The sequence below is a fragment of the Artemia sp. Qi Xiang Cuo genome, chromosome 7 (genome assembly GCF_049724085.1).
Source record: "Artemia sp. Qi Xiang Cuo chromosome 7, ASM4972408v1, whole genome shotgun sequence".
Taxonomy (NCBI): Eukaryota; Metazoa; Arthropoda; class Branchiopoda; order Anostraca; family Artemiidae; genus Artemia; species Artemia sp. Qi Xiang Cuo.
The window spans coordinates 3,186,438-3,258,526 of record NC_142800.1 but is presented as its reverse complement, the minus strand read 5'-3'; the positions used below and the strand labels follow the sequence as shown (position 1 = coordinate 3,258,526).

The window sequence follows — 72,089 nt, the reverse complement described above, 5'->3', positions numbered from 1 at the left end:
TTAACTGATTGGCTTATGTAAGGTTTCTAAAATGGGGGGTGGGGGGTTGATTAAATTTGTGAAAATAAGGAAATTTGTAGTTCGAACTTCTAATCAATACTGCAACAGGGAAATACCCAGAATTTCATAGTGGAGAGGGATCCACGAAGTGGCGGGACTATTTGAAATTTGCCGCAAATTTTTTACAATTTTAACTTTTTTTAACAAAGGGGCAAAATTTTTAAAAACTTGTGTATGATTATGTCCTTAATGAGCTCCTCAGTATTACAGACAATAAAATCAAACCAATATCAATAAAAATATGTGAAAAAAGGAAGCGACTATGTTTAATTTAGCTGCAAGTCTGCATTCATGCCCACCACGTAAATATGGTATTCATAGGATAGGTGAATCTTGTGAAATACATGCATTCTAAAAATCATCAAAATACAAACAGGAGATTAGATATTTCCCTGTTAGGAGCAAACTAGTGCATGGGCCCAAAAACTTTTTAAAACACACTTAAGTTCAAGAAACCAAGGGTGGCTTAGAAAATACATTGCTGTGTTGGTTCTTGGGATTCATTATATTTTAACAGTCTTCCCTTTTAATAGTTATACAATAGGCTATAAAATTTGCATCAAAGAACCCTAATTAGAGAAAGAAAGAGAAATTAGAAAAAAAATCTCTTACTATTATATGGTAACTTTGCTTATTTATTTAAAAGTTCACTTCATGAGTAAATGATAGTAGTCTTTTTACAATTTACACTCCCTAATGAACACTTCTATATTTCTATGAATTCCTATTTAAATTTCTATAAGTCTGTTATCAAGGAAAATTTGGAATTTTTTAAAAAAAAAAAAAAGAAGTGAAAAGGATGATAATGGATTTTCATCAATGCTTGTTTATATGTTGTCTTTTTCACAGGCAATTGTATCAAACCAATATTATCAGAAAATCTAGAGGGAGGTCATAGGAATGGAAATTGTAAGCTCTTGTACCCTTTTTGAGTAGCCGAAAGGATTATGCCATAGTGATGTGACTTCACTGCCATTTTTTGGCACAAAACCAAATTGTCTTAAAAGGGACCAAGTTGGCATAGAATGAATATTCTGAGATGGTTAATTGATTTAAAATCATCCACAAACTTTGTTCTGAGGTTCCCGGCTTGAGATGCAATGAGGCTGTGCGGTGACGTATTCTTTCCAGAATGGACTATGGACTTTTCATGGACTATGTGGCCACAGCCACATAGTCCATGAAAAATAAACGGTTATTTATTTAATGCTTTTGTTTTGTTAACATTATCTTAAAGCTTCATTTAATTTAAGTGATTCACATGATGTTTGGTAAATTTATGCACAGTGGTGCTAAATTGGTAATAAAGTTGTGTTAAATTTATGAGGGGTGGTTGGTCATTTTGTGGGAGATGGGTGTTACTTTTCTCAAAAAGCACAGTTTTAGGCCCTAACTTTCTAACTCTCTGTTAAACGTCTAATAAATATAGAAGAGGATCTGGGAGTAAGAATGGGAGGGGATATAAATTCTTGTCGCTCATTGTTTGGATAAAGGCTGAACGAGGGTACTGCCAGGGGATAGCTCCATTCTTATTGCAAAATTTTTCTCATTGTAAATTAAACAATTATATTTATGTGTTTGCTCGAACAAAATATTGAACTGGGGAGGGGGGTATAGCATGGTATTTTAGATTATTAATTGTGAACTTTTTATATGTTTAGTTGTTGTTGTATGACTGTCTTTCTTGCTATGTTTTTTGTTGATACTTTTTTTTTTCACTTTGCAGGGCTGAGTGAGTTTGAAATATTTAGAAGCCATACAGTGACCGACGTATCCTTGAAATCAGCCTTTACGTCCTGTTCTTTAAAGAAACTTTCCTTAATTTTTTGTTCTCAGGTTTGTAATTCTCTCTCTTTGTAGATTCATGGTGCTTATTTTTGTGTATGCATATACTCTCAAAGCCTCCAAAAATTCATTATTTTACTAACATTCATGTAGAACGCTCAAATCATCTTTAATTCCAATAAGTATCATCATTCTAAGTAATTTACTTGCTACAGAAACCAAGTTAATGCCTGTATAATAAGCACATTTTCTTGTATCTTCTTTCTTATACAGGATTTTAGTTGGATTTCTAAGATTGCCTCGTGCCTCCTCTTTTGGAAAAATCCCATTTAGTATCTTCTGTTATTTATCACTAGCTTCGCAACCACCATATTCAACAACTTATTGTTTTAATCCTTTTAGTAATGTTTTTACTCGCAAAATAAATATTTTTCACTTCCATAGTGTCAAAATTTTTAGCAGGATGGGTACTGTTCTGATAAATAACAAAAGGTTGTAAAAGGCATTATATTATAAAACTAAGTTTGAAACTTAAAAAAAGAAGTTTCTAGGGTGGCCTCAAGAGCTTTGTAATTAAAAAAAAAAAAAATAGATCACTAGGCTATATATTTCAGAGTATGGTATAGACTTTATTTGTCAGATTTTATAATGATAAATAATAGTAGTATATTTAAACTTACTAGTAGGGTTTGTTTTAACCTGCCCGTGAACTGGTGATAATATTTTGTCAGTCTTTTGCCCTCAGGCATAAAATCCCACACCTCTGAAAAAAATATTGAAGTGGTTATATTTAAACTATATGAAATATGCAAGACCCTTATATTTTACTGTGTAAACAACAAGAAATGTTTTTTCTTCTACTCTTATACGTACTTTTCATTTTTCTGCAATTTAAGCTTAGCCGGTTTTACATGTAAAGGCATTTATGATGTTTGAATTATATTTTATTCTAATTCCAGATTACCGATTTTGGTCTTTTGAACCTTGTAGCACAACCAGAGTCATTCAAGCGATGTCTAGAAGAGCTGGATTTAAGTGATTGCTATAAGGTTACTGACTTGGGTTTGTCTAAACTCCTTCCGGAATTAAAAAGACTTCGTGTCCTGCGCTTGGAGGTAATTTTTAGAAGGCTGTTCCTATTATTCCCTTTTTAAGTACATTGTATCTTTGACATTTCTCTATTTATTCATTTCTAACCCTTCAAACGACACAAAAAAAGTACAGAGACGGAGTACAAAATAAAGAAAAAGACATAAAAAGAGGAATAACAAAAAAAGAAATCACCTATTAAAAACTGAACAACTGTTACATGCATAAAACTTTAAACATCAATGTAAAAAAAAAGATTTGTGGACTAACGTTGAAATTTGGATTCAAGGAGGGGTAAATGGAGTTTTTTTTTTAATATGGAATATACGGGACAAAGACATCACAACGTCTATAGAAACAGTTCAAAAGGACACCGTTATTAACGGTGTTAACGTTGTTACGTTAACGGACAACTTTAACGGTGTTGAAGTTGTTAACGGTGAACAACTATTATCATACATACAACTTTAAACATCACTGTATAAGAAGGGGATGCCATGCAAGGAAACTGATTTCGCGTTTATGTTTCAAAATACGTTTTGACAGAGCTTTTGCTGGATCAGCTATTTTAAATTTGCATTTTATTGCTGAATTTCGGATCCAAGGGGGTAAATGAAGTAAATATTTTGGAAACTTGAAATATACTGTACAGAGTTTACGTTTATCAGTTTAAGTGCATATTTTCCAGAATGGTACCGTGTACAGAAAGCGTGGTAGTATTGTTGAATTAGCAAGTATTATTTTGTCAATTATTGGTGATTGCCACTTGGTAAGATTATAATCGTTAGAATTATTGTTATTACAATTGTTAGATTATTAGCAATTAGTATGGATTCTTTGGTTGAAACTTTTTTATTTCGGACAACTGAAGCATAAGACACGCCACACTTTTGTTCAAGGTGGAAAACAAGCAGCAATCTGGTTCGCTTTAGGGATGATTCAATTGATAGATCAAGGTAAACATGTTGTTCAACTGGCTGTACGAAAGTTGCTGGACTGAGGGAGTGGAACCTGGGTGTTAAACTCCATACCCAGTTAGAGTACTCATTCTCAGATAGGGTGAATCGGGGAAAGTCCAACACAATAACATGTTTTGTTCTGTTAAACTGACTCAAGATGTTTTGTTTTTTTTTTACATGATTTTTTTTATCCCATATCATCTTCTATCGACCTTTTTTATAGCAGTTTCCCTCATTATGTACTTTGTAATTTTCACATATACTGTGCGTGTAACCCATCATCAGGTCTCGAAGTTGTTGCAGTCTGAAATATTGGACTTACCCTAGCTTTGGAGGATCTGCGACATGCCCTACTAGCTTTTTTCAACAATATGTCAAAAATAATATTACTTACCATCTTAAAGGACATCGAGGAATCACTATAAGTCCATAAGCGAACAATTTTTATGTCAACCTGACTAGCATCAAAAGGACGGACCACACTTTGTTGTGCCATTCTGGAGTAACTCCAACAGTGGTGGACTTACCCAACAGGTAAATGTTACAAGTATCTTAGCTGAGGTGCACGAATCACTGAATGTAAATGATATCGTGTATTTTAAAAAAAGAAAATTATAATACACAAATTATGGTTTGACATCAGATACAAAAAGTGACTCATAGCTGTTGTAGCTTACTTGTATGAGCATAAAACAAAGATCTATTGACGCTTGCCAGTGACTGCCTTGTACGACACAATAACCTGACGGATTTGGGGTATTTCAAATGGCCCGGTTCCTACTAACTTGTCTGGTCCTGCCAAAATTTATTTGTCATCCATAGCATCAATATCGTCTTTCTTTGGCCAATTGAATGACTTGGTTGCAATGCTCAAGCAGTGTAGAAACTTGAGCTTAACTTTTCCCTCGTCAGGAAAGTCTAGAACCCTTCCTGTGTACCAACCTTGTTCCTCATTCCTGGTATCGTATCTAGCTGTATAGTGCTCATTTAGCTTGGGAACAATCTTTTGCATACTGGGTTTCTCCTTGTCATCACTGTCACTTTCTTGAATAGTATCTTGAATACTCCGATCATCCTTATCAGAACCAAGTTCAAGGCTGATGTCTGATTAGCTATGCGGATGAAGGATGACAGATTGCCGAAGATTGTTCTTTTCGGCCAACCATCTAGGGCTAAATGGAAAGCAGGTCGTCCCCGTCTGGGGTGGGAGGACGTCATAAAGAAAGATTTAAAGGAAATGGGAACTTCGTGGGCGGGTGTAAAAAGGGAGGCTTTGAATAGATTGGGGTGGGTGAGGAGCGTGCGTAGCTGTGTTGGCCTCAGGCGGCTTGGTGCTGCGATGAGTTGTTAGTAGTAGTAGAGTCTCTGATTGCTTTCTTCTTAGGATTTTTTTTTATTTCACACTCTTTCCATCTGAACTTTTCTTTTTCACTTTGGCTTCCCTCTCAAGTACCTTTTGGTGTTCTTTCGATGTTATCACTTCTGCCTCTCTTGCAATTTTCTTCTGTTTTTCTATTCCTGAAACTGATGGTAGGTCGGGCTGCTTGATTAAGTCAAGAAGAATTGGTTCTGATAAGGATGATCGGAGTATTCAAGATACTATTCAAGAAAGTGACAGTGATGACAAGGAGAAACCCAGTATGCAAAAGATTGTTCCCAAGAATCTCTTCAAAAGTTTTGATTGGTTTCCAAACAACTTTCTTGGACTAACGGTAACAAAAACGGTATTTTTTTTTCTAGTTCAGTATTGACGGTGGTTGCGACTTTAGATGTGCCTGCCTTTTACTCTTGTTCCTTTTTCATTTGTGCATAGCGTCTCAACTTAGCAGGTTCAAACTTGCTATGGTCAATTACGGATGGGTTTACTCTCATTGGAACACTCAGATCGAAGATTCCAGTTGCTTTGAACGACATTTCGATTAGACTAGGAGTGAGATAGGTATCCCATACGTTCGATAAGAGACGTAGAAAATCCTTCTTCGACAGAATATCGCCAGGGTGATCCCTATCTCAAAAACTTTGGAAGCCTGTAGCAGAGACACTTTCTGTGAAGATATCTCTGCTAGCGCGTTTTGTTGCTGAGTTACATCATATGTTCCTCCAACCCCGCGTTGTGTTTTCCGAACATAATTTCTAGGTATCTAGAAAAGACATAGGAATTATGAATTAGTGGATGAATTTTTTCGAAGGGGAATTATAATTTATTGGAAAACTCGTCACAAGTATTTTTCTATTAGAATTTATTTTTCAATTAGAGTGTCTTCTCTTAAAGCAACCGTGTACAAGATTATAAATTTAGTGTTCAGAATGGGGGAGCAGAACGAGGAGCAGCTAAGGCCATATCTGGAATGTTAACGGGTTTGAAGCTTTTTTCTGGGTTCGAAGCTTTTTCATCGGATCTTTGTTGCCATTTTTTCTTGCTTTTCTTATTAACCTGAAATTATTTAGGTGTATTTAGGTGTACACGTATTTTCCCATCCTCTTTATTTACTACTAAATACAAAATAGACTAAATGTGCACAACAGCCTCAGAAATACTAAAAAATATGCTCAAAAAAAAAAAAAAAAAAAATAAGCGGTATAGTACCTAATTGTAAATATTCCTGTTGCTTAATTGCCATAGAATATCGATCAAGGAATATAGTCCCATAGGCCTGTACCCTTGTCGAGTCCCAGAATCAAAGCAGCAGGAAATGAAAAAACTAAAAGACCAATTGCTAACTTTGATTTTTATTAAAAAAAAAAACATCGGACTCGGAATACATAGTTCTGGATGTTTTGGTTCCGAAAAAGGACGGCTCCATTCAGTTCTGTGTCCGCTATAGAACTGACTCAAGATTTTTTTTTTTTTACATGATTTTTTTATCTCATGTCATCTTAAAGTATCAGTTAAAGAGGCTGAGTATGCGTGCCCAATATCCAGAATGGACAAAATTTTGGAGTCAGTAGGCTCCGGAAAATCTATCCGATTTTAGATCTAAGAAGAGAGTAGCCATCCTTAATTTTTTTTTTTCGTGTTTTTCGCGAAAGAAAGAAGAATTGAAAATGGAGAAAAATGAACACGAATGGCTGAAAAATCAAATCTCTTTAGGTAAATTATTTGAAAAAAACTACGTTTTCTAAAGAGTTAAAGAGGCTGAGTCACAAGTTCGAACCTTAAAAAATACAGGGATGAGGAGGTACAGTTAGGGAGCTGCCGCCCCCAAAACTCACTGCTCTTGCAGCCTCTTTTATTAACATTTTTATTTAGGGGGTCTGCCACTTCCCTAAACTCCCACTTTTTCCCTTGCAAAGAAATGCTTTGCAACACGAACGAAGTCTGCTTGAATTTTTAACCGTAAGAACATCCTATTGCATCTCTTTGATTAGAAACAGTACTGAGTCTGTTTGCTGAATTTTTTACAGGAGATTTTTTCCTAACTGATAACAAGCTATAATGTGATGAACTTAACAATTTTGAGCAGAAAAAACAGGGAACAGAAGAAGGGCTCCGAATAAACAAGCAGTTTAGGTTCAGGTTCATCTATTTTTCCATCATACATAATTACACTGAATACATAACTATACCTGGCACAGAGACAAGTTTGTAGTTATAACTGTAACAGACTGAGTTGTCATTGCCAAATTCTCTGAAGATTTAAAACAAATGCAATTGAAACAGTTTCATTCGTGTTGGTACGACCAACTGATTGCAGGCTACAGGACTTAAAAAATCTTAAGAAAAGAGGCTGCAAAAGCGGGGGGTTTGGGGGGTGGCAGCCCCCCAACTGTACCTCCTAATACCTGTACGTTTTAAGTTTCGAACTTGTGACTCAGCCTCTTTAACTCTTTAGAAAACGTAGTTTTTTTTCGAATAATTTCTGCACGTTTTTGTACAGTTTATTACTTATTATTGCTTGACTAACTGTTTGCTGATCGTGTCAGGAGTTAATGTTGGGGGGCTGCGGCCCCCCAAACCCCACGCTTTTGAAGATTCTTGTATTAAGGCTTTTAATTCCTGAATACTCAAATTAAATGCACAGTAAGATTTTCTTTTTTCAACTTTTCTTCGAGCATGTGGGTATACGGCATCTCGTCAAAGCAGGGGAGACTGACCTGTAAGCTGAAGGCCAACTGTGATATTCTTCTGGAGACGCCTATTGAACCGAAGCATTTAATAGATTGGATTTAAAAAAGAAACTGAGTTATGTTTTAAACTTTAAATTTAAGAGATACTACTTTAAATTCAATATATAAAAAATTTACTGTGACGGGGAATCGAACCCGGGTCTTCCGCATGAAAGACAGTAATAGTGTTCAGTGTACCATCTTAGACTTATGTTAAATTAGTTTTATTCTCCGTAATCTATTTTTGACACAGGCATATACAACGTAAGATTTTAGTTTTTCGACAAAAAAAAACTTCTGGGAAGAAGCTGGAATTTTTGGAAGCTTGCAGTCGGTCTTGTCAGGTCTAATTTAATAATGAAATCCTATGCTTTTAGGAATTTCAAAAATTAACATGGGCTCTTATAGGAAAACGAGGTTTTTCGTAAATGTAAATTCGGGGGATAATTTTTTCCGTCTGAAAATATCAAAAGGCCCTAACAGGTCGAATTCCGGTCCGAATGAGTCCTCATTCACCCGGATCCGTTGCCAACTGTGGCCTGTAGGCGTGGCTGATAAAAAAAAATAACTTGATGAACATTAAGTGGCTACATTTGGTTTTTGGAAAACAGGGACGGTGTGATTGGATAGAGCTGAAATTTTAAAGATGAGCTCCTAGGCGCTAGAAAAGCTAATCCTCCAACTTTCAGACCGATTGAACAACGTAAAAGGGGAGCTTTGGCGGGAGGGTCGAAAATTCCGGCCCACTTACCCCCATGAAGATAAAGTCGGGGGGGGGGTGAACTTTTGTATGTTTCTTAGTTTGAGCTTAGGCTACAAAATGCGATCACCACCGTCTCTCTGCGACCGCTAGGACCGGAAATTGCTTAACATTGTGGTGGGTCGCCTCTTTAAAGAGGCACAAGTGTGCCTCCTTGATGTTCGGAGAAGCAGTTTGGAGTAATACTGATTTCCTCTTAATGCCCTTGAATTGTTGTCTTATTTTTCTGAAATCATTAGTCATATATTCTTTTTTCCTTTTCAGGGCTGTCTTAAAGTGACCTGCGAAACGATCGAAACTGTAAAGAAATATTGTCCAAAGCTTCGGTACCTATACTTGATGAAGGCGGAATATCGACTTGTTGAGTCTTGTTGGGAATATCGGAATATCGACTTGTTGAGTCAGATAAACTCAACTTAATCAAGGCTCTACCTTTACTAGAAATATCCTAGAAATATTTACTAGTAATTTGATGATTCTATTGACTGTTTAGCTCAATTTACTGGTCTCTCAAGCTGAGACTACTTTATTTGTTTTTTACTTAACAATCAATTGTAGTTGATCATTTTACATACAAATCTTCTAAAACCATGTATGTTGTACTATTTTGTTTATATCACAAAAAGGAAGTTCTGAACATGAATAAATTGTTGGAGCTATCAAAACTTGCTTATACACCTTGAAAAATCGCATAGACTCGAGTTAGGCTTATGAAGGAAGTCACACCAGGAAAACTAGTGATCAAGAAAAGCCTACAAGCGTGCCCCACATAAGTAAATATTACTCCCAAAATTATGTTGCTAAAAACTTGGTTGAAAAAACTTCTATTTACATTCTTTGATTCAAAACACACGTGATTTGTAGGTTTGTTTTTATCTTCGTGGATTTCTACGTAGGAAGCTTTAGAATGAAAATAAAATAAATCAAAACACGTAACACTGACTTCTTACAACCTGGAAAAACAATTTGGTAGCAGCCTTGAAGACAGAGCTGTTCCTAGGGCTGGCTGTTCTTAGGGAAAATTAATTACAGTGCTCCCCTCCCGACTCAAGTATAATCAAAAAAAGTCAAACCGAAGTGAAAATTTTGATCAAACTGGGTACCGCCCCCCCCCCCCCCCCCTTCAGCTATGGTGCTCGGGGCAGATGCCCAGATCGCTTCCTTCCCCCGTTTGAACGACTTTGCTTGCAGATAAATCAAAATTTCAAGTTACTGGAACATTATCAGTGTATTTATATAAAAAATTGTATCAATGTAAAGTCAAATTATTTTTTAAGCGTAAGACTACCATAAATCACTATCAATGAATAAACGAAACCCAGTAATGGCAGAAATAGCTATACATAACTGAGTCAAACTCAAAACGTGTAGAAAGTAAGAGGAGTACAGCTGACACCCCTTATATCTTTTATTGATTAAAAAAAACTTTTTCCACAAACTGCGGTGATAAAACAAAAGTAAAGGACTCCTTTAAACCAAAAATAAGCAAAAAACTAAACAAAATTATCTACCTAGCCTATAATCACGACAAAAAAGCAATGATAAATAAATAAAGCCAAAAACGAACATAAATTGAAATAAATAATTGAGTCAAACTCAAAACGAGCAGAAATTAACATGAGTAGAGCTTAAAACCCCTATGTCTTCCCAAGGCCAGAACAGAATTTGCGCTTACTGAAAAAAAAAAATATTTTTTTTACTTTCATAACTTTAATTAATAAAATAATATTAACATTTTGATTGCTAAATATCAGTATATGTATATTAAACTGACAATTCACATTCATTTCTATCTTTTTCAGTAAAGTGTAAATTATGTTCTGGCCTTGGGAAGACATAGGGGTTTTGAGCCCTACTCATGTTAATTTCTGTTCGTTTTGGGTTTCATTTATTTATCGATGCTGATTTGTGGTAGATTTAATGCTTGGTAGATTATTTGATTTGATTTTTTGCTTATTTTTGGTTTAATGGAGTTCTTCACTTTTATTTGAATGTCTTATTTTTTGGAAAAAGTTTTTTTTAAATAATTTCTGTTCGTTTTATATGACATAGTAGTCAGGGACCCAGCCAACGAAATTCTAACATCACAGAATTTAACGAGATAAGGAAGACTGGAGGACTCTATCAGGGGCAGAATTTGCTGCTGAAAGGGAATATCGGCGGGTGCAACGAAAATTTTGTGCGCCAAAGGAGATATCACCTAATTTGCATAATCGATGACATCGTCAGCTATATTTTCTGTTTTTCGACCTAGATGAGAGGTTTGAACTTAGAATGTGAAATAAAATAAGGTTCCGAGAGAAAAAAGAAAAAATGATGAGCACAATCGGATATAGCTTCCTAACTTCACATTATTAAAACATACCTAAGTGGTGACACCAGAAACTAACTTTCCTGCACTTGAATTAGAGTTATGTTCAAAGAGGGAGGAACAGAGCAATTGGGGCTGCACAGGAAGGTGACAACACCTTTGCAACTCCATTCTGTTAGTGCCGGCCTCAAAACAGAAGCCACTTGGAATAAATTAAAGTGCACAGATATTGAATCCTAGCCTCAACAGAAGTACGTCCAAAATAAAAAAAAATTAGCTGCAGAAATAGAGCTTTTAATGAAAAAAAGAAAAAGAATCTATAGAAAATGACAAAAAATTACACATGCGTTATAAATCTTTGGGTGAGTTATCACACTTTCCGGAACAAGCACACCAAATATCACAAAATTTAGGATTGCATTTGCAGTTCTTTGTGTACTTTTTCCTACACCCACAAAAGAGTTGTGAATATTCCGACGGAAGTATTCGAGTCAACAGGAACAAAAACTTTTCCAGAATAATACCATCCATAGCTCAAAGGTACTGGCAGACATGGTCTTGCAATCAATGAGGCATTTCAGATTGCAAACTGATAGAAAGCATACTTAGAGTCATCAGTTAATGCCCTCTCTGTAGGAGGCAATGCTTTTAGGTCCTTCTTATGAGGGTACAAGTGTAGTCGTAAATCACTGAGAGAAAACTGATTAGGATCCCTTTCCATAAGCGCTGATTATCACCTTTCTTGCAGCATCTTGGAAAGAAAGCATACTGGCTTCCGTGAAGGTTTCATCCCTCAACTTCTGTATTGCAGACTGAATCTCCATGTACAGACCGCTCTTCTTGGCGGACGCTAAGAATGTTCGTTTTCCTTTGGAGAAAAAGTAACTCGTTGTGTCCCACCCCGAAATGCTGTGAATGAACTCTAGGGAGTTCAACATTTGCTTCTCCGTTCTCTGGAACAAAAGATCAATGGGGACATAAAAATTTGGAAACTTCATGAGGACTTGAGGCACAATATTCTCCCCAGGAAAAACTTTAAGAAAACGAGGGAATTGGTCCACTAGTATCACAACTACATCAGTATCATTAGCACAAACAGTCACCCTTTCAAAGCCGTTTCTGAAGCAAAAGGGAACGTGCAGAGCCATTCTACTATCTCCTTCCTCATATGTGTTTTATAGAAGTTTCTCAAAACTGAGCGAATCAACATTATGACTTAAACATACCAGCTTTCATCTTGTATTCATATCCGCGTGACAGCCACATTCGAAAGATGCCGGCTGTGCTCAATCTTCTTATATTGTCAAGCCCATTTGCTTCCCATGTTTTGCAAATTGCTCTCATGAAATTTCCTTAGTTCTTTGTTTTTGCAGCAATCTATTTCCTGTTTCCAATTTTTGAGCCCGTCGAGAAAGAGGACTGTCGAGCAGTGGTCACGTAACTGGTTATAACCACGGCAGTTCTTCAAAGATATACTGCCACCAATTAGATCAGTTTGACCAAAAAGTGGGTCACACCTGTTAACCACGATATGAATTTCACTTGCTGTTTCAGGTATCCCTTTCAACACGGCTTTAAGCAACCGCATGGCATAGGTTTCGACAGTTTCATGTTCAGCTGGTGGCTATTGGCGAACCAGTGGCATGAAGTCGGTAACAAAGGCTTCACGTAACTTTCCTCTTCGAAGTTCAGGTTTTCAGGCCATTCACGCAAGCCACTGGCCTCTCAGAGAGTCTAGTACAGTAGACTTAACACCACTTCGATGCGCCAACGTAGAATCCCTGACCTCAAAAATTGAAGGAGCATATGAAACGAGTTCAAAGCTCAGAATATTTTTAAGCTGTTTCAGTCGACTGTTAGCGCTGGAATCTATCCCACACAGGATTCTCTTCACTGTCATAAGCTCTGAAAAAACTGCGCTTTGTCTTACGACATTCGTTTTTGATCCTGATTTTCTTGAAGCATCATCCATTGGAGTTACTTTAACTTTTGAAAAGGCTTTTTAATCCCCTTTGACATGCTTGGCTAAAGCTTCTCGTCGTTCGTTAGCTGCAAGTAACGATCTCGCAACCGATGGACTGGCCTGCTCATTGGTTATCACATTCATAAGTCTTTCTTCAGTTGTAGTAAAGGGGTCTGTGTGACAGTGCAATGCGGACACAGGCGTTTTTACAAGCATCATCTGCTTTCCTTTAAATTTCGAGCTATCTTCGGGATGCGGAGAATCAAACTCGCTTCAAACACTTATCGTGGTGCTTCGACTGATGGGCAACAAGATCAACGTCGTTGCGTCGATAAAAGACGTCTGGCTCTTCGGCAGCAAGCTCCTCTGCTTTGTTCACAATCTTTTTAATGGCACTTGTGATTAAGAAAGACCTTAACTTGTCACCTCTCCTCTTCTGGCTGCCAGGTTTTTCACAAAACAAACAATGGAGTGCCCTTCAGAAGCAAGTTGCTTAAATTTGACATGAAAGGAAGTATTCTTTAACAATGTCTGAATCTTAGCTAACCCCGAAACAGCATGAACTGCTTCAGACGTCTTGTTCTGGCGCAAAATCCATAAAGCAAAATCAAATCTTTTTCTTCTCTTAGTGCTTGAAACAAATTTCAGTCTTCTCCTGACAATAACCTCCATCTGAAAAAATACAGAACTGTTAGAGCAATAAATTGCGAATGCTTGGATAGAGACAGCAGAAAGATGTCGAAAAGGAGAAGTAAAAAAAAGAGAGAAGAAGATGTGACAAAAAAAAAGCACAGCTAGCATTGTATCACTTCACTATTTTCCCCATTACATCTTGCAAATGAGTGCAGATTCATATTTCACTTTCTAATTTGAATTTTGTAGGCCTTCAATGGTTTTAAACTATGCCGAAAGGCCTGTTGTAGCACTTCAACCGGACAACAGTCTGAACTGTTTGCCGTTTCTGAACTCCAGAAATGGTAAACCGAAATGTGTCAGGCAATGAAAAGCAGTACCATTTTGCTCTAGGCAAACCAAGTCGTTCAGACAGTCATCAGGTCACAGTCAGCAGGCCCAAAGATAAACTTTACACCTTAAAATCTTAACTGGAGATCAAGTAAACAAACTTATGATTTCTTTAGTGACTGGGAGCTAGCTCTGTTTGCCTCACACCTTTCAACTCTGTAAGTTCAGTACCATAAGTTCACATCAACTGTACAGAATTGCCATGAAAAATTTTAAGGCTTACACTCGCACAGTTCCGGTGCTGCAAGATAGAAAATAGAGCAGCCGAACAGGGCCATAAAATTTTTTGATCTCCTAAAAAGTTAGAAAAGTGGACTGGTTTATGAACAAATTTCATAGCACATGAGAGAAAAGCAAAGATAGAAAGAGGGGAGGCTAGCTGTCTACCACACTAATTATTTGTAGATATTTCACCTCTTACAAGTGTATCTTACAAAAGGATCTCTTTGCAAAAGGCCATGTAGTATCGATTCTCAGCAATACTGATATTTTGAGCATAGGATTACCCCCATGAAAGTAAAAGTTGTGTTTTTTTTTTACAAATCTCTGTCTCTTCATCCTGCATCATTCCAATTTTTTCTCCTTTTTTTTCTAGGGAACACCCCCACCTTGTCGCTGGCAAATGTGATTTAAGATTGAATTTAAGATTATTGAGATAGTTAAAAATTAGTCTTATCTTTAGAATCAAAATTTCATCCTGAATCCAGATATAACATTCATTTCTGTTGCATTTTTTTTTAAGTTATTGAGTTCTCTAATCGGAAAAATCCCCCAGCCAAACTTGCAAGCAAGGCGAGCCTGCACGAGAATCGTGCTGGTTCAAAAGAGATCTCAGCGATGTTAATGGAATGTTCACGCGTCCACAAAATGGAAATGTCCATGCATCCACAAAATGGCGTTCTATAAGAGAAAACAAAGAAAGTCTGAAGAATTTTTGTGACTTGATCAAAAGAATTTGCAACGGAAATGAATGTTATATTTGGATTCAGGATGAAATTCGAAATGGAAAAGTAGACTAAGTCTATTTCTTAGCTATTTCAATAATGACCTAGGCTAATATAAAAAGTTACCAAGTTATCTGTACAAGTTTACAGCCCAATTGACTAGGCTAAATAATATACAGTTAGAAATAAGTTGTTTTTATCAGGGGCAACTGATCTGAACCTTTACCCAGTTGGAAGCTCAGGAAGCTGGTTGCCAAGTTTTCACTAGTTGAAAAAGTCTGTATGTTTTACACAGCAACAGTCTAACACACCACTCTCCTGTAGGATGAACGCATACAAAGTACTGGAATCCTTACATGTGTAGTGAACCTGCTGCAAAAACCAAATATCAGCTATTTCACTTAACAGTTATTCAGTCCTTTGTTGGCTTTAAAATCTTCGATTATCAACAAAGTGATGATATCGACTTTCGTGTAATGAGATCGCATTGCTAGATAGTGCTCCCGTGAAATTTCCGGTAGGTTCATAAGTGTAGCGCAAAGAGAGTCTTTGCCCTGAGGGTTTTTTTTTGGGGGGGGGGGGAGGGCTGTCTTCCTCAAAGACCTAATTTTCAGAACTTTGAACTACGATAAAATAAAAGTCCAAAATAGGGATAAAATCCTTTTAAATAGACAGTGTATAGAAAATTAACAAAAAATACCAGATATTTCGGTCACATATACCGAAATATCTGGTATTTTTTGTAAATTTTCTATACACTGTCTATTAAAAAGGATTTTATCCCTATTTTGGACTTTTATTTTATCGTCATGGAAAGGCAGTGTGGTCTCCGAAATTATCTACTTTTAACTACGTTGAACAAAATGAATATCTCAAAATTTTGATTGGATGTGTTTGGGAAAATGGTGGGCGTGAGAGGGGGCTTAGTTGCTCTTCGATCACTTTCGACTATTAAAAAGGCCTTTACCCGTTTCAATTCCACATCGAATGCGGCCATTTTGAAGTTTCTACGACAACTGTTTCTATAAAAACCTCATATGCCCCCAGGGCATAACTTACAACCCTTGGTCTGAGGGCTCTGGGGGGGGGGGTTGTCATCTAAAAAGACATAATTTTCAAAACTTTCAACTACGTAGAAAAAAATGGCTAGCTCAAAATTTTGATTGTATGTGTTTGGGGAAATGGTGGGCGTGAGACAGGGATTAGTTGCCTTCCAATTACTTTCGACTATTAAAAAGGGCACTAGCCGCTTAAATTTCCAATCGAATGAGCCCTTTTTGAAGTTTCTACGACGAGGCTTTCTATAAAAACCTTATATGCCCCCAGGGCACAACTTACAATCCTTGCCCTGGGGATTGTGGGGGGGGGGGTTGTCATCGTCAAAGACCTAATTTCCAGAACTTTCAACTACGTTGAATAAAATGACTATCTCAAAATTTCGATTGGATTTGTTTGGGGAAAAGGTGGGCTTGAGAGGGGGGTTAGCTGCCCTCTAATCACTTTCGACTATTAAAAAGGGCAGTAGCCCTTTGAATTCCCAATCGAATGAGCCTTTTTTTAAGTCTTTACGACAACGCTTTCTACAAAAACCTTATATGCCCCCAGGGCATAACTTAAAACCCTTGGCCTGAGGGCTTTGGGGGAGTGTCCTCCTCAAAACCATAATTTCTGTCAGGAAATCAAGTAGGCTGAACAAAATGGCTATCTCAAAATTTTGATTGGATGTGTTTCGGGAAATGGTGGGCGTGGGAGGGATGTCAATTTCATTCCAATTACTTTTGACTATTAAAAAGGGCACAAGTCACTCCAATTTCCAATTGAATAAGCTCTTTACAAAGTTTTTACGACAACTTTTACGATACAAAGTGCCCTGGTCTAAAGGAAAAAATAATACATTGTGCCAACATTGTTCTTACATGCCCCCAGGGCATAACTTAAAACCCTTGTCCTGAGGGCTGTGGGTGAGTGTCCTCCTCAAAAACATAATTTCTATCTGGAAATCAACTACGCTGAACAAAATGGCTATCTCAAAATTTGGATTGGATGTGTTTGGGGAAATGGTGGGCTTGGAAGGGGTGGTAGTTGCATTCCAATCACTTTCGACTATTAAAAAGAGCACTAGCCGTTCTAATTTCCAATCGAATGAGCCCTTTTCCTAGTTTCATCGACAACTCCTTTGATACGAAGTGCCCTGGTATGGAAAAAGAAAACAAAAATATATAATACATTGTGCCAATATCGTTCTTTACTTAGGTAGCGCGATTGCGCTGGCTATGATAGAACAGAACATAATGTACACTTTACTGAAAACAATCTCTATTTCAAGCCATGCGTTTTTATTTCTCATAATATAAAACAATAAAGAAACAACAAAGCTATCTTAACCAAGATTACTGAAAAAGGAGATGAATATGGATCAACATTTTTAACATATATAACAATATCACTGTTGAGAGTTTTAATAGTCTTGAATTGTACAAATTATGTTCTGGTCTTTAGAAAGCACTGGGGGGGGGTTGTCATCCCTACTCCTCTTAGTTTCTGCTCGTTTAGAGTTTGAATCGCTTTTTTATTGTATTTTCTTTTCGTTTAGGGTTCCATTTATTCGTTCATAGTGATTTACGGTAGTTTTTAGCTGGCAAGATTATTTGACTTCATTTCTGCTTATTTTGGGTTTAATGTAGCTCTTTAATTTAAAAAAAAAATCGTTTATGGAAAGAGTTTTAGATTGATTTTAAATAACATATTCTTTTTTATTCGAATTTTAGCCTGCTTTCTATATGTCTTACGAATTTTTCAACAATTTTTTATGATTAACACCCTTTTGAAAATCCAGATAGACTATATATTTGGGTTTAATTTCACATCTCAACTTTCCCTGAAAAAACTGTATATTCTCTTCTGTTCATAAGCCATTGTATCAATGCTATTTTAAAAACATGGATGCACTTACACCCTTTCGGGTCAGTCTAATAGGAAGAGCAGAAATACCTCAGGAACAGCTAAAGCTATTAAGTAAAACTTTCCTGGGATGATGACGGAGATGTTGAACTAACGAAAAAGTACTATATGCATGCTGCTGCTGCTACTTTTTCTATCACTTCTTCTACTATTGAGGCTAGGGACATTAAGCTGAAGCTTTTAGGGAATGTTCAGGGGGATGTTGAACTAAACAGAACGCACAATGTGCAGGCAGGTTATATAAAACGCACAATGTGCAGGCAGGTTGGTAAAATTCAGAATTGAGCTAACTTTTCACGATCCAAGTATAACTTTTTCTATCTTCTATGAAAAATTTGGAACAGTACTTTAAATTTTTTATCTCTTTGAGAAAAATCTGAACTGAAGTGGAAATTTTTCATTTTCTCTGGAAAAATAGAATTGGTCTGTAACTTATTTCTTTTCATAGATAAAATTTAGAAGAAAAGTTGAACTTTTCTTCACTTCATTGAGAAAATTAGAATTAAAATGGAACTTTTTATCTGCATGAAAATTATTCACAATCATGGAATAACTTTTCCTATTTTCTAGGCTAAAATTTTGAACAGAGCTTTAAGTTTTCTTACGTCATTGAAAAACATCTCAGAATTAAAAGTGAAGCTCCTTATTTTCATGGTGAAATATTAACGATTAATGTATAACTTTTCTATCTTCTACAAAAAATTTGGAAGAGAACTTTAAATTTTTTATGTCTTTTGGAAAAATATGAACTGAAGTGGAACCTTTCTATTTTCTCTTGATCTGTAACTTATTTCTTTTTCATTAAGACAATTCAAAAGAGAGCTTAAAATTTCCTTCATTCCCTTCAGAAAATTTTTAGTTAATTTTGGTTTTTATGTCATCATGTAAAACATTCAAAATTCTGATGTAACCTTTTCTAGCTCTTTTGGTAAAATTTAAAGTTGAGCTTTAATTTTTTTATGTCTTTGGAAAAAACCAGAACTGAAGTGGAACCTTTTTATTTCTTGAAAAAAATTAGAATTGATCTGTAACTAATTTCTTTTTCATTGAGAAAATTCAGAAGAGTTGCTGTCCTTAGACATTACGAAATAGCCAGACCTGTAAATTAAGTATCTATAAACCCATTTGTGGGTATCATTTGTTCAGAATTAACTATATTATTTTGGTAGAAATAAACATTTTTAGCTGTCCTTAACCATTACGAGATAGCCAGACCTGTAAATTAAGTATCTATAAACTTATTTTTGCGTACCATATGTTCAGAATTAGCTATATTTTTTGCTAGATATAAATATTTTTAGTTGCCCTTACGAGATATCCAGACCTGTAAATTAAGTATGTATAAACCCATTTGTGGGTACCATTTTTTCAGAATTATCTATATTATTTTGGTAGATATATATATTTTATACTGTCCTTATTGTGGCGTTAAAGACTGTGGCACCTCTGGCAATAATGATCGACCGCGCTAAATGTAATGTTAAGGGGATTTATCCTGTATACCGATCGCGCCAGCTACGCCGTTAGGGTTTGAAGCTGTGAACTTTGACCTTATAAGTTTTCCGATAGCGTCACTTGTAACGCTAAAGATTGTGCCATCAAGGATTCCGTCACGGCAACGGGGAGTAAAGTAAATGCGTGACCGCGCCACTCGCTGAACGCGAGAAAATAAAATACGTAACTATATAAATGTAACCTCTTTTCCTTGAGGACGTTCCCTAAGATTCCTTAGGGAACGTTACCGATAGAGACCTACGAACTACTTACCTGCTGTGCGATGAATGTCCAATAATAGTTCTGACAAATCAATCCATACGAATGCCAATAATAATAATTCTGATCCACGAATGCCCTCATCATAACGCCTCCATAATAGTAATGATAATAGTGACTGAATTGCAAATGCCTGAATGCCTCGAAAAACACTTTTCTACACTATATCAAATTATTCCTGATTCTGCGCTCTGAGTGCTATTTCACGATTGACCCAACTCTTGTGAAGGGCCCGCTACCTTGTAATTATGTTTGCAAACTCACTTCATTGTGCTAACTGTCCGTCCAATAATTTGTCTTAAATATTTTTGGTGATTACACATTCGTACTGCTCTTATAACTTAAAACTTCCTGAGAAACTTTGTATCTAGCTTTTTTTATTGCCGAACATCTTCGCGAAATTCAAAACCGATTAGTGTCAATGTTTGGCTGAGACTAGAATGCGGTTTTTCTTTTGCAGGTTAAGAACTTTTCTTTTTTTTGAAGCGGGATTTAAACTTAATTAGGGGAAGTTTAATTTATGTCGGAATTATCTTTAGAAGGAAAGAATTTTTGTATTTTAAATATATCACATATTACTCACGGTACATTATTAGGGATCTATAAATCCATTTGTGGGTACCATTTGTTTAAAATAAACTATATTTTTGCTTGAGATAAACTATTGTAGCATTACTTAACCATTACGACATAGCCAAACCTGTAAATTAAGGACCTATAAACCCATCTGTTGTTACCATTTGTTGAGAATTATAAATGGGATTTTGGTGGAAATAAACATTTTTAGTAGTCCTTAACCAATAAGAGATAACCAGACCTGTAAATTAAGTATTTATAAACCCATTTTTGGGTACTATAGGCTCAAAATTAAATATATTTTTTGCAAGAAATAAACAATTCCAGCTCATCTAAATCATTAGAAGACTACCAAACCTATAAACTACGTACTAATAAACAAAGCTGTGCTAAAGATTTTTTGAGGACTATCTATATTTTTTTGCTAGAAATAAACATTTTAACCTGTCCTTAACCATTAAATTTGGGGTAATTTTATTAGTAGGTCAGTGATCTTGTCCCCTTCAAAATTAGAGATGCCTCCCGTGCATTACCTTTTTTTGTTTCTAGTTTCAATATGGCTACTAAATAAATTTCCTTTCACCTTATATGTAACACCTAAAGTCCACTTATACACACCTTTGTGTAAAAGAAAAAGTTTCTGCCGCAAGCGGCGTTACTTGTAGCAGAAAAAAATATAAGATACAAAGTGTTGGCCAGATATACATTTAGTTGGTAAGCGATTCTAAACCTTTATTACACCCAAGATTTTAGCTCTGAAACCCCTTTAAGTACTTTGATCTTTTTAACTGATTGTCCCTTTACTAACATTATATTCCATTGAACTGTTTGGACATTAGTAAAATAAATAAATAAAGAACCCGTAAAAAAAGAAACAAAAAAAAAACAGGTCTACATGTAACAAAAGTAAATACAATCTTAAATATTACTTACGCCGTTGTGTAAAAGAAAAAGTTTCTATCCCTAGCAGCATTGCTAGTAGCAAAAATAAATATAGTAAAATACAAAGTGTTTTAATGTCCTTGGTAAAAGCCAGGACGAGATTTATGTCCTCGTTAAAAGTTTGGGCGAGATTTAATGTCCTTGGTAAAAGCCTTGACGAGATTTTTTGGCACATTGACAAACTATCTGTCTTCATTTCAATTAATAACTATATTTATTTTTTTCAAACTCATCTTAAAGATAAAACTTTACCTCAAATGTCCTTCTGAACTCGAGCCACATAAATAATAAAAGGATATGAAAAAAAGGCTTAAAGTGAACGGGTACCGTCGCTAGTATATTTCATGTCATTTAGAGAAAAAATTAGCCTAAAAGGCATCCCGAGGTAGCTTTTGGCCCAAAGTTTTACGGTTTACCGAACTTACATAAGCAAGGTATTCCCTTAAGATCATTTGCCCAAAAATTTGGGGGGGGGGGGGTCTTCAAACAAATAAATGTGAATATTCAAAGAAAAATATAACAGCTATGCCAAACTCCCTTAAAAACTCTCTGAAATTATATCTCGTGGAGAGAAATGGCAACCTTATACCCATCATATTGCCTCAGATCTTTGGGCTGTATTCTCTAAAATATATATATTTCCTCGGTAAAGATATCTCAATAATATAGGAATCACCTATACCAAACTTCCTAAGCAACTGACCGAAACTATACCTAGTAGAGGAAAATATTACCCTTATTTTATTATTAGTAAACAGTTTCAGACAAATAAAAGCGAAAATTCAAAAAAGAATTCATTTAACAGAAATATCCTGATTATAGATCATGGAAGCTCATTATGATATTTTTTATTATTATTAAACAATTTCAGTCAAATAAATGCGAATATTCAAAGAAAATTCAAAGAAAAATCTAACAGCTATGCCAAACTTCCTTAACAGCTCTGAAATTATACCTCGCTGAGAGAAATGGCAACCTTATACCCATCATATCGCCTCAGATCTCTGGGCTGTATTCTCTAAAATATATATATTTCCTCGCTAAAGATATCTCAATAATATAGGAATCATTTATACCAAACTTCCTTAACAACTGACCGAAACTAGACATAGTAGAGGAAAATATTACCCTTACTTTTATTATTAGTAAGCAGTTTCAGACAAATAAAAGAGAAAATTCAAAAAAGAATTCATTTAACAGAAATATCTTGATTATAGATCACGGAAGCTCATTATGATATTTTTTATTATTATTAAACAATTTCAGTCAAATAAATGTGAATATTCAACCAAAATTCAAAGAAAAATCCACCAGTTATGCCAAACGTCCTTAACAACTCTCTGAAATTATATCTCACGGAGACAAATGGACGTTTCATGAATGTCTCCAAACTGTATCGCATTTTCTACCCGTTTGAATTAGTCGGTCAGAAAATTTGCTTTGAAAATAGATATTTTCGTTGTGTCTTAATTTTTGAAAATGTGCTTTGAAAATTGATGTTTTCGTTGTCTTAATTTTTATAGTAACGAAAATTTCTTTTAATATGGATTTTATTGTTGGATGTTTGTATGAATAGCTGATGCGCTAAGGTTCGTGAATAGAAATAGTTATAATGAGGAAACATTTTCGGCCACGGGCGGACTTTTAAAAAAAATTATAACATGCTAAATGTCATATTTGATAATGTGAGCTAAAAAGTAACAGAAATAGATGTTAATAGCATCTGCTTGTCTAAACCCCGAAAGACTAGGTCAGAGATGACGTTCTGACAACTTTTTTCTTACACATTTTTAACTCTTAATGGAGCCTTTATATTGAAAATGGGGTGTATTCTCAAAAAAAAAATTGGAGGAAAGGGCCCTTAGGAGGTTAAGGTCATTGGTGCTTGCGGTCCTTGATGCTTCAAATCCATAATCGTCTCACTAATCCCATATTGTGTACTTGTCTATTATAGCGACCACAGTCTAGAAGTAAAGCCACGTCATCTTGGTTAGTCTATTGCTTTCAACTTTTTTAGCGTTAAGTCAAAAATTTAAGTCTCTTTTATTGCATATTTTATATTGACAACACTGCTCGATGGTACTTGTGTATTATACAGAACACAGTCGAGTAGTAAAGCCAAGTCATCTTGATGAGTCTCTTACTTTTAACTTTTTTAGCGTTAAGTCAAAAAATTCGATCTCTTTTATTGCATATTTTATATTGACAACACTGCTCGATGGTACTTGTGTATTATACAGAACACGGTCGAGAAGGTAAGCCAAGTCATCTTGATGAGTCTATTACTTTCATCTTTTTTAGCGTAAAGTCACAAATTTCTATCTCTTTAGTCTCTTCGCGCCACTCCCGTTAGTATTTCTGACTCCCATGAATGGCCTAGAAAGAGGCACGTGATCATGTTCGTCCACGGATTGTAGCCCTCTGATTGGCTGTCATCTTGTTCGTCCAGTTGTTCGTACCGTTAGTAGGTCAATGCCCATATATCGTGCCCCGTTAGTACCTTTTGTCCCCCTCCTACTTTCAAATCTGTTCCTTGCTTTCAGTTGAAAAGCTGTTCATTCCCAGGCCTAACCAATATATAATTTGAGGTAGCGATCCCTTAAATCCGTGTTCAATTGCTTTTAAAATGTTTAAATCAATAATTATACATTGATTAGTATCTTCCTATGGATAAATTTTTGTAATTTCAAGTTTGGATAAAATTTGAATATACTTAAAAAATTGGCGATGAATAGTAATTTAGGTGAAAAGCCCTTGTTAATATTACTACTAAAGAATTTTGGTTGGATGAAAAGGAGTATTATTGTTTGTATGGAATGGAAATTCTGTGAGACTTTTGATCTTCTACATAACTGAAGCCATCACAATCTCTACAATACGATTTTCTTATCGATAAACACCGTACATATAATTTTTTAAATACTTTGAAGCACTTTATATAAATAGAAAAAGATAAATATTACCATTTAAAATTGCTGAAAACTAAGCTCCTAGCAGTATTTGAAACCCCAAGGAAATTTCATGGCAGGGCTGATGATGACCTGTCTTGCCTTTTCCACCTCTGTGCTGGTAAATATGGGAATGCAACATAGTAGCTGTATAGAGAAACATTCTAATTAATTCCTACTTCCCCCCCCCCTTCCTCTTTCAACATTTATCTCAAGCCTCATGAAGAGTAAGCAGTTTGTCCATAAAAATTTACTTTTGTAGGAATTTACCCTACCCCACCTAAACAATGACTTATTCCCTCATTGTAGCTGATACGCAATTACAGATCACCAAACATAGCCTAATTTTGCTACAAATAAAGCGAATAAACTACGTTAAATCCAGTATTACCGCTGCGTACCGTTGCTTCTTTTGTAGCTCGGAGGCCTAGACCACCGTTATTGACGCTATCAAATTAATTAGTTTCTTAAAACTTTAAATCGATCTCAGACCTGTTGACTTTAGGTCAAAGTCACTTTTTAATGCCGTAGGCCGCCAAAACTATCACCCAACCACCATTGCTATTTTGGCGTCTGGCCCCCCTGGAAAATTTTCTGTCGGTGCCCTAGCTCCTAACCAAAATACTTATACCCTATTCCTTGTGTCGAGCCGAAATTGCTTTACCTTCACAAAGAGCTTTTGATTATGAAAGGGTAAGATATATCTTATTTATGACGTTTAATATAAATAAAACAAAAATAACAGCACAAAAGTATTAACACGAAAGGAAAAAGAGATTAGTATCCTTTTCCACTACTGCCAGTACCACCGTATCCTGTGCCACCACCAAATCCTGAGCCACCGCTAACACCATATCCTCCGTCAGCAACTATTGTAACGCCTCCATTGCTTCCTGAATTGTGCGCAGCACTTTTTGCCGCCTTTGCGGCTAGCTCTGCTATGTTGGCAGCTGCCCAGGCTTTTTGAGCTGCTCCAATGGCCTGGTTAATTTGAGACAGTATCGTAGCTTTCGCGGTTTCTGCCACTGCTGCAGCTTCTGAAAAGAATCTTACCATTAATTTGCTGTTTCAAATCTTTACTTAAAAGATTTTTTTGTGTTTTGTCTGATTAGGCCCGTGTCAAATACAGGCAGCTTCGGAAATATACTTCGATTCACACGCCATTTGGGTGTCTAAAAGCAGCTTTTTAATTGAAAATGTATGCACCCCGGTCGTTTTCCAATTTCGTTTGGTTTAAAATAGGGGAGGGTTTGGTGCTAGTAAAATTCCGCCTTAATTATTTGAATTTTCACTTCTATTTTCTACATTGAGAAAATATATCTTTTTTTTATTATTAGCCTACTATTTTATTTATTAGCCTACTGATTCGAAAATATACCCGTTCTGTTAAATTTTTAGGTTCAAAAAACAATTGAAGACTTCTCAGAAAATCTCTCTTTTAAAAGATATTAAATAAAAAAGTTTTGTGTTTAACAGAAAATGAGAAGCGACATTAAAACTTAAAACGAACAGAAATTATTCCAAATATGAAAGGGCCTGCACCCTCCTCAATGCCTTGCTCTGTAAATTAAAGTTTAACTCTTTGTCACAACTCTACTTTTTAAAACAATAAAAACTCTAGCGTAAAGAGTGAGGTATTGAGGAGAGGATAACCCCTATCATATACGGAATAATTTCTGTTCGTCTTAAATTTTAATGTCACTCTTTACTTTCAGTTAAAAACGAACTTGTTTTTCTTATTTAATTTTTGAACGTTTTTCAACTAACACAGGTTCAAATTTAGTTCACCATACATGAAAAATTAAAACTAAGTTTGCATATTAATTTTTGCATATTTATTCCGTATATGAAGGGTACCTTGCTCCTCAGTACCTTGCTCTTCACGTTAAAGCTGGTAGTACTTTACAAGAAGCTTCCTATTCTAATTAGACGAATCCCGTGTTTCAGTTTAAGTTATTCTTTAGAATAAAGAGTAAGACATTGAAGAAAGGGCAATCCTTCATATATGGAATAATTTCTGTTTGTTTTCCAAATAATCCCAGTAAATCTGGCTCACCCTCTATGAAATATACCCCTCCCCCTCACAGAAAACTTCTTCGTAAAATTTTTACCCAACGTGAAGTGCACCCCCACCCCCCGTAAAATTCTCTCCAGAAAGTTCCATCCTCGCTGAGAATCCCCCATGTCCCCCTCCGTAGAAATTATTTCCTGGAAATCAAAACACAAGGAAAAAATCCCCTGGATAATTCCCCTGGAACATCTCCAAATAAATAATTGGGCAAAGAGAATGTTAAGACAACTAAGAAGAATTTCATATATAATTCTGTCAAATCTCCCAGTGGAATATTCACCCCGTAAAAATTTCCTTCCCCAAGAAAGATTCTGCCCATAAAAATCCACCCCAAGCACACCCCACCCACCCCCACCCCCCAAAAAAAAGTCTGTATACTTCCAAATAACAATTACTTTACGTAAATAATAGGCAAATTTACAAACTTAGAGACCTCTCCCCGCGGACTGTGCGAGGTAATTTTACACCTAAAGACATGATTATTTGATCTTTCAACTACACTGAACAAAATAGCTATCTCAAAATTTGGATCAGATAACTTTCAGGAAGAAAAGGGTGTGGGAGGGGTTGCCCTCCAATCTTTTTGGTTAATTAAAAAGAGCACTAGAACTTTTAATTTCCGTTCGAATGAGTCCTCTCCCGATATTCTAGGACCACTGGGTCGATACGATCACCCTTGAGAAAAAAACAACAAATAAACACGCATCCTTGACCTTTCTTCTGGCAAAAATACAAAATTTTTGCAGATATAATTTTGCAGACATTTTTGCAGATATGAGCTTGAACCTCTATAGTAGGGTTCTCTGATACGCTGAATCTGATGGTGTGGTTTTCATTGAGATTCTATTACTTTTAAGGCTGTTAACTTATATATTTGTATATTTGAAATTAAACTTACATATTTGAAAGCAGCATAAAAATCCGATTCTTTTGATATATCTATTGGTATTAAAGTTCTGTTTTTTTAGTATTGGTTACTATTGAGCCGGGTCGCTCTTTACTTACAGTTCTCTACCACGAACTGTTTGATTTCCACATGATAAGATCATTGTTAACTTCTAAGCTAATAAAGCATATCAAAGAGTTCGGGGTAACGAACTGTCAGGAAGGAGTGACTCAGCCCAATAGTAATCAAAACTTTTAAAAATGGAATTTTGAAAACAAAATAGACTAAGAATTGTAAATTGATTGGCAAGCTCCCACTTTTTCAATTTTTTTGCTTAAAAAATTAAATGTTGGATTAAAAAATATTTACTTAGAATTTACTATGAACAGTAGTTTTGTTGAATGCGGAAAGGGGGTATTATTTTTCCATTAAAGAGAAATAATACGATTTAAAGTCGCCTAAGACAAAAGCCTTGGTATCACTTCCCACCCGTACTCTATGAAATTTCCAGGCGAGACACATTATGCCTCGCCTCACCTTTTTCACTTCTGTCCCGGTAGGCAGTTATATTTTATAATTTATGCTACGTAGATAAAAATTGTTGCAGTGGAAGGGGTATTCATATCCCCTTCCCCAATGTCTACAACCTCTCCTTCTCCAAAGCTTATTCCATATTATCTGAAGACTCAAGGATAGTTAGGATATTTAGACTACGACTACTATAGACTACGTGAATTTTCTGAAACAAGTTTAGCGCCTTGCGGCATTACTTCCTCCTCATCTGGGAAGCTCAACATAAAATTTTCAAAAAGATGTTAAAAAAAAGATTTCTTAATACTTTTAAAGTGATTGGCCATATTAGAATTGTTAGGCAATATCAACTTTGTCCTCTTTGGGGTAAAATCGTAATTTGGTTCCACAAAATGGCACAAAGCGCTATTTTCCCTTGGCACAGTCTTTTAGGTTACATTAAAGACAAAAGAAATTTTAATATTCGTTCGAATGAGCCCTCTCCGACCTCCCAGGACCATTGGCTGGATATAATCACCCCCTGGGAAATATAATCTAATAAAGACGCATCAGCAATTTTTTTAAGGGAGCTTGAAACGTCTACAGTAAGGCTCTCTGATATTTTGAATCTAATGGTGTGATTTTCAATCGCTTGACATTGGGGGAGGGGGTGTTTTAGGTTTCTGGAGGGGTAACATTAAACTAAATTAATTTTACATATTTAAAAAATACGATAAAAAGCCAATTCTTCTGATGCTTTAATTGTTATCAAAAATACTTTTTTTATATAGTTTTGTTAATATTGACTCGAGTCGCTCCTTACTTAAAGTTCTTTACCACGAATGATTTGAAAGGGAGAAAAAGGAGAATGGAAGTATGTTTCAAACAGTTCGTGGTAACGAACCGTAAGTAAGGAGCGACCCGGCTCAATGGTAACCGAAACTCTAGAAAACGGGTTTTTGATACCAATAGATACATCAAAAGAATCATATTTAAATGCTGAATTCAAATATATAACTTTCATCAAGTTTAGTTTTACCCATCAAAAGTTACGCGCCTGAGAAAATTTGGCTGATTTTCGAACAAAGGGGGAAAGACCCCCTAAAAGTTATAGAACCTTAATGAAAATCACACCATCATATTCAGCGTATCAGAGAACCCTACCGTAGAGGTTTCAAGCTCCTATCTACAAAAATGTGGAATTTTGCAATTTTTTTGCCAGAAGAAAGATCACGGACGCGTGTTTATTTGTTTTTTTGTTTTTTTTTTTTGTTTTTTTCCCTAGGGGTGATTGTATCGACCCAGTGGTCCTATAATATCGTGGGAGGACTCATTGGAACTGAAATTAAAGGTTCTAGTGTCCTTTTTAAGTGACCAAAAAAATGGAGGGCAACTAGGCCCCCTCCCACGCTCTTTTATTCCCAAAGTCACCTGATCAAAATTTTGAGATAGCCATTTTGTTCAGCATGGTTGAAAATATGATAATTATGTCCTTTAGGATGACTTAATCGCCCGAAATCCCCGGGGGGAGGGCTGAAAGTTATGAACTTTACCCAAAAAGTTATGAACTTTACCCAATGTTAACATATAGTATTGGTTATTAGGAAGTATACAGACGTTTTCAGGGGGAATTTTTTCTGGTAGTAGTGGGTGGGTTGGTCGGGGGTTATTTGGGAAGCTCTTTCCATGAAGGAAGTTTTCATGGGTGAAAGGACATTGCTGTGAAGGGGGCGCCGGATTTCCCTGCATTATTTAAAAAAAAGATAAGAAATTAAATATAAAAAAAAACAAGTTTTCCAACTGAAAATAAAGAGTAACATCAAAACTTAAAACGAACAGAAAAATATTACGTGTATGATTGGGTTCACCCTCTAGTCAATACCTCGCTCTTTAAGCCAAATATTGTTTAGTACTTTCATAAGAGCTATTTATTCTAAATAACGGCCTTTGTGATAAAGGGGTCATTATTAAAGAATTGGAACAAAATTCGAACGTCAGCTTAAAGAGCGAGGTATTGACTAGAGGGTGAGCCCCCTAATATACGTATTAAAAATATATGAATATAGAAGTTCATTACGTAAGTTAATTCTTAAGTTACGTATATTTATTACTAATAAAAACGTTCTTAAATAAAATTAAACAAGTTTCGAGAAAGCCATTTAACCAAATAAAAGTAAAATTAATATGCAAATTTTGTTTTAATTATTCATGTACGGTGAGCCAAAATCAAAACCTGCATTAATGCAAACTGCAAAACCTGCACAAAAACGTTCAAAAATTAAATAAAAAAAACAAGTTTTTTTAACTGAAAGTAAGGAACGACGTTAAAACTTAAAACGAACAGAAATTATTCCGTATATGAAAGGGGCTGTCCCCTCCTCAACGCCTCGCTCTTTACGCTAAAGTTTGACTTTCTCACAACTCTTGTTTTTTTTAAACAATAAAAAACTTTAGCGTAAAAAGCGAGGCGTTGAGGCGGGGACAGCCCCTTTCATATACGGTCTAATTTCTGTTCGTTTTAAGTTTTAACGTCGTTCCTTCTTTCAGTTAAAAAAACTTGTTTTTTTTTAATTTAATTTTCCGTAGCATAGTTGATCTTTTTGCTCAATAATTCTTCTGAATAACCCACCATATCATCAATAAGAATATTCCCTATGGAATGGCTTGTGATCAAGGGCTTATCGAGAATTTTGCTTGGGGGGGGGGGAGGTGGAAAAAACTTTAAAAACCCATCCGAACTTATTTATCTGCATTTTTGTTACATTTTTACGAGTCAGGCAAATATTTAGGAGGGAGACAAGTGACAAAATGGATGGTAAATATGTAATTTGGGCTATATATTTGCACATTAGGGGGTCAGTGGAGGTTAAGTATTTGGGCAGTTTGAAGTTAGAAAACAATTCTTACTTCATAATATGCAGAATAATTGTTTTAAAACATTTTTCGTGCGGACCCGCTCTACTTTATCCCACTCCCTCTAATGTACAAGTATATAGCCCAAAGTTGTTTCTAAAGTTTTGTCATATTTTATTCTCATCATATTATGTGATATTTCATTAGGATTAAGCTTCAAAGAAACAGGTTCTAATTAAATGAAGCATATAAGTGAGTGGCGTATAACACACAAGTACCCTGGAAGCAACCACAGCCACCGATATAATATAATAATACCAAAGTAGCAAAAATATGCATGATTTCTGATTATAAAAAGAGTAGGGACATAAATTAATTTTAATTATCAATCCCGAGGGGCACTTATTGCCTCCCATCGGATGTACGTCTCAAAACACCATATGTGCCGCAAAGTTTTGGCGACACGCTTGGCACAGTTCCATCAAGCTTGACTTAGTCCCAAAAAAACTTGGCACACTCCCCAAAACGGTTGGCACATTTCCACCACACTTAGCACAGGACACCTGGAGAACATGATTTCTGAGGAGTGACTCCTTGAGTAATCTTAATTTTAATCTTGTTCAATACAAAGTTTTAGTAAATGAAATCACACCGATGAGCCACTTGTAGCTCCAAACCGCCGAGAATGCTCTAAGGGAAAATTCTAAGGAATTAATGGAGAAAGTCTTCAAATATGTTGCAGAAAATAATCCATCGACAATAGGGTTATACATACATCCAAAATGTATTTAGAGAGTCTCTAAAACCACACAAATCTTCAAAATAAATCTAGAAATTAAATGCAAAAAAAAATCCACAAAAATTTACCCGCAAGCATTCTCACTGGAAGATATTTGTAATTTATTTATGCTAGCAATTTTTTCTCTTGCTCCGTCAGGTCCCGTCAACAGTTTTTTTTTTTTTCTCACTACAAGATTTTGTTCAGTCGGAAAAATCACCCAACAGTTGTTAGTAACTTTTTCTTTAGGTTCGTGGAAATGCATTTTCTTGCAATAATTGTTGCTAACTATTTGTTGCTATGATCGTGGAAAAACCACAGAAATAATGGTACTTACGTTGGGCGTGGTTAGCAGCATATTGGGCGGTGCTTGCAGCCTCAGTTGCAGCCGAAGCAGCTGAAAAGTAAAGTGTATGTTTACTCAATTATTTATGGTTATACGATCAGCAAATTTTTTCTCGGCTTTTCTTTAAGTTAAATATCTTATGATTCTTTGTTTCAGGTGGTTACAAAATCTAACTAACTCTTTGGAAAAGCATGAAAATAGTTCATTTACATCGCGTTATTTTTAAAGTGGCGTTTCGTTAATGAACCTCGCAACTAACTGGGAGTGCATTTAGTTCAAGTTAAACCATTTATTATATCCTTTACATATTATGTATAAAAGTTTTCAGAAAACTTTGTTAATTATTTTCCATTGATGAGCTGACGGGGAAAAATGTTACGCCCCTCTCCACCAGTTTAGGCTTCATTACGGTAGCGGGAGCCTACATATTGTTTCCGCAGTTGTAAATACATTAATTGACGCCAAAGCTTCTGGTTGCCAATTGGTCCTGGGGGAGGACACGACGTAAAGCAAACTTTCAGTTCCTTTTTTCATGCTAATATTCTACTCAAGGCTGCAAAAATAGGCGGGGGCGGGGCAACCTTGCAAATATTAGACAACTAAGAGATATATAGTATAGTCTCAATATTTGTATCAATATTCCTAAGTCCAGGAGTAGTCTTCCTGTTACCTATAAGAAACAAATTTTTGTTCGTAAAAGAACGAGGCAGGGAACTTCAACCCTTTTTAGTAATTATGTTCGAACACACTTGGAAATTGTGCCACATCTTGTAATCTTCACAACATTAGTAGTTTGCTTGTCTCATTCTATGTTGGGCTACTAAACGTATCCCAAAAATTTTTTCTCTCTTATGTGATGAGTATCCTAATCGCGGCCTAGAATTTAATTCAGGAAGATCAGAAGCTGTTCTTTTTAATTGCCAAGACGATTATTCGTCACAGGCTTTTTTTGTGCTCCTTTATCAAAAATATTAACTGTTTCTCATACCAAGGCCTCCCTACCAGCACCCCTATTCGCCACACTTGCAGTCTTTTGATCGCTCATATTTCCCACCAAATGTCTGCCTTCTATGCTTCAGTTATTTCCAAGAAACTTTGTTTAGAACAGTTTTACCTTCAAGTCTTTAAAACACTGTCGCACTGCCTCATACCCTACCCTGCCATATGCCACCATTCACTCGTAACGGAAGACAGATTAGCAAATATAGCACAAGTGACACAGAAATCATCTCAAAACTGGGGGAAAAACCATAGTTTGGAGTTCTTACTTGAGTTACATATATTTTTTTTTTTTTTTTTTTTTTTTTTTTTTTTTTTTTTTTTTTTTTTTTTGGTATTAGGCTACAAATTACTCTTGCTGTAGTTTTTCTTGTTAGTATAAATGCTTCTTTTCTTTTTGTTGTCATCTTTTGTTTTTCAATCATTTATAGTCTTCTCAATTAATTAAGGTACATTGAATAACATAAGGAATATAATTTATTGTTATTAGTTATTTTTGAACGATGAACCAACAAGAAACCCAGACCATACTATAACCATAAACGTTATATGGTTATTTATACTACACCAGCGATAACAAAAAAAAACATTAGGCTTCTAAAATTTATAAGAAACTGATTAAAAATTAAGAATAATCATATAAAGATAAATATTTTATAAGTGATAGAAAGAACAATATATGCTATTGGACCACCTATGAGCATTTCAGCACTATCATAATAATAATAATCTGTATTTAAAAGCCAATTAAAGCCATATAAAAAAAGACAATACTAAAGAAAAATTATACTTCATTTGATATCCTTCCCATCAATACAAAATTTCCTACTGCCACAATATAACGGGGAGTCCTAGACCTCATTAACTCACAAAGCAGCCTATCTTCCCCTTCCTGGATAATTGATCCCCTTAAATGAGAGAGTTGCTTACACCGGAGGAGGAAATGGTCCAACCCATAATCATTTTCCCCACATCTCAAGCAACTACACCCGGCCTCTGGACCTTCCCTCATTTTCCTTACAACCTTAGCATAAATTGGAAGACAATTTGATCGAATCTGAATCCAAATCCTCAGATATTTAATGGGCAATCCCAGCTTGAAATAAAACTCCTGACCAAAATTCTCTTTTACTTCTCTATACAAAGTAAGATTTGTCACAAAGTAAGATTTGTATACAAAGGAGATTTGTCCACAGCTGCTTGCCATAGTTACACTTCTTGGTCTTCAAGTCTTGCACTAAATTCCTTGAAGAACTTTTCATGATCTTCTGGCCCTTTTCCCTTCTCCCACGAACTTGAAAATCGATTCTCATCTAATATCCTTTTGATTTGTGCTGTCCATGATATTTTGTTACACTGAAGGAGAAGATCTTCATATGCTGCTCGGGCAAGTCTAGTCTGGGGAAGTTCTAAAAGTCTTAACCAAAATATGATGATTTGGGTATATCTTTTCAATTTCAGGTTAAATGTACCAAGATCACCTTTTAAAACTAGCGTATGAGCTGCATTGTGTAGGTAAAAAACTCCTTTATAATATTAAAGCTGAAGGGTTTCAATTTGCATTCCCGGCTAATACCCCCATGATTCTGGTTCTATAAATAAGATAGGTACAATTTTAGTTTTAAATATATGGTTGTGGAGACTCAGTTGACTTATTTCTGATGTTAATGTGCTTCTGTATAGACCAAATAATTTATTTCTTCCTGTTTGTTCCATTGTTGTAATATGACTGATCCATTTTACATTTTGACAAAGGATGAAACCTAAGTGTTTGGCCTTTTCCACCACTTCCAGCCTTTTTCCAGCCAATAAAAATTGTGGTGCTAATTCCAAGGTTTTTTTGCCAAAAATCATGACATGGGACACACAATTCCCATGATCAGAGCAAATTTTGATTCCTCAGTTTGACACCTGCTGATGTTCACATCTGTTTTTTGTCGATAAGATACTGTAGATAGTGTAAAATATCTGTCAGGGAGATCAAATAGCAACCGGATAAAAATATTTCAGGAATCATAGTGCTATGTTGTGCACCATCTGATTTTTTTTTTCACCACGGCTTTAAAATGTTGACAAATAGGGTACTGAGCTAAGGATGGATACAGAATTAATTTTGTTTGGGGGTTGCACTGATATAAATCGGGCTGCCGTATCGGTGTTGTCCACCTCTCTGACCGTGAAAATAGTGAAACTTTTGACCTTCTGGGGCGACACACGCCCCTGAGACCACTCCCAAGCTCCACCCTTGTATTGAGCAATAATTTATATTACAGCAAATCAGAACAAGGCATATGCTACGTAAGATGACGGATTGAAGTAAGTGTTTCAACCTTAGTATTGAACGAACACACCTTGGAATGTAAATTTCTTAGTCTAAATTCTCCAAACCTAATTTTGATCAAAATGAACTAAAAAAAATGAATCTTGATCAGTTATTATAAGTCTGAGAAACGTCACTGCGTTTTCTCTTGAAATCTATGTTATTTGTTTTGAAAAAGTAAGAATGGTAAATGGAAGGAACCAAATTTGATTTTTCACAATAAATTACAGAATTAGCTTTAAATAAATTAAAAGTGATAAAAATTTGTTGAGGACCACTCAAGAAGATTAAAATATCGGTTTTCGGTTTCTGAAGAAGCTCATTTTTGTCAAGGAGGGAAGTTTCTGTAACCTATATAAAATACCCATTAATATAGAGGAATTGCAAGGTATAGTGACCAAAATTTATATAATTAAAAAAAGACAGGCAACTTTGGGCAGAACCTTGGGGTACCCCTTTCTTAGAAGGCTGAGGCACAGTTAAGGTCAAGAAGCTAGCTCCATGTACTTTTCGGTGTATTTTTATCCAGGTTTGATAAAAGAATTAGATAAGATACATTAATTCTTCTAAAAAACTGCATGATTTTGTTTAAAGCTGAATAACTGATTAGATAATTGATAGTTTTGACAACACAGCCCATGCTTATACCACCGGACGTCGAGACCATTCAATACTTAAATAGAAACTGAGAGGAAAACAAATTTAAAATGTGAAAATTAAGTTGGGGAGGGTAAATATGAAACTCGAAGTGAGCAGAGACACCTCAAAGAGGCCGTAGTTAAAACCCTGTCTGACAGCATTGTAAATACAGTCAACTCTCAATAATTTGAATCTCTCGATAAATAGAAATTTTTTCGCGGTCCCTTGAAAAACACTTGGTAAATTGAAAAAGAAGCATCTTGATAATTTGAACTTGTAACGAGGACATCTTGGTTGGAGATGCTTTGTAAAAACATATAAATTCTGCTGGATAGCATTGATAAAAGTGAAAATATGAAAATAACAGTTTTGACCTCTATTATTGTTATTGTTGAGGCCCGGAAAAATGCTAGTTCTACCACCCTACATTTCTGCTTTAAAAAAGTGGGTTTGCTAAGGAAACGGAAAACCCCGCAAGGCTATCCGAGTCACAAGATTTAACGGGAGTCACAAGGTTTACCTTAGAAGATTTATTTCTTATGGACAATGAAATCGCCGTCCATGGTGCTTCTACTGATGCCGAATTGTGAACTTTTCAGTATGAGGACGAGGATGATAAAGAAGAATAACCACCTACTCTAGTCACATTAAGCTAGGCAAGTTTATCCATCAACACCTTGCGTTCCTAGCAAGGTCATATCCAGGGGGGGGGGGGGTGCTAAGAGGTTTCACCCCCCCCCCCTATATGTTTGTCTGACTCTAAAAAATATAACAAAAATGATTATTAACAAATTTTTAATGTGCTTCTTAGTTTTTGTTGTGTAACCCCCCACCCCATCTCTGAAAATAAATCCTTGTGTAAAACACCCCCCGATAAAACAAATCTTGGATACAGCCCTGGTTCCTACGTTCCCAGAACAGAAACAAGTCATGCTTTCTTAACGGGGGCGGATCTAGAGCAAAATCTTGAGAGGGGCCCAATGTGACAAGGGCGCCGATGAGCGAAATCTTGGAGGGGGCCTAATGTGATAAAGGTTCCAATAATTGCCCAAATTGACAATTTTATTCTAAACACAAAGAGTGAAAAAAGAAAAACAGGGAAAGAGGGCGCCAGAAAAAATTTTGTCAGGGCCCCCCGACCCCCTCCCTTGGATCCACCAGTGTTTTATAACAGCTCTCATCACCACTGAAACTGAGTTCGACAATGTAAGATAGAAGTCGTTTCATCAAAAAATAATCATAGATTACTTTGCAAAATCATTTTTCCGCTCGCATGGTATTTAACATACTCCATATACATAAGTCATTAAGAAGTTAAATAAAGAGTTTATATGTATGTGTCTACATGCATGGAATATGTATTTTCAATAAAGCATTTGTTTATTTGAAATTCTTCCTTGTTCCTTCTTGATTATTTGCACTCTGGTTGTTTTGAACATCTCGGTAATTTGAATTTTTCCTCTTGTCCCTTGAGTTTCAAATTATCGAGAGTCGATTATAACTAATTAATTAATAACTAAATTAACTATAACTAATTAATTAAAATTAACCTAATTTTAACTTATTAAAAATTAACAAGTTAAAAATAATTATAGATATAATTAAAAATTAAAATAACAATTAGTAGTTAAAATAACAATTATTAATTAAAATAACTGATTAAAAATTAACATAACTGATTAACTAATAACTAATTTGAGCCTTACTGAACCTCAAATGACTGAGAACCGCAATGCAAAACATCTTACCTGAGCTTGCTGCATGACTTCCGCCACCACCTCCACCACCATTTAAGGGGACAAGGTGTATAACATTTGCATTTCCACCTCCACCACCTCCCTTCAGCCCTCCAGCTGCAATCATTACTGGTAGCATTGTGAGAATAGAAACTTGAAGGCAAAACATCTGAAAGACGAAATTGCATTAAAGCTGACAAATAACAACCTGATTCCGCGGATAAATAACGCGTAATTATGCAAATTTTTAATTTTTGAAACATGATTTCTCCACATCCCCCTCCCCTTGCGTTTTTCTCGAGGGCTATTCAAATACGAATTCAAGATACCTTTCAAATTGAACCATGCTTTTACTTGGGAGCCAATGAAATTAAATTTATATTGGCAAAATAATTTCCATGTTTTACTGCTGTACATTAGGGGCCCCTCAATTTATTCTATAATTAACCCACTGAAGGCTAATGAGTGTTTCAACAAAATTAACTAAACCTTAGAGGTAGCCTACTTTCTGTGCCGAAGAATTGCATCAAACAAATATTGCTTCGACGATTGTGATCAGAGTTTATCTGTATAAGTCACTAGTGTTATTCATTAGGGCCGTTCTTTTACTCATCTTTGTGCTCAGATCTTAGATCTTTTGACAACGAACGCTTAAAGGTGAAATCTTAGCACTAAGATCTTACATCTTATTAAATAAAAAAAAAACAAGTTATTTTTAACTGGAAGTTTGGAGCGACGTTAAAACTTAAAACGAACAGAAATTATTCCGTATATGAAAAGGGCTGTCCCCTCCTCAACGCCTCGCTCTTTACACTGAAGTTTTTATTGTTTTAAAAAAAGAGTTGTGAGAAAGTCAAACTTTAGCGTAAAGAGCGAGGCGTTGAGGAGTGGACAGCCCCTTTCATATACGGAATAATTTCTGTTCGTTTCAAGTTTTAACGTCGCTCCTTACTTTCAGTTTTTGAACTAATGCAGGTTTTGATTTTGGCTCACCGTACATGAATAATTAAAACGAAATTTGTATATTAGTTTTACTTTTATTTGGCTAAATGGCTTTTTCGAAAGTTATTTAATTTTATTTACGAACGTATTTATTAGTAATAAATATACGTAACTTACGAATTAACTTACGTAATGAACTTCTATATTCATATATATTTAATACGTGCATTAGGGGTCTCGCCCCCTAGTCAATACCTCGCTCTTTACGATAAAGTTCAAATTTTGTTCCAATTCTTTACAAATGACCCCTTAATCACAAAGGCCGTTAATTAGAATAAATAGCTCTTATGAAAATGCTAAGAAATCATTGGCTTAAAGAGCGAGGTATTGACTAGAGGGCGAACCCAATCATATACGTAATATTTTCTGTTCGTTTTAGGTTTTGATGCTGCTCCTTACTTTCAGTTGAAAAACTTGTTTTTTATTTAATCTCTGATCCTTTTTGTAAATATTGCTGGGAAATCCGACGCCCCCTACATAGCAATGTCTCTTCCCACATGTAAACTTCCTCCATGTAAACATCCTCCCACATAACCCCCGAATCACCCCCCCCCCCCACTACCAGAAAAAATCCCCCTGAAAACGTCTATATACCCCCTAATAACCAATACTATATGTTAACATTGGGTAAAGTTCATAACTTTCAGCCCTCCCCCCGGGGACTTTGGGGGATTAAGTCATCTTAAAAGACATAGATATCATATTTTTGACCATGCTGAACAAAATGGCTAGCTCAAAATTTTGATCGAGTGACTTTGGGAAAAAATGAGCGCGGGAGGGGGCCTAGTTGCCCTCCATTTTTTGGTCACTTAAAAAGGGGACTAGAACTTTAAATTTCCATTCCAATGAGCCCTCCTGCGATATTCTAGGACCACTGGGTCGATACGATGACCCCTGGGAAAAAAAATGAATAAACACGCATCAGTAATCTTTCTTCTGGTAAAAAATACAAAATTCCACATTTTTGCAGATAGGAGCTTGAAACCTGTACAGTAGGGTTCTATAATACACCGAATCTGATGGTTTGATTTCCATTGAGGTTCTGTAAAATTTAAGGAGTCTTTCCCTCTTTTTTCGAAAATCCACCAAATGTTCTTATGTGCGTAACTTTTGATAGGTAGGACTAAAATTGATTAAAGTTATATATTTGAAATCAGCATTAAATTTGATTCTTTTGATGTATCTAATTGGTATCAAAATCCTATTTTTTGGAGTTTTGGTTACCATTGAGCCGGGTCGCTCCTTACTTACAGTTCGTTACCACGAACTGTTTGATAGCGTTCTTTTGCAAACGTCTTTCATCATACTGCTCAGATCTACGGTCTAAGAACAATGATGAGTATATCATCAAAGTTCTCTCATCATTGTTCTATATGATAGAAAGATGGCGTCTTTCACACTTTTTGCTAACATCAGTGAGCTTTAAGATCTTAGAACCAAGATGAGTTAAAAGAATGGACATCTTTGCAGATAGATGTGCGATCTTAGATGTAAGATCTTAGTGCAAAAGAACGGGCTTATTGGTTTATTTTCTTCTATCATTGTTCATAATCAGCTTTGACAGTCAAAGTTTTAACAAAGCACTGTGATTGAATAAAATCTATTCTATTCCTATTGTATTGCAAAGTTAGCACATAACTTCTAAGTTGAATAATGAATTCAACCCGCTTCTATTTTCCTTTTATTTTAAGGGCAAAATTAATTATATTTTAGATCATGTTACCTTACCCTTTAAAGTAAATGAAGAAAAAAAAATATGAAAATAGGTAAGTCTTTTAGAAACGGAAGTACCAAAAAGAGTAAGCATTAAGAGTAATTTGTTCTGCTAACTTTAATAAACTTTTCCCTGATTTTAAATTTGTTATCTCCTAAAACTCTCTCAGCCAAACCTATGCTTGCGAAGAAGAAGAGAGAGATTGTGCTCCCCAAGCCAGAGTATCTGAGGACTCCACCCTCTCTGAGGGGTGGAGTCCTATCTGAGGAGCATATTCAAAAAATGTATCAATTCATAATAATTATTTTTACCAAAGCATGCTTTTGAAACAATAAACAACCAAAAAAATATTGTCCTATTTATGGTCCCCCAGAATCGATATCCTTGCCCGTTCTGGGCAATTGGGTTCGTCCTAGCGATCTAAAATTATTAGGATCAGTGTTCAATAAACTTCAGTGGCAATTCTTCCTAAAAGATTTTAAAAATTCATCAATATGTTATCCTACTGGTGATTTCGAATAGCTTGAGTTTTCACAAATCTAAAAGCTGAATCATTTTTACAACTAGTTCTACCAATATTTTCAAATGCTTGAATTAAGAAATTCTAAGCAGCCAAAATACTCCCCAGGAAATCATAAAAGAAGCTCCTAAAAAAAAAAATGGACGTTGATTGCTGAAATGGCAGATCACCAGCCTAGAACCTGACCTACACCATGCGGAAAAATTGGCTGACCCCCAGGATTAGACTTTTATACATACATATATATTTTGGATAACAGCCAGAATCTAAGGTTTTGGCTGTATAGACCAATAGCAGTATCATCACATATTTTTTTTTTCAATTATTTATTATTTATCATTGACTTTAATCAAAACTAAATATCCTTAATCAAAACTAAAATATCTTGTAATTAATTTAAATTACATCCACTTTCTTCTTTGATACTATAAAGACAATAATGTTTTGTTTTGTTTTTTTGTTCTGGAAGAGACCCTTAGGACTGTTAGTAGCAATTTTAATTTTGTTGAAAGCACATAAGAGAGCTTAGGATCGATATATTTCAAAGTGTAACGTATTTATCTGGTTTCAAATATAAAAAAAATAATGTATGTTATAAAATTAAAACGACATTCTTCTTTTAAACTTAAGACAACAGTACTTTTCTTGTCCTTGGAGAGATGTTCAGAACTGCTAGTACAGCTTCTAATTTTGATGAATGTATACAAGCGAGATTAGGACCAATGCAATTTAATTTTTGAATCACTTACCCAATTTACAATAAAAGAAAAAGAAAAAATAAGTAAACTAAAATCACACCTACCTTCTTCCTTTAGACTAAATAAAACGATGCTTTTCTATGCTGGAAGAGGTACTTCGGACTGATAACAGAAAACAATTTTGTTGAATATATAAGTGAAATTCCAACTGAGGCAAATTTCTTTTTGTCTGCAAATCTATCAAAAAGAAGAAGAACATTTTCATTGTCATTGTTTTTTTCCATGGTCAGTGGTTTTTATCTATAAAGAACAATCGGGTACAAAGTGAGCCAAAGAAAAATTTATAAATCCAAGGTGGGGAATGATAAGCCGTTTAAGACTTATAAAATTTAAATCACGGAGAAATAGTTTTTTTTTATGTTGTAGCCCCAACAGTTTTTTGTTTTTTCATACTAGCTTCAAAATTTCAAGTAAAAGAAGTAATCAGGTATTGTGGTCGTTTTTACTAGCTCGTTTCAAAACGTTGATAAATATAAAAATTATAAAAATAAAGTTGAAGTAATTTGAAGATTATAATATAAAAAGCTAGAGTGATGACAGTGGACATGTATGGTCCTAAAACGTGGGTGCTCCCAGAGAGGGAGGAGGATTTTATTTTTAAAAATCCAGATGGATGGTCAACAGATTCTTTTGAATACATGTCTGACTGGCCGTATTTCAAACAGTAAGTTGTGCAAAAAATGTGTTTGTGTCCCACTTTTTAGGGTCGTAATCAGAGCAAGGTTCAAATAGTTAAGACACATTCTGCGGATGAAGGAGGGCAGATTGCCAGATATCGTCCTTTTCGTCCAATGAAAAGCAGGTTGTCCTGGAATAGGCGGGAGAAGTTCGTAGGGAATGTTTCAAGGGAATTGAAACTTCTTGGGAAGGTGTAGAATGGAAGGCTTTAAATAAATTATGAAAGGAAAGGAACATGAGTATCTATGTTATCATCAAGCGGCTTGGGGCTGCAATGTGCTGTTAGTATTAGTTGATAGTTTCAAAATAAAATGATTAGTTCCAAAAATTTTGCAAAAAAGAATTAACCAATCGAACGAATGCACAATTTTTAGCAGGGAAACATAGGACAGTAGTTTCTCTTTTTCTGTGTATTAATTTTAAAAAACTCCACAAAACAAGTTTTTCAAAAAAAAAGAACTCCATTAAACCAAAAATTAACAAAAATAAATCATAAGCAGCGCAATAGCGCTGCCTAAGTAAAGAACGATGCTGGCAGAATGTATTTTTTTTTCCATACCCGGGCACTTCGTATCGAAGGAGTTGTCATAATAACTTCGAAAAGGGCTCTTTCGATTGGAAATTGGAGTGGCTAGTGCCCTTTTTAATAGTCAAAAGTGATTGGAGGGCAACTATCCCCCCCCACGCCCATCATTCCACCAAACACATCCAACAAAAATTTTGAGATAGCCATTTTGTTCAGCGTAGTTGATTTCCAAATAGAAAATATGTTTTTAAGGAGGTCACTCCCCCACAACCCTCAGGGGAAGGGTTTTATATTATGCCCTGAGGGCATATAAGAACGATGTTGGCACAATTTATTATTTATTATTTTTTTTCGTTTAGAGCAGGGCACTTCGTATCGAAAGAGTTGTCGTAAAAACTTCGAATACGGCTCATTCAATTGGAAATTGGAGCGGCTTGTGCCCTTTTTAATAGTCGAAAGTGATTGGAAGGCGACTAACACCTCTTCCACGCCCACTATTTCCCGAAAAACATCGACTCAAAATTTTGAGAAAGCTATTTTGTTCTGAGTAGTTGATTTCCATATAGAAATTATGTTTTTGAGGAGGACACTCCCCCACAGCCTTCAGGGCAAGGGTTGTAAGTTATGCCCTGGGGCATATAAGGTTCTTATAGAAGGCGTTCAAAAAAGAATCATCCGATTCGAAATTCAAAGGGCTAGTGCCCTTTTTTATAGTCAAAAGTAATTAGAGGGAAACTAACCCCCCTATCACCCCCACCTTTTCGTCAAACACATCCAATCAAAATTTAGAGATAGCCATTTTATTCAACGTAGTTTTAAGTTCTGGAAATTAGGTCTTTGAGGATGATAACCCCCCAACAGGCCTCTGGGCAAGGGTTGTAAGATATGCCTTGGGGGCATATAAGATTTATTATAGAACGCGTAGTCGTAGAAACTTCAAAAAGGGCTCATTCGATTGGAAGTTGAAATGGCTCGTGCTCTTTTTAATAGTCGAAAGTAATTGGAAGGCAACTAACACTCCTTCCACGCCCACCATTTCCCCAAACACATCCAATCAAAATTTTTCGATAGCCATTTTGTTTCACGCAGTTTAAAGTTCAGGAAATTATACCGTTGAGCAGGAAACTCCCCCCACAGTCTTCAGTGCAAGGGTTATAAGGTATGCCCTGGGGGCATATAAATTTTTATTGAGATATTTGTCGTAGAAGCTTGAAAAAGAGCTCTTTTGATTGGAAATTCAAAGGGGTAGTGCCCTTTTTAATAGTCGAAAGTGATTGGAGGGCAACTAAGCCCCCTCTCACGCCCACCTTTTCCCCAAACACATCCAATCAAAATTTTTAGGTAGCCATTTTATTCAAAGTAAATGAAAGTTTAGGAAATTCGGTCTTTAAGGATGACAACTCCTCCCCCCCCCCCACAACCCTCAGGGAAAGGGTTGTAAGTTATGCCCTGGGGGCTCGTAAGGTTCTATAGAAAGCGATGTTGTAAAAACATCAAAAAGGGCTCAGGGCTCATTCAATTGGAAATTGAAGGGGCTAGTGCCCTTTTAATAGTGGAATATGATTGAAGGGCAACTAGTTCCCCTCTCAAGCCCACCATTTCCCCAAACAGATCCAATTAAAGTTTTACGATATCCATTTTGTTCAACGTAGTCGAAAGTTCTGGAAATTAGATCTTTTAGAATGATAACCTCCTCAGAGCCCTCAGTGCAAGGGTTGTAAGTTATATCCTGGGCGCATATAAGGTTTATATAGAAAGTTGTTTCAGAAATTTCAAAAAGACTCATTTGTTTGGAAATTGAAACTGCCCTTTTTAATAGTCGAAAGTGATTGGAGAATAATTGACCCCCCTCCCACGCCCACCATTTCCCCAAACACATTCAATCAAATTTTAGAGATAGCCGTTTTGTTCAACGTAGTTGAAAGTTCTGGAAATTATGTATATAAGGATGAAAACCCCCCCCCAGAGCCCCTGGGAAAAGGTTGCAAGTTATACCCTAGGGGCATATAAGGTTTTTATAGTTAGAGTTTTCGTAAAAACTTCAAAAGGGGCTCATTCAATTGGGAATTGATAGGGCTAGTGCCCTTTTTAATAGTCAAAGTGATTGGAGGGTAACTAACCACCCTCTCAGGGGCACCATTTCCCTAAACACATCCAATAAAAATTTTCAGATAGCCATTGTGTTCAACGTAGTAGAACGTCCTGGAAATTAGGTCTTTGAGGGTGACAACCCACCCCCCCCACCAGCCCTCAGGACAAGGGTTGTAGGTTATGCCCTGGGGGGCTTATAAGGTTTTCATTGAGAGTGTTGTCGTAGAAACTTCAAAAGGGCTCATTTGATTGGAAATTGAAAGGGTTAGTGCCTTTTTTAATAGTTGAAAGTGATGGGAGATCGACTAACCATTTTCCCAAACACATCCAATCAAAATTTTGAGATAGAGATTTAGTTTAACGTAGTTGAAAGCTCTGGTAATTATGTCTTAGAGAATGACAATCACCCTCACAGCCCTTAGGGTAAGGGTTGTAATTTATTCCCTGGGGGCATATAAGGTGTTTACAGAAAGCGTTGTCGTAGAAACTCAAAAAGGGCCCATTCGATTGGAAATCGAAAGGCCTAGTGCCCTTTTTAATAGTCAAAAGTGATTGGAAGGCTTGAAATTTTTATAGTAAAGATCGATGTGGGTATAATTTATGATTTTTTTTTTTTTTTTTTTTTGTTGTTTAGACCAGGGCACTTCGTATCGAAGGAGATGTCGTAGGGACTTCGAAAAGGGCTCGTTTGATTGAAAATAGAAAGTGCTGCTACCCTTTTTAATAGTCAAAAGTCATTGGAGGGCAACTAAACCCCCTCCCACGCCCACCCTCCCATTTTCCTTTAAATCAATTTGATTTAAAGACTAAATCAAAATGCACTGTGTTAATGCTAATTCCCAATAGGCATCTCAGTAGTATCCCAAGAAGGACTGAGGGTATTATGTTCAAACTTTCGGGGCTACTTCTGCTCTTAAAATTTAACCAAGTAAAAATAGCGTAAGTGTATCAAACCTATCAAAGAAAGTAAGCAGATTTTTTTGCGAATGGTATCAAGTTTTCCATTTCAGGTCAACTAGAGGAGGTATGAAACGAAGTTAAACACAACTATTTGTGTCCAGATTTGTAAAAGGGTGTATTTTGTTAAAAATTGCTGAAAATTTTTCTCCAGCATACAAATAGCAGACCAAACTATAAAGCCTTAAAAATGCGAAAAAATTTAAAGTATTATTTTCTTCTTCTCTGAAAAGACTATGTCAATATAAAACAAACAGAAATTAATTAAAAAAACTTTTTCCACAAAATAAGGTTTTCAAAGAAAAGTAAAGAACTCCATTAAACAAAAAATAAGCAAAAGTAAAATCAAATAATCTACGAAGCGTGAAACTACCGCAAATCAGCAATGATAAATAAATGACACCCAAAACAAACAGAAATCACAATAAATAACCGAGTCAAACTCAAAACAAGCAGAAATTAACATAAGTTGGACTCAAAACCCCTATGCCAAAACCCAAGGCCAGAACATAATTTGCACTTTACTGAAAAAAATACAAATGAATGTGCATGGTCAGTTTAATATGCATATACTGATATTTAGTAATCAAAATGTTAATATTATTTGATTTATTAAAGTTATAAAAGTAAGAGCATATGACACAGAATCAGAAATGGTAACTATTGTGTCGGTTAATCTTAAAAGGAAAAGTTTATTGCGAAAATAAATTTATGAGGATTTCAAAAAAGAGCCTGAAACCCCTTGAAAATAGCGTCAGATCAAAATAAAAAGTGCACCATTGGAATCAGGATGGTCCAAAATCTTTTGAAGGATAATTACAGTCCCCCATCTTGAACGCCAAGGAAAATGACTTTTTTGCATGGGTAGAACTGGTGTGTCTCCTTTTTTTCTTTTTCTTTTTCACTAGGGCTAGCGAATAACCAGAACATCATAAAGAGATGTTTAACGGCTCATTCGAATGGAAATTAAATTTTCTAGTGCCCTGTTTAAGTGACCAAAAAAGATTGGAGAGCAAAAGGCCCCCCTACATGTCCCCTCCTCCCAAACTAGTCCTATAAAACTTTTGAGATAGCCAGTTTGTTTAAAACAGTTCAAAGATCTAATATATATGGTTTTGATTATGATATGGCCCTCCATAGTCCCTTGGGAAGGGCTGTATGTGGTATCGGGCGTATCGATATCGCGCTTATCGGTATCGGTGAATTGGTATCGCATGTATCGTATCGGGGATATCGGTATCGGTATCCGTAATTTTTTTATTCATTTTCTGGGCTCATTTTTAAAGCATGTCTCGGCAAGGTATCATGGTTGCAGTGGTAGCTACAACCTAGTAAAGAGCAAACCACGGCCTATAGTAACCAAAAGTTTAAAAAACATGACTTGAAAAAAACTGCCTGGTGAAAAAAAAAATTGTCATCTGACACTGACTGAGGAATATTAACTATTATTTCAGTTCGTCTTAAAAGTAAAAGTTTATTGCGGAGTTATTTATGGTATATTCGAAAAATAACCTCAAATCCCTCGTAAATGGCGTCAAATCAAATTGAAAAGTGTGCCATTGGAATCAGCATGGTCGAAAACCTTGTGTAGGGAAATTACAGTCCATCTCCCTGAACAACAAGGAAAATCACTTCTTTGCATCGGTAGCACTGATCTGTCAGTAAATATCTACCAAATCATTTTTTTGAATTACGAATAAGTTTAGTAGCCTATAACACTCATTACCTTTTTTTATGCGTATTATTACTATAATAATATTTTATATCAGGAGTGAATTTCAGCCCCCCCCCCCCCTATCTATGCCAATTCGTGGTATTAATTTCTAAATTAGGGGGGGTAAAGTTTAAAATTACCTCCCATTTACATAAGAAACAAAATTTGCCACCATCCCCCCTACTTTAGAAATATATAACCTGAATGGGCATATATATGGGGGGGCTGACATTCATTTTTAAAATAAATTATTATTATATTTGTAATCAGCATAAAAAAAGGCATCGAGTGGTATATTCACTTTATGCGTAAGTCAATAATATGATTTGGTAGATATTTACCGATCTGTCTCCCGTTTTTTTTTCTTTTTCTTCTGTTTTTTCAACAGGCCAAGCGGACTACCAGAACATCATAGAGAGATGCTTAATGGCTCATTCAAAAGCTATTTCTCATATCTACCTGCTTTTTTTTATAAATTTGGCCATCTGCAAGTGTCATATGGCACTAAAATAGCACTTTTTGTGCCATTTCTCAGGGGGTGGCACTAGCAGGCTACCAGAACATCGTAGACAGATCTCTTATAGCTCATATATAAGATATTGCTCATATCTAATTCTTTCATATAAATTCCACCAACAGCAAGTTCCAAATGGCACTAAAAATGGCACTTTTGGTGCCGTATCTCAAGTGGAAAAGCTGGGGCTATTGGGCTAGCATAACTTATAAGAGTGATGTTTAATGACTCATCTGAAAGCTATTGCTCTTATATACGTGCTTTTTTTTATCAAATTACCATTCGTAAGTGCTATATAACATTGAAAACAACACTTTTGGAGCCACTTCTTAAGTAGAAAAGCTCTGAAGCACAAAACAAGTACTATAAACAGGTACAAAACAGGTACAAAACAGGTAACTAGAGGTTCAATAGAACCCATACTGTACACTCCCCTCCCAGCCCCCTTAGTAAGTCCACCATTTTGAAGTTTCAAATAGCACTAAAAACGGCACTTTTGGTACCATGTCTCAACTGGAAAAGCTAGGGTTAGTGAGCTACTAGAACTTTTTAGAGTGGTGTCTAATGGCTCATTTGAAAACCTTTGCTCATATCTACGTGCTTTTTATCAGTTCTACCATTCGTAAGTGAGATATAGCACTGAAAACAACATTTTTGGTGCCACTTTTTAAGCAGAAAATCTTGGAAGCATAAAACGGTATTATTGCAATAATTATGTTCCAAAACTCTTAACTGGAGGTTTGCAAGAACACCTCCTGCAAATTCCTCCTCCAGTCCCCCTTAATAGGCTACACAATTGAAGTCCTACAAATACCAATATATTAAATTACATTATTAGAGGCGTGGTTTTTGTCAGTATTAAATAAAAAAAACAAGTTTTTTTAACTGAAAGTAAGGAGCCACATTAAAACTTAAAACGAACAGGAATTATTCCGTCTATGAAAGGGGCTGTCCCCTCCTCAACACCATGCTCTTTACTCTAAAGTTTTTTATTGTTTAAAAAAAAACATTTTTAGATAGTCAAACTTTAGCGTAAAGAGCAAGGCGTTGAGCAGGGGACAGCCCCTTTTATGGACGGAATAATTTCTGTTCGTTTTAAGTTTTAATGTCGCTCCTTACTTTCGGTTAAAAAAAACTTGATTTTTGTATTTAATTTTTGAACGTTTTTGAATAAATGCAGGTTTTGATCTTGGCTCACAGTACATGAATAATTAAAACTAAATTTTCATATTAATTTACTTTTATTTGGTTAAATGGCTTTCTCGAAACTTGTTTCATTTTATTTACGAACGTTGTTATTAGTAATAAATGTACGTAACTTACGAATTAATTTACGTAACGAACTTCTATATTCATATATTTTTAATACGTATATTAGGGGGTTCGCCCCCTAGTCAATACCTTGCTCTTTAAGCGAAAGTTCAAATTTTGTTCCAATTCTTTAAAATTGACCGCTTAATCACAAAGGCCGTTAAATAGAATAAATAGCTCTTATGAAAGTACTAAAAAATCTCTGGCTTAAAGAGTGAGGTATTAACTAGGGGGTGAACCCAATCATATATGTAATATTTTCTGTTCCTTTAAAGTTTTGATGTTGCTGCTGTTGCAGTTGAAAAACTTGTTTTTTTTATATTTAATTTCTGATCTTCTTTTAAATAATGCTGGGAAGTCCGGCGTCCCCTTCATAGCAATGTCCCTTCCCCCATGAAAACTTCCTACATGGAAAGATACTCCCATATGATCCCCGACCCCTCCCCCACTACCAGGAAAAATCTCCCCTGAATACGTATGTAATGTATACTTCCCAATAACCAATACTATATGTTAACATTGGGTAAAGTTCATAACTTTCAGCCCTCCTCCCGGGAAGTTCGGGGGATTAAGTCATCCTAAAAGACATACTTATAATATTTTCGAACATGCTGAACAAAATGACTATCTCAAAATTTTGATTAGGTGACTTTGGGAAAAAAATGAGCGTGGGAGGGGGCCTAGTTGCCCTCCATTTTTTTTTCACTTGAAAAGGACACTAGAACTTTTAATTTCCATTCCAATGAGCCCTCCCACGATATTCTAGGACCACTGGGTCAATACAATTACCCCTGGGAGAAAGAAAAATAAACACGCACCCATGATCCTTTTTCTGGCAAAAAAATGCAAAATGACACATTTTTGTAGATAGCAGCTTGAAACCTCTACAGTAGGGTTCTCTGATACCCGGAATATGATGGTGTGATTTTCATTCAGGTTCTATAACTTTTAGGAGGTCTTTCCCCCTTTTTTCGAAAATCAGCCAAATTTTCTCAGGCACTAAACTTTTGATGGGTAGGATTAAACTTGATGAAACTTCTATATTTGAAATCAGCATTAAAATCCGATTCTTTTGATGTATCTATTTGTATCAAAGCACCCTTTTCTAGAGTTTTGGTTACCATTGAGCCGGGTCCCAATAACCAATACAATATGTTAACATTGGGTAAAGTTCATAACTTTCAGCCCTCCCCCTGGGGGCTTCGAGGGATTAAGTCATCCCAAAAGACATAGTTATGATATTTTCGACCATGCTGAACAAAATGGCTATCTCAAAAATTTAATTGGGTGACTTTGGGAAAAAATTGAGCGTGGGAGGGGGCCTAGTTGCCCTCCATTTTTTTTGGTCACTTATAAAGGGCACTAGAACTTTTAATTTCCGTTCCAATGAGCCCTCCCACGATATTCTAGGACCACTGGGTCGATACGATCACCCCTGGGAAAAAACAAAAACCCAAAAAAAGAACGCAACCGGGTTATTTCTTATGGCAAAAAATGGAAATATTCAACATTTTTGTAGATAGGAGCTTGAAACCTCTACAGTAGGGTTTTATAATACGCTGAACATAATGGTGTGATTTTCCTTAAGGTTCTATAGTTTTTAAGGGGGTCTTTCCCCCTTTTTTCGAAAATCAGCCAAATTTTCTCAGGCGCGTAACTTTTTATGAGTAAGACTAAACTTGATAGATCTTATATTTTTGAAATCAAAATTAAATTTTGATTCTTTTGATGCATCTATTGGTATCAAAATTTCGCTTTTTGGAGATTCGGTTACCGTAGAGTTTCGGTTCGGTAGCCGGGTCGCTCCTTACTTACAGTTCGTTACCACGAACTGTTTGACAGCGCTGGACTTCAAATTACGTTATCATGCGTTCGATTCCAGCTTGGATTTTTTTTTTTCGATCATGGAGTGTCCCTTCTTATGATTACTCTTCAGATAATCCACTATTTTTGCAAAATTTTAATTTTAATTTTTCCAAAATTTAATTTTTTAAAAACAAAGGAAATCTATTTCAATATTAAAACCAAGAATTACATATCTATATATTGTTAGAAAAAAATACGATTACTTTCCAGATAATCCACTATTTTTGCAAATATGATGCACTCATTTTTTAAGGCATATCCTGGGAAGGCTGATTTCAAATCTATTACTCATATCTACGTGCTTTTTATCGATTTTCCCTCCAAAAGTGCCATATAGCACTAAAACGGCACTTTTGGTACCACTTCTTAAGTGGAAGAGTTTGGAAACATAAAACGGTACCGTTGCAATAATTATGGTCCAAAGACCTTAACTGGAGGTTTATAAGAACCCCTCACATATACTCCCCCTCCAAACCCTCTTAGTAAGCTTCATAAATCACCTAGTCATCTTAAAAGTAAAAGAGTATTGCAAAAACAAATTAACTAAAACTAAAAACCTTTCAACTAAAAATTAAGTAAAAAAAACAAGTTTTTTTTTAACTGAAAGTAAGGAGCGACATTTAAACTTAAAACAAGCAGAAATTATTCCGTATATGAATGGGGCTGTCCCCTCCACAACGCCTCGCTCTTTACGCTAAAGTTTTTTATTGTTTCAAAAAGAAAGCTGTGAAACAGAGTCAAACTTTAGCGTAAAGAGCGAGGCGTTGAGGAGGGTACAGCCCCTTTCATATACGGAATATTTTCTGTTTGTTCTTAAGTGGAAGAGTTTGGAAGCTTAAAACTGTACCATTACAATAATTATAGTCCAAAGCCCCTAACTGGAGGTTTATAAGAGCCCATCACATATACTTCCCCTCCAAACCCTCTTAGTAAGTTAAAAAAAAAAAATGAAAAAAAAATAAACACGCATCCGTGATCTTTCTTCTGGCAAAAAATAAGAAATTCCACATTTTTGAAGATATGATCTTGAAACCTCTATTGCAAGGTTTTCCGATACCCTAATTCTGGTACGGTGATTCTATTAAAGTTGTTATGACGTTTAGGGGTTGTTTCCCCCTTTTTTCGAAGATAAGGCAAATATTCTCAGGCACGTAACTTCTGATGGGTAAGACTAAACTTAATGAAACTTATATATTTGAAATCAGCATAAAAATTTGATTCTATTGATGTATCTATTGTTATCAAAATGCCGGTTTTTAGAGTTTTGGTTACTATTGAGCCGGGTCGCTCCTTACTTACAGTTCGTTACCACGAACTGTTTGATTAATTATTCATAGCATTGATAAACTGGATTTGACAATTTACAGAAAACCCACACTAAACAACAGATATCTACATTTTATATTGAAACACCCCTACAAGTTAAAAGAGCTCTGTTGTTACCTCTATTGCTGATCGTTCCTTAAACGTTTGCTCTGAATCTCACAGCACAGAATGAACTAAACTTTATTAGAGCTATCATGGTTGCAGTAGCAGCTGCAACCTAGTAAAGAGGGAACCACAGTCCATAATATTCAAAAGTTGGAAAACGCGTTTTCAAAAAAAAAAGCAGGGTGAGAAAAAAATTGGCATCTGACATTGAATCAGGAATGGTAACTATTGTGTCGGTTAATCTTAAAAGTAAAAGTTTATTGCGAAAAGAAATTTATGGTGATTTCGAAAAAGAGCCTTAAACCCCTTGTAAATAAGGCAAATTTTCTCAGGCGCGTAAGTTTTGATGGGTAAGACTAAACTTGATGAAACTTGTATATTTGAAATCATCATGAAAATCTGATTTTTTATGCATCTATTGGTATCAAAATTCCAGTTTTTAGAGTTTCGGTTACTACTGAGCCGGGTCGCTCCTTACTTACAGTTCGTTACCAGGAACTGTTTGATCTACCAAAAATAAAGCTTGATTGATCAACAGTTTTGAATTGAACCTTCAAACTTAACTCTTTGATGATGAAGCCTGTTTATTAGTTCTAACGGCGGTAATTGAGGGGAATGGACGTCTTTGCCCCCTTAGTTTTTGCTCTTGCCTAGGTTTTGAAATCACCTTTTTTGGTCATTTCATTGGAAAAGGCACTTGTTTCATTTATAAAAGTTGGGGAAGAAACCGAAAGTGCACTTTGTGGGAATGTACTATCAAGTCAAATTTATAAAAGCGATTAGGTATAAATATAAGCTTTTGAATGAGCCCTTAAACAGCTCTCTTTTGTTACAGTAGCCTTCTAATTTCTGCTAGTCAGCGGGTGATTTATAAAGCCTTGTTTTCATTATGGCTTTTTCAGGCGAAGACGGCCGATTAAAATTATAACATAATCAATAAGATGGGACTTTAAAACTTAAAACGACCATACATTGTTCTGTATAAATAAAAAAGATTATGGCAGCGTTGTTTCTACATTAAATTTTGATCAAAAAGGAAAAAAGATTAATTTAAAAAAACAAAGCTTTCCCGAGGGAAGTAGTGAGCAAGGTTGAAACTTAAAACGAACAAAAATTATTACTTCACAGCCTATTTAATACATACTAAGAAAACTAGTACAAATATACCAACTAATTATGTTTCCCTGTGCTATTAGGATTATACAAAACTTACACTATATTGAAAATACAAAATAATACAAGAGTTTTGGTACAGAAAAGCAAACCCATTAAGGACACTTTTTACAGAATAAAAATTTTATCAATCCCTTATAGGATCAATCCCTTTTAAGATAAAGCGACAATCCATTTTAGGCTTTTGCTTTATTTTATTTTTTCACGTTTAATTTGGTATCACTTCTGCATAATGGCTGAGTTCAATGACTGGGTCTCTTTTTGGTTCTGAAAAGGACATGTCATGATTAGTTTGTACACAAGTTCGAAGTAAAGCCATCCTGATAGTATTAGGTCTAAAGATTAGCTCTAGAATTTGCATTATAGCTTGAAATTCACTGTTGTGTAGAGAGAAATAATCAGATTTCCAGAGTTCATATTATATCTTATTTGGTCTTCATTTCAAGTAATACTAAAGCATGTTTCTTACAATTTAAGACTGTATATTACCCACAATTGGTATTATAGCTGGCAAGACCAAAATGCTGCTTGATAAATCAATCCAATATATCTGTATGCTGTTCAATCACTTCGGGGTTATTAAAAAATATTTAGTTTAACGCTTATGTTCTTAAGATAAATTTCATTGTATACTGAAAGTTACTGATGTCACAACTGGTGTAAGCCTATGAAAAGCTTTATAGATTCGTTTAGTTTTGTCAGGCTACATACTCATTTTTGACTCTTAAATCAATAATCCTGTTTTTTACACTTGACTTTTGTGTTTTCAGTAAAGCGCTAGTTTTGTAGAATCCTAAAAAAATAGGGAAACATAATTAGTTGGTTTATTTGTACTAGTTTTATTGATGTGTGTAGGCTGTGAAGTAATAATTTTTGTCCGTTTTAAGTTTCAACTTCGCTCTTTACTTCCCTCGGGAAAGCTTTTTTTTTAATTAATACTTTTTGGAAACAATTATCCTATTGTCTTCATTAATAATACAATTAGCCGAAGACGGGCAAGACGCTTTCGTAATATCTAAGGTCTTTTATCATACGAAGCTCCCGCCAAGCCCTCAAATATAATTTACCTTCCATATATTACAAAATTCACTACAAATTTAAAAAAAAGTTTGCACACAAAATAATTTTCATGTAGTATTTACCAACAATTTTAAAATCATGAATTTTCAAAACTCTGGTAAAGATATTACCACAGTTGCTTGCCAAAGAAGGGTTTATCAAATAGCATGTGACTGTGGCAACTACTATGTTTGGTAGAACCCATCAAAATTTTAGAAAAACGCCTACAACAGCACAAAAATGACATAACAAAAGCTTTAAATTGTAATAGTACAAATATTTTTTTTATTCTGCTTTAAGCATATCTTTGATAATCCTAGCCATAAAATGCTTTTTGAGGAAACTTCCCTTATTAGTAATGATTTAGGCATAAAACGAGTTTTTCGAGAGGCAATTGAAATTAGAATAAAAATAAATAGTAATACTTCTTTAAATAAGGATTTGGGGGAATATTCACTTAATACCTTATATACAAATTTAATTAAAAATGATTTAACTAATTATATTAAGAAAACAGTGAGCAATTCCACTCAACCTGCTACGGATAGACCTTCTAGGCTGGCTGCCAAAAAGGCAAAATTAGCTTTACGAGCTTGTTTGTGAATATTTTTTATTCTATTTGAAAGGATTGTCTTTTTTCACCTCGTTTTGATATACCAGTCCTGGTTGAACTTCCCTGAAGTAATGATGCTAGGTCAGTTTTGAAAATATCTTAGTTTTAAAGATTGTTTTTTAATGTAAGTTCTTTTATATTCGGTTTTTCATTTGTTTTGCTGTGGACGTTGGGTGCCTTGAATATAGGGTCGAAAAATTCATTTAAAGTTGCGTTCTACTGTCTTATATAAAAAATTTCCCTATTGTTCTACTTGCTGGTTACCTCATAGTGTTGTTCTCTAAGATATGCAGGTGTTACATCAATGTTTACATTCGGTTGCTGTGTAATATGGATGAAACAATCTTACTTCAGTATTCAAAAAGAGTTCAGTGTGTCAACATCGTGGAGATTGTAATGGATGCTTTTACACTATTTGATATTAAAGGCGCTACCAATAGTGAAATGGAGCCTAGAGTACCTAAAGTAGCAGTGGAAATTACAAGGGTTTGCAGACTAACCCTAGAATAGGACAAGATGTTTCAGGGGTATGTTATATCATTAAACAACTTCAAGTCGGAAGAAAAATTTGCTTTGCAGCAAAAGTGAATATAACACATATTCAGAGATTACAAGACGGGTTAAGCGCATTAGTGAAATATATTGAAGAAAACAATCTGAAGCAATCTATAAAAAAGGAGTAAGTTTGTTACTAGCAGAATTCTTTGTATATAATCGATAGTGAGAGTGTCAGGATTAAAAATGGCTGGATTTGAGAACCAAAAAATCTTACAGAATCTAGTAAAATTGGAAAAGTGGTTAGTTTTAATGATGATTTTCTAGAGTTATCTCTTCAAAGAAAAATATTTTATCAGGGAACGTTTGACGATATAATGGGAACTGATTCCCCATCTTTGGACTATTGCGTGAAACTTTTACATTGTGGTCCAGCTGTATTTATTCAATTTTATATATATATTAATTGAGACAAAACAAAATGATATTGTGATTTTGCTTTTAATCACTACTTAGACGGCCATTTTGTAAGACAACGTGTCTAAACATGTTTTGTGACGTCACTCCTCCTAGAAGAGATTCATTTTATTGATCTTGAGTCAGTTTCTTTTTGGTGATGAGCGAGTCAACATAAAATGTTTCACACAAGTCCATTATACATTTATACATTGGATAGCTGGAATTCCTGTGAGAACTGTACTTTTACTAATGACTATAATGAAAAGTGTTAATTATGCAATCCGTGTAAATTGCATAGAGGATATGCTGTGCAAATAAAAGACTGTATTTCTTGTCTCGAAGAGATTTCTGACTCTCACACTAAAAGTTTCTTATGCTCGAGTTGTCACTAAGATAAATATTATCAATGGGAACATACTTACCCTGGCATAATTGCAATAAAACCCTAAGCGCGATTCCACTTTATTTTTAAGAGACTGTTATCGTCATGGTTTTAAATTGTTTTGGGAAGAAGAACCTGGTCTACGCTTCAATTGCTGGAATAATAAAAGAGTCTGGTTTTTACGACATCGCTGTGAAGATAACGGCTACTACGATTATAAATTTACAGACTTTTATTTGGCTGTTACAGAGAGTAATTTTTTTACATGAGAATATTGTGTGTGACATTGCTTTAAATAAGCAAATTGAAACACGTGAATTTTATAATATGAATAAGAATAGTATTATTGACTTTACAAAGAGATTTAATAAAAATGAAGTTACAATTTATTGTAGAAAATGTGGCCCAGACTTTGCATAACAAGATGAATACATATTAAATCCTGACGAGCTGCTACCACTTATCGTTTCTGATCATTACATGTACGTAGGAAAATAAATATGAAAGGACACAGTGTTTTTGTACATACAAATTTTATTAATAAACAAATTTAAATACATGTTTAAAGAATTTCACTCTTAGGACACCGAAATTTATATTGTATAGGTAAAAAAGACTTTTTTCAAATATCAAGTCACTCAATCGTGTATTGTACCCAAAAAAGTTGAGGAACTGACTGTATGTATACCCATGACATCGGAAAACAAAATATAATAGTTCGTAAAAACTACAACTTTTGGTTGATAAATCTTGTACCCACTTGCGATTCTGAATAATAGATTTTTCACTTTGCTCAAAAAAGTTTTTGATGTGAAGTGTGTAGAACGTATACGGTAGGTCAATAATTCAATATTCTTTATTGCTTGAAAGATTCATAAACAATGCCCTGTCTTTACAGTTGATGGGCTACTGTTAACAATGATAAGGGCATTGTTAACACGTTGAATATACTCTAGGAAATCCAAAGGTATGCAACAGGATTTGTATTTGGACATGTAAGTATCCAAATTGAATACATTGATTATTTGATTCGTTTTCATGGCGCCAAGTCTGTTAGAACACTGCCATCAGGTGTAATTCCCCAATAGGTTTCAAATTTATTTAGCGAGATTAACGCAATACTCTCCTTGAGTGGCTCGGCAAAGGTACACTCTAAACGTACAGTACCCGTCCAACAATAGTCATATCTTGAGTACCAGACAAATCTAATACAATGATAACATGATCTTTCGCAAACATTTCATCGGTTATACCATTTTCATACAATTGTGAATCTCGATTTAGGGATTGCATTGTAAGTTTATATATGGTCCTGTAGGATTTATCAAAGGATAAATTGTAGATTGGAATTCCATTTACTTTACATACAAGACGCGACAGTCCAAACATATCGAATTTATGTGGATAATCTACCCATGATCCAACGGCGCTAGCACTTTATAGAAAAGCCAAAGCAAGGTTCGAAGGAATTTCACCATTGATAAATGATGAATTAGTGTAGGTACGCGTACTCATAGCAGTATGTCGTTGATTCGTGATTGTATGAGGAACGAGCAATTTGATATTATTTCCAGAGGCTGTTAATTTTTCTATTGCCAAAGAAAAAAGAACTTATAACTTGTTGTTTTCGGACATGAAGTACCTTTCGCAAAATAAAATTATATAGTGTGAGTTGTAGCTTTATATCAATATTAACATTGGGGGGCAACCAATGATGTATATTAAATATCTCAGGGTTTAGTTTACCAACTAATTGTAAATCTTTATTTGTCGCATTTCCAAGTATATTTCCAGTGTCGCTGCCCGTTTTATGTTCATATCCAATAGCCATACTTCTCTAGTTATTAGGACATTTAAGCCATCAACATGAGCTTTATATAACTTACATAATTTGAAAGATTGTTGCTCGTGCTCACCAGTGTTCCATTTATATAGACACTTATTTATCTAAATAAATTGTTTAGTGCACAATTTTCATAGGATAACCCCTCGGCTGCACTTGGTTTTTCATTGTTAGATTTCTTAACAATGACACGGAAATATATAAATGTTGAGGTCAAATCTATGAAATAATTTTCACTGGATTAAATTTGAAAATGGACGTTCTGAGAAAGTGGTCGTTGCGGATAAAATTGTTCATAGTAACCATGTTTTACACTCACATAAAAATATTCTGCTTTGAAAAGATTTCGAGATCAGTTGACTGAAGGATTAGATTCTTTACGAGGTAGATATGTTATTTCTAGCAAAAGAAATCCTTTTTTGATCTAACAATTTTTCATTCTTTTTCTTGTTTGATGCTTTACGCTTCCTGGTTGACTTGAGACTGATGAGTGATAAGGGCCTTCTCACTCTTTTCAAACTTTTTCCGCTTTGTCGTGATTTCAATTGCTTGCCGAGGGATCGGGCGCCGAACCTGACATTTTATGAAACACTTTCTGTAAAATCCTTCACAGAACCCCAATCATGTAGCGTAGAAGCCGCAAAATCCGCAGCAACAAGTGCAATATATTTTTTTTAGCCAGAAGTAGTGCAGAGCAAAATAACTTAGCAAACCAATTGCTGAGACTGTAACCAGACATTGACAAACGACCCCTGTAATAGTCCATTTCATGACCCAATTGTCTCGATCCAAGAGTAGAAACGTAGCAATCAATTTCAGGACAAACAAAACGATTTCTATTAGCCATCTCACTTAATGGTTCGAAAATGACATGTAATTACAGCAAAACCGTTTGTTATTGCTAGAGGATCGCCCAATTCACTTCTTAATGTTAACTGACAGAGCTCCAAATACGAAGTATTGACTGGAATGTATTGAAGGTGCTTTATATTGTACTGGTGAATGTGTTCGTGACTGGTTTTTCGTTCAAGAATACGTAGAATACGCTATTACTGACTCTCGATCTCTCGACAAAGGATGCGTAAAGAAATATACAACTGTCAAATGAGAAGGCGGGTACACAGGCTGCATAGATAACAAGCTGCTTGCCACTGATTTTTTTTTATTTTAATGACACAATCTTTAAAACCGACAGCATTGTATATATATTTGTTGATGAAAATTTTTTCTTTCTCAGGTGAATGAGTAGTGTAAATTTTTCACTGATCTGCTGAACAGCTTAATATGATTCTACCCTTTTTTCTACACGAACTGTTTTTGCTGATGTCTAGACAAACATCGCTCACTTTGCTGTATTCCCCATATGGTGTAATTGCAAAATGGTAATCATCAAAGTCAAAATTTGCCACTGCACCCTCATCGGAAAAGTCAAAGGGTCTTACTTTCATATCATATGTACGACCCTTTCTTAGGATATCATATGCACTTCCAAGAACACAATCAACAAGAGCAACTTCATACCTTCCCTCAAATCTAATTGAGGGGGAGATTTTCGTCAAAACATTGCTCGTTTCATTCAAATTGTCATTGAGGGGGTCAGAGACATTGGACATGAATGTCACATAAAAATCATTAGACATTATGATGAATATCTTCGATGGTAATCCAGGAATCAAAATCAGAGTTGTATCCTAGCAAGCAAACAAGCAATTGTCTCTTACCATAGCGAGTTTGACTCTTTAATACCTATTCAATTCGATGTATTCCACTATTTCCAACTTCTTCCAATTCATAATCATAAAAACTGCCAAGAATCTCATCATCTTTCATATCAAAAAGACGGTATGTTACAGATTTAGTGTCTAGGACCTTTGACACTTTATAAAGTTCATTGGACCATAAATAATTCCCCTTTTCAAGAATATCTCTTGTTCGATTGATTTTAACAGTTTCACCAATATCAAATTTTTTCTTCCCTGCCTTTTCATTAGAAAATAATTTAAGAAAAATGTCAAGAGTATTCACACTGTGATGAGCTTCAAGAGGCCTAACATTGGACAAGGATTGATGAGATTGTTGATCATAAATCAACATTATTTTACATAAATATAGAAGAAAAACAGCAGTATTTTTCAATGTACAATATCTTGAAATTAAAAACCGAATAGTCCTCATAAAATCAGCCAATGCCGCCTTTATCGGACTTTGACTATGATAGAGCATCGTATTATATTCCAATAAAACTTTTTTTTAGATGTGGATTAACAAATTCACTCCTCCGGTCTGTTTGAATTTTTCTATATGAATCTTGTTCAAAGACTGAGTCAAAAGCTCTAGCAACTTCATTGCCTCTCTTTGACTGCAATAGAACTGTATATGCATAGCGAATAAAAACACTGATTGCAAGTAAAATATATTTGTACGGTTTGTTATGACGTCATTGAATCTAGTCTACAGTCAGAAGATCTGCTTGTAATATATGCAAGGGAAAAAAGGCTTTAGTTTTTTGAAAGTCCCGGCCTCTGGCCCTATGGTTTCGATGAAGAGTACAACTGGGTTTCTACTGTAAATACTCTTTTGCCCTCTTCTTTTCAACACCGGTGACATTGGAAAGTGCGGTGGGAGGACTTAAACTTCCAACTTCTCCAATATTTTCATAAGTCCGTTTCAAAACGTGATCCATTTTGAACGTAATCGGGATGTCAAGCTTCCGCTACCCTTTTGCATACTAAATGAGGTGGAAAGACGTGTTCGTTTAATACCCTCACCAGGTCCACTTGGCTTCCTATCTTTGGACATATCTCGTGATATTTCTCAAAATTCCCTTAATCGTTTTAAAGCATTTTTATTCCCAATAAGACTTTTTGGTAAATTTCACGACTTCAAAAATTTTAAATAGATGACTATCAAAGGATTCAAGTCTTTTACGAATTGCAATTTAATCTGATAACAAATAAATTAAATTGCAGGGTTTGCCCTGGATTATAACTTCATTCTTTTTCTCGTCAATTAGATCATTTTCAGCGAGATAGATCAAGAATCTTTTACTTTTCTCGTAATACGAGGGGGGGGGTAATAAGTCTACAACACTTGTCAACAAATATAAATATTCTTCTTCTTGTTTGGGTTTTTTCAAAGTTTCAGAACTTTCAGTACTTTCAGAAGTTTAATCAATGCCATTTACTCTGAGCTGATTTTCTCGACAAGGTTTATATTTGTTGTCATGTTAGAGGACAGTTTGAAGCATACAAAATTTTTCGGCGGTGACATTTATCTGGTTTGTAGTCAGTTTATCAATGTTTTCTCTAAGGTGTTATTTTGAGGAAAGAGCAAGTTAAAGTTGTGCCAATTTATAGGGTTTAGCCATTTCTAGAGAATAGTGTTTACACGTCAAACGATTATCGGCAGTAACAATGAAAAGAAACAATCGTTTGCTTTTGCTATTTCCTTTCTTTTTGCAAGCTAGGTCACGTACAAGTGAACGAAATTGCTTTGTCTGTTGCCTAACACCTTCTAACAGTTGATCATAGCCTTCCGTTAAATGTAAACAAAGTTCAGATGTGAGATAAATTAATTTATTGTCAGTACCATGTTTGAGTGTAGCTTTCCGAAGCCGTGGTTTGGATTACTTAGAACGGAAAATAAATGTATGTTCTCATGTAGATTCTTCAGCGTCATGATGGCTACTGATGATGTTTTTTACTATTAGCGGATAGTTATACAGTAATTTCATTATCAAAAATATCAGTGACTACGCGTAACTCTTCGGGCGTGTTTTGATTAAGATCCAAATATATATACCCATAAGGTTTATTAGTAGCTTGATTGTATGCGGAGAGTAAAACTTTTGGTTCGCCAGAGTAGATTTGTTTGTTTAGAGTTATAAGAGAACTTGAATAGCGAACAACCCTATTGATGATATAATAAGTACAATTCAAAGCAAATGTTCTCATACATTCATAGTGATGAAAAATATTATGCAGAACAACAATTACAAATATTTTTTTATGATACGACCGGACCGTGAATAATTGTAGCATTTACTGAGACCATGTTTCAATACTTTCAGCTAAATCATCAATAATCAACCACGAGTTTGGCGAAATACTATTAAACACGTCAAGCCTTCGTATGAATTTTATGCTTGGTGCGGTACTCTTTATTTTATCATAGGACTCTTGCCATTAACTATAGCAATAGTAGATAGTTTTCGGATTCTCCCAAAACATTTTATTATGATTTTGAATTATTTTTGTTAAAAATATTGTTTTGCCAGACATTGATGGTAGACAAGGAAATGGTCTGAATGGTGTTTTAAATCGATACATACTCCTCCAATGTCAAAATACAGTTAAGCAAACCTAACCTCAATCTGTTGAATAAACAGTCAAAAAATAGAATATACATTTTTTTTAATGTAAATAAATGTACTATATTTTTTATATGTATTTACATAAGCAATTAAACATATTTAAATAGGCAGTGGAAAATACTTGGACATGAAAAAGCATTGGAACGATATAACAGACATTTAAAACACTTGAACATTTAAAAGCACCTCGAAAATGGATCCCACTTGGAGAGCCGGACGTGACTGGACTCCTCCGGAAGACGTGGCGGCCAGAACGGGGGCCGGAAGGTGCCGCAGCAGGGGTAAAGTGGCAGCAAGAAAACATAAGATGACACTTCTTTAAAATGCCAGTTTGCGCAAAAAAATCAAAATATATAAAAATAAATAAATATAAACACGAAAAAATGACTAGAAAATGACTAGAAAAAAATGTGATCGTGTGGTAGTACCCTCACACCACCCGCGCGTACAAAGACTTTGTCCGATATTGTGGACATGGCATTTTTTTGACGATCAAACTTTTTGCCCATGCCGGTACTTCGTCACTGGTGTTGCTGCCTTTTGGCACTATTCCAAGAAGGTTAGTCAGGTGATCATCAATTAAACGGTCAACGTCAGCTGTGGCCTGAAAAAAAAATAAGAATTCTTACTCCTACATAAATTTTTAGCTGTGAAAAATTTTATAGTTACCCTAAGAATTTTCAATACTAGGTCCTTCAAATAAGGATCCCTCGAATAACCATCTTCGGGGGCAAAAAAAAACACTAGTCTTAGCTTTTTCTTTGAAGTGACCAAACTAAGAGGCTGTAATAGCATATAACCTGAAACCTTAAATAATTTCTGAGACCACACTGGCTAATCATGATAAACAAAAAATCGCGAAGAAAGGAAACGAGGACAATTAACAGCCAGTGAAAAAATTGAAAAATTATGCAAATATTTCGGTCAAGACCTCCGCTTGACCGTCCTCATTGCAAAATAAAACTGATAAAAATTTAAAAACCAAAACTTAAAATAAAAATACCAAACTAAAATTGGACGACCCTTTCCTAGTAACGGTGAAAGGGTAACTGAATAAAAAACACAAGTCTAAATGGCATTTCAGAATTTTATTTTGTGTAAAGCAATTTTAAAGTCTGATCGCTTTCCAGTTTGATTATTAGCGGAGACTCTATTCGATTTCACAAAATAACTTTGTGGATGTATGTAAAAACGATCAGAATTAATAATTTTGTCATAAATGGGACTTAGAAAAATTCCTCCAGTGTCTCTATTGAGAGCTACCTTTTGGTGAATGTGCTTTTTTATTTCAACTGCCTCCCTGAAAACTTGCGTGAGACCTTTAACGGGGGCAACGATAGAGGCCTCGTCAAACAAAATGAAATGGTGTGGATTCTCGTACACATGTTGCCCTCCGATAACAATCAAACTGGAAAGCGATCAGCCTTTAAAAGTGCTTTACGCAAAATGAAATTCTGAAATGCCATTTAGACTTGTGTTTTTTATTCAGTTACCCTTTCACCGTTACTAGGAAAGGGTCGTCCAATTTTAGTTTGGTGTTTTTATTTTAAGGTTTGGTTTTTACATTTTTATCAGTTTTATTCTGCACTGAGGACGGTCAAGCGGAGGTCTTGACCGAAATATTTGCATAATTTTTCAATTTTTTCACTGGCTGTTAATTGTCCTCGTTTCCTTTCTTCGCGATTTTTTGTTTAACCTGAAACCTTTTTAGCAAAATTCTCTTAGAACTATTAATCTGAGGAGCAGTGGCTCCTCAAATCCGTCAGAACTAACGAATAAAAGCCCTTATTATCCTGAAAAGAATGGATGACTTTTCTAGGATAGGAACATAGCATTAATATTCCAGTAGCCCAAGATGTTTATCTCGCATAAAAACGTAGTTTTTAGCGTTAAATCATAACGAAAAACCATTAAAAGCTTGAAAAAAAAGATTATTTTTAAGATAGGGCAACACCATTAAACCCTACCCCTCTCAGAGGTAGCCAACAAGACACCTACGTCCTAGTTATTTCTCTCTTTGTTAGCCTGAATAAGAATTGTAAATTTTTAGAAAAAGCCGCAAGTTTCTTATCGCGCCAATAAATAATCTTTATGAAAGAATATCAAGGAGTTTACGCTTACATTAATATCGACAGCTTCATATCCACATTGCACCTATCAGCCAACAGTATGACAAGGAGCAGGGGGCTGGTATATAGTGGCCCTGGAAGGCACAGGCATCGCTTGACAGTCTTACATAGAGGGTGCAGGGGCTTGATGGGGGAGCAAGGATTGGTGTAGCACGGCCGTCGATAGCCCAGGCATCTCCAGCCGTTATACAGGGGCTGAATCTCTGGCCCCTGCCCTTTTCATTGGTGGAGGGAGTTCTGGGAAATTATAAAAAAGAAAACAAAATTTAGTATAAAAAATATATCTTATGAAAATTACCCCGCCGTAACGGAGAGGAGCCACACATGGCGGGTCATGTAATGATACAGGGAGATTGCCCTCTATCATCATACTTTCCAATAACTTTTTCCAGAAACCCTATCTTAAATTCAAGTGGTTGCATTCTACCCTTCTATATCAAATCTAAGGGGGCGCTATAAATTCAAAGAAAGGTATAGAATTCAACTAGTCAAATAATCTACCTAAGTATTTTCTATTCCTCAATTAAATTTTTTGCTCTTATTCTTGCTATAATATAGCTATAAATGTTTTATACAACGCTGTAAAACACCCCCCACCCCCCGTCCTCCTTATCATTATAAGAAACCCTCCCCTCTCCAGCTTAACTTTATATGCAGGTATCTGAAGCTTAAAAGAAAAGCTTGAAAAATATGTCATTATTAGTCTAAGAATTTTTAATGGTTATTTAAAGAGTTACAAATCTTGACCTCAAAATACCTTCTCAGGGTAAGTATGTAGACCCCCTTAACAAGATAGCTAAACAAGAATTTGCGAGAGGAAAAAGCCAGACAATCACTAGACTTTTAGTCTTTAGCCTATGCTTACATCTACCCTTATTAAAGAGGGGGGGGGCTCTCAAATAGTTTTTGTCAAAAAGGGCAAAGAATCAACCCCTTTCATTCATAAGTTATACTTATCTAACTATTTCACACGAAAAATTAATTTGTTTCACCTTACAACACAGTTGGTTTAACACGATCGATTTCCACTCTCCTTCCCATATAAACATTGAATACTCAAAATGAAAGCAATCGCATTTTCCATTTAGAAATATTAATCATAACGAGCACCACTCCCCTCAAAAATAATAAGATTTACTGTAAAAAATAATCAGTCAATTTGATGAGAAAAAACAACTTTTTTGTGAAACAATTTGCTAGGCTTAGGCGCAATTAGAAGATAGACCAGTCAAATGGGGAGCCCTCTATGTAATTGACTATCGCTAGGGTGAACTTCTAACGGGACGCAATAACTATGGTTCAACCCAGCGCACCTGTTTATAGAATTTTTAACCATTTGCCATAAATAAGCTTCAATTTGCGGAAAAATGCATCAAAATTGCAGACTGGGAAAAAGCATATATTTGACGAAATAAAATTAGATAAATTTAACACTGGTGAGGGAGGCGGAAGTGGGTTTTAAATGCTAATTTCATGTAGAAAATTATACTAGCCGAAAAATGAATATGGTCATCTTAATGTGAGGGGGGGGCTACAGGAACAGAGGCTTACTGGCCTGCTTTCAATTGGCAATAACTATAAGGAAATTGGAGATGGGGTATAGTTCTAATAGAGAAAGAGACTTACTTCTTAGTACTGGGATATATCCGCATTTTTAGAAAGGTCTGTTGTGTTTGAAATCCAAAACAAGACTAATGGAAAATCCCTCTTTCTACCGCCTGTTTATAGCGCCCCTGACAAAGGAATTGAATGGTTTCCATGTTAGAAGGCAGATGCTCTTCCAGGAATTCTGATAGAAAACAATATGGCAGGTGAATTCTGTGTATATCCCAATACTAGCAACTGCTTTTTCCATGAATTGGGGAGGGGAAATGAATTTTCAAGAATCATTTAACACGTAGAAATCAATACTTACACGTCTGGAAAACGAATCAAAATGGCTGCCTGATATATTGGAGAAATATTAGGTTAATACAGGTTTTAAGGAGAATCGTAGGGTAATGTAGGTTTTTGAATATAAATGTAGGTTTTTTAAACAACAATCTTAGGGTAAAGAAGCCTTCAAAGGTTTTTTTAATGACAATATTAGGTAATGTCGGTTTTTAGAGTATATTTCCGGGGGGGGGTAGCAGAACCCCCAAGGGTCTTAAATGCAAGTGTTGGCTTTTTTATATAATAATAGGGGTAACGGACCACCTGAAGGTTTTCTCATTAGGTTTTTAAGGAAAATCATGTGGTTTTCTAACACTAAAGCAATATTGCGTCACCCATATTACATACCAACCGAATGTAAATATTGATGTAATACCTGCATCTCGAAGAAGCTTTTAAAAAAAAGTATCTGGACTCGAATTCGAAGGGGGCGGGTCCTTTCCGGAAGCCGTTAGGCATTACTACTATAAATATGTTTTATATCCCTATAATATGTCAATTAAACAGCCATAAATTAAATTAAAAAGTTGAAATTTTCCTCTAAAATAAAACATTTAGTGACCATAAAGAAAACTTTAAAGACCATATTTTTTGCAAATTAAAAACATCAATCAATTGTTCTAAGTTATCAAAATTAAACCAACTGACTATTTTGAACGTTGACATCAAGCAGAAAAGAAACGGAAATAAGAGTCGTAGCTATATTAATTAGTCTAAGTATAAGAGAATAATCTCTTTATTTTAGAACCACAAAAAGAGAGAATACAAACATGCACATTTTTTGTGTTTCATTTTTTCTTTCAAAATTTATAGGAAAAAAATTGTTTGATTTTTTTTCACTTAATTTTATTCAGGATACAGTTCTTTGGCCGTGGAGGACCAATAAGAAGCTTGGATTTCCACTTTTTTAACTTGCTCTACAAAGGGGACGAAAAATGGGTTATGGGTCCTTAAAACTTTTGTATATATGGAATTCCTTTTTAAGATCCGTCTTTCACTTTCTTTTATTTTGACAGACCACAATGGAAGACTTATTTTTCTTAAGATGGTTCTGTAGTGGGGTTTAAATTTTTCAGAAATCTGATTTTTTTTTTCTTTTATTTAGGTTCTTCATGTCTCTGTTGTTGGGTTTTTCTTTGTGCAAAAATTTTCTCCATGCTACATTTCCTTTCCAATGTGTTTAGTCCAGGAAGAGCGTGAAAAAAAGGGCCTAACCGTAAACAAATTACAACAGAAAAGATCCTTTGACTACCCGACTCAATAAAATGTGCTGATTCCAAATATACAAAGTTTGCTCATCTATCTGTTTCACAAATATATTATTTTGAGGTTGAGGTCGATTTTGTGGGGGCGAATCCAGTTTTTCATATATAGGCGTACAACAACAGAATTGATGTCTAGAATAGTGTAACAGGTCACGGTGCTTACGAAAATCACTTTTATTTGAACGTAAAATTCAAACTTATTTTTTTCTTAGGTTGAGTTTGATTTTAAAAAGGTGAAATTCGTGCTTCCATATAAAGGCGTACTACAAGAAAATTTATGTTTAGAATAGGGTATTAGATCACGGTGATTATGAAGATCACCTTTAGCCTATATAAACGTAAAACTAAAAATTAAGTTTTTTGAGGTTCAAGTTGATTTTAAGGAGGTGAATTCGTTTTTAGATATAAAGGTGCACAGCAACAAAACTGATGTCTAGAATAGGGTACTAAATCATGGTGATTAAGAAAATCACCATTATTTGAACGTAAAATTAAAACATCCTCCTACATATGCCATTAGTGATTAACCACGCTTAATCTGAAAGAAACCAGTATTAGAATATAGAATGACAACTATCATCCAGTCGTTTTTCTATATAAAGGCATAAAAAAAAAAAATTGGTTTCTAGAATTTGGTACTAGATCATGGTGATTATGAAAATCACCTTTATTTGAACGTAGAATTAAAACTTCATCTTAAATATTGCATTAGTCATTAACCATGCTTAATCTGAAAGAAACCAGCATTGAAATGTAGAATGACAACTATCACTCAGTCTTTTTTCCATATAATGGTGTACAACAACAAAATTGATGTCTAGAATTGGGTACTAGATTATGGTGATTATGAAAATAACTTTTATTTTAACGTCAAATTAAAACTTTCTCTTAAATGTTCCATTAGTATTAAACCACTCTTAGTATGAAAGAAACCAGTCTTAAAATGTAGTATGAGAACTATCATCCAGTTGTTTTTTCATATAAAGGCGTACAACAACAAAATTGATGTCTAGAATTGGATACTAGATCATGGTGATTATGAAAATCACCTTTATTTCAACGTAAAATTAAAACTTCCTCTTAAATATTCCATTAGTTATTAACCACGCCTAATATGAAAGAAACCAGTATTAAAATGTAGAACGACAACTATCATCCAGTCGTTTTTCCATATAAAGGCGTACAACAACAAAATTGATGTGTAGAATTAGGTACTAGATCATGGTGATTATGAAAATCACCTTTATTGGAACATAAAATTAAAACTTCCTCTCAAATATTCCATTAGCGATTAACCACGCTTAATCTGAAAGAAACCAGTATTGAAATGTAGAATGACAACTATCATCCTGTCGTTTTTACATATAAAGGCGTACAACAACAAAATTGATGTCTAGAATTGGGTACTAGATCATTGTAATTATGAAAATAATCTTTATTTTAACGTCAAATTAAAACCTCCTCTTAAATATTCCATTAATGATTAACCACACTTAATATGAATGAAACCAGTATTAAAATGTAGAACGACAACTATCATCTAGTCGTTTTTCCATATAAAGGCGTACAACAACAAAATTGATGTCTAGAATTGGGTACTAGATCATGGTGATTATGAAAATCACCGTTATTTGAACGTGAAATTTAAACTTCCTCCTGAATATTCCATTAGTGATAAACAACGCTTAATATGAAAGAAACCGGTATTAAAATGTAGAATGACAACTATCACCCAGTCGTTTTTCTATATAAAGGCGTACAACAAAAAAAATTATGTTTATAATTGGGTACTAGATCATGGAGATTATGAAAATCACCTTTATTTGAACGTAAAATTAAAACTTTCTCTTAAATAATCCATTAGTGATTAACCACGCTTAATCTAAAAGAAACCAGTATTAAAATGTAGAATGACAACTATCATCCAGTCGTTTTTCCATATAAAGGCGTACAACAACAAAATTGATGTCTAGAATTGGGTACTAGATCATGGTAATTATTAAAATCACCATTATTTGAACGTGAAATTTAAACTTCCTCCTGAATATTCCATTAGTGATTAACCACGCTTAATCTGAAAGAAACCAGTCTGAAAATGTAGTATTACACCTACCACCTACTAGTTTTTACAAAAAGATGTGCAAAGCGAAAAAAATTATTTCTAGAATTTGGTACACGATAATTGTGAATATGAAAAAAATTATTAGTTTAACGTGAAATTTAAACTTCCTCCTGAATATTCCATTAGTGATTAACCACGCTTAATATGAAAGAAACCAGTATTAAAATGTAGAATGACAACTATCATCCTGTCGTTTTTCATATAAAGGCGTACAACAACAAAATTGATGTCTAGAATTGGATAATAGATCATGGTAATTATGAAAATCACCTTTATTTCAACGTAAAATTAAAACCTCCTCTTAAATATTCCATTAATTATTAACCACACTTAATATGAATGAAACCAGTATTAAAATGTAGAACGACAACTATCATCTAGTCGTTTTTCCATATAAAGGCGTACAACAACAAAATTGATGTGTAGAATTATGTAATAGATCATGGTGATCATTAAAATCACCTTTATTTGAACGTAAAATTAAAACTTTCACTTAAATATTCCATTAGTGATAAACCACGCTTAATCTGAAAGAAACTAGTCTGAAAATGTAGAATGACAACTATCATCCAGTCGTTTTTCGATATAAAGGCGTACAAAAACAAAATTTATGTCTAGAATTGGGTACTAGATCATGGTGATTATGAAAATCATCTTTAGCCTATATAAACGTAAAACTAAAAATTAGGTTTTTGAGGTTGAGGTTGATTTTTAGGAGGTGAATTCGTTTTTACATATTAAGGTGCACAGCAACAAAATTGATGTCTAGAAAAGGTTACTAAATCACGGTGATTAAGAAAATCACCTTTATTTGAACTTAAAGTTTAAAACTTCCTCTTAAATATTCCATTAGTGATAAACCACGCTTAATCTGAAAGAAAACAGTATAAAATGTACAATGACAACTATCATCCAGTCGTTTTTCCATATAAAGGCGTACAAAAACAAAATTGATGTCTAGAATTGGGTTCTAGATCATGGTGCTTATGAAAATCACCTTTATTTGAACGTAAAAGTAAAACTTCCTCTCAAATATTCCATTAGTAATTAACCACCCTTAATCTGAAAGAAACCAGTATTAAAATGTAGAATGAAAACTAGCATCCAGTCGTTTTTCAATATAAAGGCGTACAACAACAAAATTGATGTCTAGAATTGAATTCTATATCATGGTGCTTATGAAAATCACCTTGATTTGAACGTAAAAGTAAAACTTCCTCTCAAATATTCCATTAGTAATTAACCACGCTTAATCTGAAAGACACCAGTATTAAAATGTAGAATGAAAACTATCATCCAGTCGTTCTTCAATATAAGGCGTACAACAACAAAATTGATGTCTAGAATTGGGTTCTAGATCATGGTTCTTATGAAAATCCCCTTGATTTGAACGTAAAATTAAAACTTCCACTGAAGTATTCTATTAGTGATAAACCACACTTAATATGGAAGAAACCGGTCTGGAAATGTAGAATGACAACTATCATCCAGTTGTTTTCAAATATACATGCGTACAACAGCAAAATTGATTTCTAGAACTGGATTCTCGATAATGTTGATTATTAAAATCACCTTGACTTGAACGTAAAAGTAAAACATCCTCCTAAATATTCCATTAGTAATTAACCACGCTTAATCTGAAAGAAACCAGTATTAAAATGTAGAGTGAAAACTATCATCCAGTCGTTTTTCAATATAAAGGCGTACAACAACAAAATTGATGCCTAGAATTGGGTTCTAGATAATGTTGCTTATGAAAATGACCTTGATTTGAACGTAAAAGTGAAACTTCCTCTTAAATATTCCATTAGTAATTAACCACGC

General features: G+C 35.0%; 1 protein-coding gene across 1 annotated transcript; it reads right to left on the bottom strand.

The window, feature by feature from the left end:
• Positions 1–24,908: 24,908 nt before the first annotated feature.
• LOC148949866 (uncharacterized) lies at positions 24,909–69,867 on the bottom strand. The gene is made up of 5 exons (XM_089091345.1): positions 69,769–69,867; positions 41,378–41,510; positions 37,352–37,508; positions 31,637–31,696; positions 24,909–25,238 (listed from the first exon to the last, which is right to left on the bottom strand). The coding sequence occupies exons 3-5, from the start codon at positions 37,506–37,508 to the stop codon at positions 24,979–24,981; spliced, it is 477 nt and encodes a 158-aa protein (XP_088947471.1). The 5' UTR covers positions 41,378–41,510; positions 69,769–69,867; the 3' UTR covers positions 24,909–24,978.
• Between the last annotated feature and the right edge of the window lie 2,222 nt (positions 69,868–72,089).

Excerpts from the sequence above, each read along its gene's own strand:
- LOC148949866 (XM_089091345.1), bottom strand. The coding sequence starts at position 37,508 with ATGTTTTGCCTTCAAGTTTCTATTCTCACAATGCTACCAGTAATGATT. Across the intron at positions 31,697-37,351 it reads AAGTCATGCAGCAAGCTCAG|CTGCTTCGGCTGCAACTGAG; the intron begins GTAAGATGTTTT and ends TTTACTTTTCAG. Across the intron at positions 25,239-31,636 it reads TGCTGCTAACCACGCCCAAC|AAGCTGCAGCAGTGGCAGAA; the intron begins GTAAGTACCATT and ends GATTCTTTTCAG.